Source organism: Pseudorca crassidens, chromosome 17 (assembly GCF_039906515.1).
Source record: "Pseudorca crassidens isolate mPseCra1 chromosome 17, mPseCra1.hap1, whole genome shotgun sequence".
NCBI classification, from domain to species: Eukaryota; Metazoa; Chordata; class Mammalia; order Artiodactyla; family Delphinidae; genus Pseudorca; species Pseudorca crassidens.
Window position 1 is genome coordinate 18,032,486 of NC_090312.1, and position 72,089 is coordinate 18,104,574.

The 72,089-nt window shown below is 39.2% G+C and overlaps 1 protein-coding gene across 1 annotated transcript; it reads left to right on the forward strand.

Moving 5' to 3' along the window:
* Positions 1-20,949: 20,949 nt before the first annotated feature.
* On the forward strand, positions 20,950-49,250 carry HAS2 (hyaluronan synthase 2). The gene is made up of 4 exons (XM_067711382.1): positions 20,950-21,604; positions 34,366-34,992; positions 45,559-45,660; positions 47,595-49,250. Exons 2-4 carry the CDS (start codon positions 34,366-34,368, stop codon positions 48,522-48,524), a joined length of 1,659 nt encoding a protein of 552 aa, XP_067567483.1. The 5' UTR covers positions 20,950-21,604; the 3' UTR covers positions 48,525-49,250.
* Positions 49,251-72,089: the final 22,839 nt, after the last annotated feature.

A 72,089-nucleotide genomic window follows, 5' to 3' on the forward strand; every position in this document is an offset into this window, starting at 1 on the left:
AAAATGCTTAATGATTTCTTTTTAAAAAAGTAGAAAAATGCTCTTCTGTTACATTTCTAAAAAGTATTTGTACATTAAAAATAACTCAGTGCACATTGGTGTCATATTTTAATTTTTTCTTGAAAAGCATAGCGACTGCTTCTAGATTTTTGTCTTTAAAACACTTTATTCATTCCATGCAAAGGCATATTTTTAAAATTACATATCAATACTCATAAGATACATTTTGCATTGGGAAAATTATGAGCCACATTAATATCATGCAAGTAACTGTAAATGAATTCATCACACTTTGAAAATGCCGCAGGTTTTGAAGGCAGGGGGACTGTATCAAGTCTGTTTCCCTCCATCATCAGGGGGTCCCTGGACATACTCTCAGTCTAAGTTTCCAATTTTCTGGGCCAATCTTGATTACTCTCTCATAGGGCAGATGTGCAGATTAATAGAAAATGCACATATAATCCTGAGCATAGTGCCTGACATCTGTAAATGCACAATAAACATTTTTTTATTGTTAAATAAATTTTACTCTGTTTCAGGCACTGTATCAGGCCATGATGACATAAAGATAAGAAAAAGGATCTTGTCCTTACTCCCACTTGGTTTAGAAGAAACCAAGGGAAGAATTAAAATTATCTTCTAAAGACTGACAGCCAGGAAACCTGGGCACTGGAATCTTTGTTTCTGTTTCTGAACATAAATCTTTATGTTTCTGAAACTCCAGCTGACCCAAACATTCTCTTGATTTTGATAGTTAAAAGACTAGAGTTTCTAATTGCCAAAGATGTGTGTGGTCTTACACTAACCACATAACTTCCAATGGGAGCTCAGGTGGCTTGAAGTTTACCAACAAGGAGAGTGGACCCCTTTCTTTGAGCGTGCTGTCCTGAACTGGTGGCCTGAACAAGCATTTTTCTCAGATTCAATGGGCTTTTTCTTCGTTGTCTTCAAAGCAACTCCTCCCTATCCTTCAAAAATCAGTTCAAAAGTTACCTCCGGGCTTCCCTGGTGGCGCAGTGGTTGAGAGTCCGCCTAGCGATGCAGGGGACACGGGTTCATGCCCCGGTCCGGGAAGATCCCACATACCGCGGAGTGGCTGGACCCGTGAGCCATGGCCGCCAAGCCTGCGCGTCCGGAGCCTGTGCTCCGCAACGGGAGAGGCCACGGCAGTGAGACGCCCGCATAACCCCCCTCCCCCCAAAAAAGTTACCTCCTTTCTGTTTTTTACTATTTGCCCGCACACTCCCAGCAGTGTTAAATATACTGTCCTCAGTTTTGTATGGCCCTCTATCATACACCTCCATTATAGTACCCAATATCAAACAGTGATCAATTAATGTTTATTATTTATTTTCAAAATATGAAATTTGGGCTATGCCCAACCATATTAATATGTGTAACCTCATTAGATGTGTTTGTTTGCCATTCAGTAAGGATTGTCTCAAAGGACCAGGTTTTAGGTCTGTCACTAATTGTGTGACTCTAAGTTGCTTAATTCCTAGAACTTAGTTTCTTTAGCTACAACATGTTAATCTGGACTATGTAACTGCTAAAGTCCTATTTGCCCAATTCTATGAGTGTAACATCAAGTAAATTACAATGTGCAGTTTTATTCTCCTTTTATTTCAAAAATGAGAAAACCAGAGCTCAGAGAGCTGACGTGATATTAATAGTGTTGAGGAGATAGAGCTTGGTGTTTCAGAGAATGGGCTCCAGGGGCAGAAGACCTGGGTTTGAATCTTGCTGCCACTGCTTGCTTGCTTGCTCTGTGACTTTAGGGAAGTTGTTTAAACTTTCTGTGCTTTTTTAATTATCTGTAAAATGAGGATGATAATAATATCGATGTGTAAGGTTGATATAAAGATTCAATTACTTAACATATGTAAAATGCTAAGAACAGTGCCTGATCAATAGGCAGTATTAACTGTCAGCTCCCATCCTTATCTGTTATCTTATACTAGTTAACAACACAGAAGGTCCTGGAATTAAGTCTTCTGGCCACACAAATGGTGCATTACTTGAGCTAAACTCAATAGCCAGAATTAGATAAGGTAGTAAAGAACAAAAATATTTATCAACAATTGGGTTTCCTTTTTTTCTATCAAGCTCTTTAACAACTTATTTCCCAAAGCCCATCTTCTCCTGGTAGAATTGGGTCCCCTACCATGATGTGAGGCCACAGGATGAGCTGTCAGATTTGAAAAGCAATAAATACAGTGCAGTTCAGTTTCCTGGGAAAGATCAAATGTTTTGAATTTGACTTCCTTTCTATCCCTAAAAAACATTTTAGGAGGAAAAGACTGATGAATTCCTCATTGATCTTTTTCCTTTGTATGTTTTGTTAGAGTTTTTTAAAAACTAGGCTGTGAAAAGTTGTTGTTCATTAATGAAACTCAGAAAGTAGTCAAATCCCTTTGAAGTTCAAGACAGCATCTGTTCCACTGTCCAAAGAGAGTGGAGAAATTAACATCTCCATCACATGGGTTTCAATGTAATTCAGGTTATTGCCACCCAGAAGTTGCAGGTGCAAGGATATAGCTAGCTTTGTTTTATGAAGCACATTCATGTTTGTATGTGTGTGTGTCCACATGCACAATAAGGACCAGATCTTATAAAATGCATACTTAAAAAGGTAAGTTATAAAAACATTGAAATTAAATTAGAATTGCTCTTCAGGTAGATTTTTCTATTACCAGTCAAAGCTATTTATCCTTCAGTCAATAATAATCTAGGTCTTGTACAAAAAACCTAAACATTCTAAGGGAAAACTTAAATTTTCTAACTCAGCTAATTGAAAGGAATACATTTAAAAGTGGAAAATCAAATTCAATCAAATTCAAGAGGATGCTTACCTCTCATACTTCCCAATCAAGATTTCAAAAGTTAGAGTATTAAAAAATAACAAATAAATATTATAATTTTAACTTTGCATATAAATGCACATTAATTTGTCAGCCTTTTGATTTACAGTTAGGGCATTTTGGGGGAGACGGGAGGCATATATCAACTCATCTGTGCCATCTATCTTTTATAAGCCATATTAGTAATGCAATTTCTATAACTTCCAGTCTTGGTTTCCTTAGAATGGAGTGAGAACTCTGGAAACATTTGGAACATAATCTCAATGCAGAAACCTCAAATATTTTTTCTCATCCATACCTAATTTGATAACAATAATTTCAAACAATATTTTATAGATCAATTAATCCCCCCACACACATTGTTTTGTTAATTTATGTATAATTTACTAAAGTAAGTAATCATAATAACTGTCAAAAATGGATAAGCTTCCACTTCTAAAAAGATAGAGTAGATATGTTTTTCCCTACTCCTCCTACTAAGTATACCTAAAATCCTTGGAAATTATATGTAAGGCAAACAAAAAGGGACCTTGAAGGTCTGTTTCTGAAAAACAGAAAGAATATAATACACAGGAAAAAAAAGATGAACAGAGCCCAAGAACCTGTGGGATTGCCACAAATCTAACATTTGTGGAGAGGAAATGTTTAAAACTATCATAAAAAGTAAAAGTTAAAGGAACATAAAGGGAAGTAAGGTTTTAAAATTTCATTCAAGCTAATAAAATCTCAACACCAGCTTTCTGTGATAAATTATACATATATATATATATAATGTAGTTCCTGGAGCAACCATTTAAAAAATTATATGAAGAGATAAAGTGAAAAACTATAGATGAAACAAAATGGAATTTAAAAAAAAGTTTAAGCAACCCATAGAGAAGAGAAGAAAAAAGAAATGAAAAACAAAGAGAACAAGCAGAAAACAAAGACTTAAATGGCAGACCTAAGCCTTAACTTACCAATAGTAACATTAAATGTAAAGTCTAAATACACCAATCATAAGACAGAGATAAGCAAAGAAGACAAAAAACATGATGCGGGCTTCCCTGGTGGCGTGGTGGTTGAGAATCTGCCTGCCGATGCAGAGGACACGGGTTCGAACCCTGGTCCGGGAAGGTCCCACATGCCATGGAGCAACTAAGCCCGTGTGCCACAACTACTGAGCCTGTGCTCTAGAGCCCATGAGCCACAACTGCTGAAGCCCGCGTGCTCTAGAGCCCGTGCTCTGCAACAAAAGAAGCCACCTCAATGAGAAGCCTGTGCGCTGCAACTAGAGAAAGCCCACGCACAGCAACGAAGACCCAACACAGCCAAAACTAAATAAAATAAAATAAATTAATTTTTAAAAAACCTTTAAAAAAAAATATATATATATATATCATGGAAACATGGAAACAAAGCAAGAATGGCTATATTAATATCAGCTAAGGTAGATTTCAAAGCAACAAAAAATATCACATACAAAAAGATATATAATACAATAAAACATAGTACTCCTAAATGTATATGCATTAAACAATAGAACTTCAAATCTATGAAAGAAAAATTGACAAAATTGAAAGGAGAAATAGAACTATTCACAGTTATAGTTGGAAACATCGACATCTTTCAACAATTGAGAGAACCAGATAGAAAATCAGCAAATTAATAGCACTGGATGGCATCAGCCAACAGAACCTAATCAACATTTGTGGAACATTCCACACACCAAAAGCAGAATATATTCTTTTCAAGTACCCACAGAACACATTCCTAGATGGACCACATTATGGGCCATAAAACAAATCTCAAAAAGTGTAAAAGAAATGAGATCATACAGAGTGTGTTTTCTGACCACAATGAACTCGAATCTAGAAATTGTTAACAGAAAGGGAGGAAAATCACCAAATGCATGAAAACTAAACAACACACTTTTAAATAATCCATGGGTCAAAGAAGAACTTTCAAGGTAAATCAAAAAGTACAATTAACTGAATGAAAATAGAAATACAGTATATCAAAACATGTGGGATGTCATTAAAACATTGCTAAGAGGGAAATGTATAGTTTTACATTCTTACATTAGAAAAGAAGAAATATCTAAATAATTATGAGAGAAATTAAAAAATATATCTAACTATTAATTTACATTAATCCATATATTCTTATAATCCTACCAGTTGTTACTTTATTCTACTACTACTAATTTACAAATTTAGATGACTAAGACAAAAAAGGATACTGCTAATTGCTGAAACGAAAACAAATAAAAAATGTGAGAAATGTAGAAGTACCTGCAATTTAGGAGTAGTAGAATAAAGGAGCAACTTAGATTAAATTGGCTTTCATTTGCTGCGTATCATTCATCTTTTCCAAATTTCTATTAGTTTCTTCTTAATTTCTTATTTTGGCTTGGCTTTCTTTTTTGATGAAAATTTCTCTGTTTAGGGAAAAAAATAGTAGAATCTTGTGTGTGTGTGCGTGTGCGTATGCGTGTGTGTGTGTTTGTGTGTGTGATAGAATGGAAATGTCTTTTTTATCCAAGTAAGCTTAATACATGTATTTATATTTATTATATTGTCATTATAAATGGACTGATTTTTACCTCTGATTTCATATATTCTATCTATCATGCAATTACATTTGTGGAAAGAAAAATGACATTTTATATTTGTGCACTTTGCATACCTCACATTGGTGGCTCCACATGGAATTAATTTATGACTGGAAGACCTATTTATGAATACCAAGGACCTGAGGAAAAGGAATGGTAGGTGAGATAGAGGGGGAGATTACACTTGAGAAATATTTAGAGGGTAAAATTAAAATAATTTGAATGTTAATTGAATGAGGGAAGTGGCAGACAAAAGGATAACTTTTTGATCTCTAACTGGGAAGAATTAGCATAGGGTATCACCAAACAATAGATGTATGTAGTATGGTTGTACCAAATGTTCCATTTCTTTTCCTGTATGTCCTGAACCTTCAGGGCCCCTCCCTGTGGGAGAATTACACTTTCCACCCCACTGATGTCAGCTTTGTCCCTCTTACTTGTTTAGGCCAGTGTACTATGAGCAGAAAGGTGATGTGCCCTTTCTGAGCAGAAGCTTCCTGAATTCAGCCCAGTTTGCCATCTTCTCTTTCTTCTTTAATCTGAGATAAGCCATGTCCCAAACTGTTCTCTCAGCCTGGATCCTGAAGTAGTCATGATACAGAGCCTCAGTCAATCACATGAAACACAGTGAGAAATAAACCTTTGCTTTCATAAGTCACTAGGATTTGGGGTTGTTTTTCGTGTTGTAGTATAATTTAGCCTCAGCTGACTGATACACACCAATAACTTTCACTATTGTCCTACAGGAACACATTATTTACATTAGCTGTAGGCATTGACACCACTTTTTTCTCCTAAACTCACGACTTACATGAATGGTATGAGATATATTAAGTGAATAAGTGTTTATAATATTTGAAATTGGAACTGCCTAGTAAATCCTCACTATGTGATCAATTGACTTAAAAATATATGTGTGGATGGGAGGATGAACGTATAATTATTTCAACTTATTAATAAAATTTTTTAGCAATAGAAAACATTTTTAAGTTTATCTCTACAAAGGAAAGGAATATTTGTAAAAGTTAGACTATGCACAATTTATGTCAATTTGTTTAAGCAATTATTTTTAAACCACAATTATTTTCTCTCACTGACCTTAATGTTGCCTTTCAAAACAAACAAATAAACAAACAAACACAAAACCTCTTAGCCTTTTAGATTGGGTCTCATATTTGAAAATATGAATAGGACCCTTTGGAGAGAGACAAAAGAACAAAGAACCCTTGAAGGCTGATTTAACCTTAAGTGTGTCAGTCATGCAGAGGTTTTGGGATGATTAAAATTTCATCTATCGAAACAAAAATAAGCCAAATGACAGTCATCGTTGAAGAATAATATTTGTACAAGATATTAGACTCCCTCTCTCCCTTCGTCCTCCTTTCCTTGTATATAAATATACGTATTTTTTGAATCTACCATACTCCAGGCAGTGTGTTTGGTGCTAAGGATTAATCCAAAAATGGGGTAGACTCTGTCCCTACCTACAGTGAACTACATGTGTTTAAATAGGCAGGACACACGTTCCTTCCTCATCTAAACAAGGTACAAGTGTTTCAGCAATCTTGCCATCTTCAACAACTGGAAAAAGGCAAAGCAGCTTTCTTAGTAAAAATGCCTAGTCATGCTCAGGTGTAGCTGGTCAGTTAGAGGTCACTGAGGAAAGACAGGTTGTTAGTCTTCTCCAGTTTATGTTTTCTGGTAAAGGGAGGATCCTCCTGTACAAACAGCTATTCTAAGAAACCAGTTCCTGACGCAGAGTTCTTTATTAAGATGAAATGGTGGAAAACCGTTATTTAGCTTCAAGGCAGAGTGGCATGTTTAAGAAAACACTGGACTTGTGGTAAGACAAAGTGGGGTTCCTCCTATAAGTCACCTGGCCAAAGGCAAGTAATTTGTCCTGATGGTAAGATTCTTATCTGCAGAATGGATGCAGTGGTAGCAGTTTTATCCTCTCAGCATTGCTAGGAAGGAATAACAAATAAACACACATCACATTCACTGCAAATGTCTCTTACTCCGTTTATTTCATGCCTTACTATTTCCTTTTTTGTTTTGAAATTTTTGTCTGTGTAAAAAAGTAGCATAGATCTGGATTGGCTCCTCCCAGAACATCCAACCACAGTACTGCATTAGGTCAGTTATATAAAGAGATACAAAGTAACCAGCCGCGACTTTACTCTTGAATTTATCCATTCAGCCACTATTTATGAAATACCTGTTATTTTCAAGGTTTTGTATCAGGTGCTCCAAGAGATACAGAAGAGAATGACGCGATTCCTTTCATATTACAGAAACCCTAGTTTTAAGACTTTATCCCAAGGGGACAATTGTACATACCTGAAAATATTTTAAATGAAGGTCATGTCTTCAGCACTTTTATAATAGATAAGAAAGAACAGAATAAACTATCAAGCAAGAGAGATTGGTTAGATATACTCTTGAAGTATTACTAGTATAGAATCATATACAGTCATTAAAAGGATTATGTAGATCTCTAGATCATTAACTGAAAATATACAAAATATTCAGTTAAACGAAGAAAAATTTACAAAAAGTAAATGTTCCTCTTTTTGTAACTTCTGTACATCGACCCATGTGTCTATGTGAAAAAACTGGCACCATTTCGGAGTTTTTATTCTTTCTGTGCTCTTTTGTGGTGTTGCTCATTTACAACGAATAATGATTTCTACAAAAACAATAAAGCTATTTTCAAAGAGCTGAAAATAAACAAATGGCACAGGATAGTCTTCAAAGATTCTACAACCAAAGCTAGGAGAGATTACGTATATAAACATGACGATAAAATTAGAAAGGGGTAAGTATGATGTGAAAGATAGGCACGGAGCATCAAAAGAGATGAGAAGAGGGAGAGATAAGAAGAATACTGTTACAGGCAGAGATGGGAAAAGAGTATTTTAGGCAGAAAGGACAAATGGACTAAGGGTTTGAGATGGAAACGTGCTCTAAGTTGTTTAACCTAGTGTGCTCCACGTGGAAAGGTTTGCTATCAGATTGGAATGTTTAAGGCAAGATCAAACTAAAGAGTTGGGCCTTTGCTGAGTTACCAGTGGAAAGTGGTGATATTCTAGAATAGAATAACGGTATGTTCAGATTACACAGTGTAACGATTTCACCTTATACGGATGCCCTGACACACCGACTGGCAGTACAACCCTTAGACCCAGGCATGAAGGCCCCCAGTTCTGAGCCTATTTTCAGGGCCAGCATAAGCTGCTACCCTGGATTTGGAAGTCGGGGGTCCAAAGAATTGTGCAGTGGGTGCCTGATATGGGGAACGATGGATGTGTTTGGATGTGTCAGCTGGTATATTCAATGCATGTCTTCAAGGCCCATCACATTATGGCATATAGTCAGGAGTGGGAAAAAAACATGGATGGTCTCAGGACCAGAGGCAGGAGACTGGTGCCAGGGGGCTGGTGGCTGGTAGTGTGTTTTTTCACTGCTGTTCTGGCACAGAATGCTAAGGTTTTTGAGAACTCTAACTTTGAAGACTTGCAAGTTTATACAAAGGTATATTTTTCAAGGTAGGAAGAGGAACTAATTTCATTGAATACTTTGCCAGCTTGATCTATAAAGATCAAGCGTTTAGACACATGGCATGTGAGCCTCTATTAAGACTCCTGTGCTGAGTTCTGCACATGTTAGCAGTAAGGCTGTAGATGGCGCATTGTAGATGCTCAATCAACTCTTGGTGGATGAGTGCTTGGCAACAATGAGCACAAGGACTCCAAATGAGGAGAGATGACAGAGAGTAGACCAAATTGGCCAGAATTTCTAAGAGGGAAACTTTTCTGCTATACTTCCAATTCCATATCGTCAAACAGCCTAAATTCAGTTATTTGGAAGAGAGTTGGGAAGTCATGCTCAGGTTGTTATATTTAGAAATATCTTTTATTTTATTTGGGAATTTAAATAAAGACATGAAAAATAGCAAATATATCCTTTCTTTTTGCTCTAAAAGCAGAGGTGTAAAGAGGAAACTTTTCTGCTGTACTTCCAATTCCATATCGTCAAACAGCCTAAATTCAGTTATTTGGAAGAGAGTTGGGAAGTCATGCTCAGGTTGTTATATTTAGAAATATCTTTTATTTTATTTGGGAATTTAAATTAAAAAGACATGAAAAATAGCAAATATATCCTTTCTTTTTGCTCTAAAAGCAGAGGTGTAAAGATTTATTTTCAGTGAAACATTTATTTTTGGACACTCCTACCAAAGAAACTTGCCAGAAGCCCTGGCAAAAAAATCCTTGATTCAATCTGGCCTGAATCACTGACTCATTGCGTGTGATGTGGGGCAATTCATTTGACCTCTTTTCACCTCAGAGCTTTTCAGCTGGAAGCATAGGTGTAAAGCAAGAATATGCTGAAAGCCAGATGCTCCATCTAAGTTAGCTTCCTTGGGTAAATACATTATGAAAAAAAAAAAAAAAGAACATTCAACTCTTTCAAAGAAGTATTTTAACTTTGGCTTTTAATTCTTAAACATGCGGCTTTTTATAATTTAGGTAAACTCAGTGAACACTCATATATCAAATAGCTTCTGAACTATATATTTACTGCTGGTGCTCAATAAGTATTTTAACAGGATTTTCTTTAGGAATTGAAAGCCCAATCTGTAGCTTTTACATCTTCAAAAAGATTTGACCAGCTTCTTAAGTTTTTGAATTCTGATCATAGTCTAGAAGTTACAGTAGCAGGAAGCCTAACCGGAACAGGAGAAATTGAACATCTCCATGACACAAGGGAGGAACAAGTTCTTAGGCGCTATCTTTTCAACAACACCAGTAATTATGGTTCACATTTATTGCACACTTATCAGAGCTTTACACAGATAATTTTATTTACTTCCAACATGAACTTCTAAGGGAAAGTTTTACTACTTTCCACATTTTACATAGACAGAAACTGAGACCTAGAGAGATCAGGCAATTTGCCCAAGACCACACAGGTAGTAACTGTATGGGGACCCAAAACAAGTAGTTTGAGTCCAGAACCCTCAGGTGTACACGTGAAACTGCCTCACTCCTGGTCGAAATCAGTAGATTAATATGCCAGTTGATAACCTATTGATTATACAAACCTCATCATGTTCCAGATAATCATACTGTCATTGAACAGAGAAATTCTTTGGAATTCACAATTCAACTGTATTTTGCAAAAGAAGAGTTTTTGCTCTTTTGTTTTCCAAGTAAAGACCCAAAATCTAGTTTTAAAGAGTTATGTGTAGAAAGCCCAAGAAACCAATGTCTTCATCTACAATATTCTTAAAGCAGAAGTTCCCAAGCTTCAGGGTGCATAAGAATTACCTGAGGAAGCTTTCCAAGTAAGTATATTCTCAGGACTCACCACTATAAATTCTGGTGAACTAGGTCTGTGGTTTGGACACAGAATCTGTATTTTTAAAAGCAACCAGGTGATTGTGAGGCAGGAGATAGATGGGCCCCAGGCTGAACGTTTCTCCCCTGTGGACAGAATCTCCACAAAAGCAGGATAATGGAGGAGGCTGGGCCCTGCCCAGATAGAAGATAAGAGACCACATATTCCTCATTCTCAAAGTCAGGGAGACCTCCCTGACCACACATGCTCAGAAAGGCTCCCTGGAGGTCAAAAAGGGAGTGGGCGCCACACCATAGTAAGTGATGCCAACTACCCATAGACCTCTTCACTAGAATCCATCTTGGCTAAGAGATGCGCACGCACACAGGGGTGGACCCTGAGATATACCAGACGCGGACTCAGAACAAGGCAAAGCAAGATGATTGGTCAAAGGAAACCCAGAAGAAACGCCCCATAAAAGTGATTCAAACTGCCATGGGGTGCGACTCTCTCTCTGAGCGCCCCCCCATGTGTCTATCCACACATACTGTACCCTTTTTCCTCCTAATGGACACTCTACTTGCTTCACTACTTTCCATCTCTCTGTGGAAATTCATTCCTTCATAGCTGATGGGCCAGGGCCTTGTCACTGGTGGTCTGGTGGCTAGGATTCAATGCTCTCACTGCCACTTCCCGACCTTAATCTCTGGTTGGGAACCGAAATCCTGCTTCAAGCCACTGCAGGCCGAGGCCACCCGAGATCAGTTGCACTGCAGGCTGCCCTCAGTCCACACTCTGAGACGTCTTTAAGTTTCTTTTCACCTCTGATTCTTGGAGTCACCTGGCTTTTCAAAATAAACAACATGGCAACTTCCCCATTTGCTTAATTAGAAGTCTTGAGAAATTCAGTGTGAGCAAACAACAGGTGCCGTCTGCAAGAAGAGAATCGGGAACAAAATCAAAATATGTTCCAGTCCTTCGCTTAAGCATAGTATATAGTTGGCACCACTGCATACTAAGTTCTCAGACCCACATAGATCTGGGTTGAACTTTGAAACTTTAAAATACTGGAAAGCAATGCTATGGCAGAGAACATGAGAATGTCATTCCTTTGACTAGCATGACAATACTTTGCTTTCATCTTCACATTATCCTGAAGTCTAAGGTAGGCAGGATGTGACTAAGGCAATGCATACAGTCACACTTCTTAATGGCATTTTTAGGGCTGACAGCAGCAGTACCAGCCCTCGGGTGCCTTTGGAATGGTAATTCTGCTAATTGGGTTTTGGAGCTAACACCTCGCTTGGACAAAGGTAGGAAGTCCCACTTTACTGAGTTGGTTCAGGATTTTCCTCTCAAGGATTTCAGCCACCTGTATTTGAAGGCAGGCTTCTTACCCCAAAAGCTTGAAGTAGAATTTAGATTTTCTTGTTCTCCTAAAAGTATAAAATCAGGTTTCAATGCCCGAGGAAAGGGAAATGAATGGATTCTTTAAAAATCTTATATTCCCGATTTCCTATTACCCTTGGATGGCTTTCTCCCCAATGCCTGATTCCCTTAATTTGAGATTTTACTTCCCCCAAATTGAGGCATGAAAAAAAATTAGTGTGAATCATTAGAGAAAATAAAAGGTTTACTTAGTTCCCCCTCCACCTTGTGTTTTAAAAAAGTATATGATGTGGTCTCTAAAGAACTAAAAGATTTAGAGTTTCATAGTATTTCCGAAGACTGAACAATACTTCTCTTGGACAAGAAAAACTTTAATTTGTCCATGAACAGATTTGAGGGAAAGCAATCTGTAAAGCCCCTGAAATTATGGACATTTTTGAGCGTATATTCACAGTCATTTTTTTTTCTTAATTATCAATAAAAAAGGTTCCTCTACCTAGAAAACTTTTAACTATCCCCTCTAATAAGAAATACATTAGTTTCCGGAAATTAAGCATATCTTCAAAATTTTTAAAAGCTGGAAATCTTGTCAAGCTTTTCAGGAAAAAGGCGAAATGCCACTTGATCTCCAAAGAAGATGATTTAAATTATGTGTTTCTATCTCCACAATTACAGCTATTAGCAATTGCTTGTGGGCGCTTCCATTTCAAAATCTTCTCCTTAGTCATTATAAGGAAGACTATTAAAATATCAAAGGACAATTAGTTTCAGACTTCCCCTCAAGTAGTGCTCTCTACTTTTATTGATTTGTCATGTAAAATATAAACTCTTGCTGACAGAATTTGTTGGTATTTAAATCGAGAAAAAACAGTTTTGTCCTTTTCTGTAATCTGGATCAGAAAAGGCAAGTGATAAAAATGTCATTTAGGCTGTTTGAAATAACTTTATCCCTCTCTAATCTGAAACACATAGACCCAAGGGATAATTCTTAAAATTTAAATAGTCCAATAACATGAAAGGAAAACTCCCACATATTCAATGCTTTAAGGTAAAGTTTTAAAATATAAGGTTTTCTCTTCTTTCCTTTTTTTAAATAATTCATTCAGATGGTTGTATTTGGGAATTTTGATGTCAATCAAATCACAATCGTAAGTCTCAGGTACTTTTGAGTATTCATCTTTTAGGGTTTAGACTAAGTCATATAATATTTTAAAGCTAGTTTCCTCACCCATGGAAAGAGATGTTGAAAGACAATTATAACACACCATTGTAAAGCAATTATACTCCAATAAAGATGTAAAATAAATAAATAAATAAAAAATAGCCAAACAAGAAAGAGTAAAAAAAAAAAGAAAGGTTGAAAGAACATTATCAAAATGTTTAAAAGAGTTTATCTCCAGGTGATTGTATTAAGAAGGATTTTCTCTGCACATTTCTGATCTTTGTAAAATTTCTACATTGAATGTGTATGGCTCTTGAATAAGAAAATAAAAATTTTTTAAAGATATATATAAAAAGAAGAGTGTATATGATGAGGAAAGGGAGTTTTTGTCCCTTTTCTTTCATTTGGGTAATCTTTAAAGCACAGCTCTAATAATACTCAGAATCTAATTTAAAATAATCAACAATTGACAAATTATTCTATCTGATATAGTGAGATCTTCAAAAACTACGATGAGAAGTAAAATCATCCTCTTCTACCTATATAAGTGTATCAATAAGTATTTTGATCTCTTCCAACCTGTTCATTCTAATTTCCCGGGTATCTGATAGATGCTTCAATATCTCCCTCTACCCACAGTGAAAAACACAGCCATAGCTTCTTCAAAATTTGGTCTGAATTAATCCTAGAGCCTCAAGAGTTCAGCTTTGGAATTAACATTAAAAGTAAGCAGTCCAATTTCTATGAACTACTAGAAACTTCTTCACATCATCCAATTTGGAAAACTAAATTCCAGAGCAATCTCTTTCCATCTTTGCACAACTCGGATTCTTACAAAATTCTACGTTTTAGGAAGCTGAGATATATTGTGTTTTAATCCCTATTTGCGTACTGTCTTAAGCTCATAGAGAATATCTTAAATCTCACATGTATATGCCAGCACTGTAAAAGTTTTCCAGTGTCTGTTAAGTTCTCTGAATCTTTTCTGTCAATCTAGGCATTTCTATTTCCTATAGTCATGTTTCATATGACAGGATTACTATTAAGATTCATCTTCCCACTGCTAGATCTCTACTCAATGTGAAACAGTTTGCCTATGTTCTTAAAGTAAAACACTCAGATTTATACATTACTGCATCTGGTATGCTTAACATAAACGAGCATTTTCCAAAGCAGAGTCTGTAGATGCTTGGGAACCCCAAGACCCTTTCAGGGGACCACCAAGCTTAACACTATTTTTATAATAATAAGACTAAGAAATTATTTTCATCTTTCAACATGTTGACATTTACACTGATGGTGCAAAAATAATGGTGAATAAAGCTGCTTATACCATAGCATGAAACAAGGCAGTGCATCAAATTGTACTATCAGTCTTTGTATATTTTACCCCCATACATTTACAGGAAATAAAAAGCGAATTTCATTTAAGAAAGTTCTTGATAAAGCAGTAAAAAATTATTAATTTCATTAAATGTGAATTCTTGAGTGTATGTTTTTTAACATTCTGTGTGAAGAAACACCGAGCTATCATGTTTTCTGGAGGAAAATCTTTCATGTGATTAAGTTGTGAGCTGAGCTAGCCACTTTTATCCTGGAATACAAGAGCAACTCATAGACAAACGACTATTATTCAGACTTAGGTATTTTGGAAGACATTTATTTTTTTGAAAACTAAGTGACGTGAACTTGCCATTACAATGAAAACTACAGTTACTGACATTATTTGATGCTAGTGAAGATATCTGAGCTTTCAAGAGAAAATTAGAATTTCAGTAAACTTTATTTGCCACCATGACTATGACAGTTTCCCAATATTGGAAGACTTTTTTGGATAAGACTGGTGGTGATTCAGTGATTGTGATTTTTTAAAATATGGAATAATGAAATATACCAACAATTGGAAAATCTACATAACTTAGTGAACTGATATCTTATAAATGATTGATACATGATGTCACAAATTCATTAATGGTTGTCAAAGATGCATTAAAGTGTAAGATAAACCAGCAGATTTTAATGTGACAGAGTACACAAAGTTCATTCCTATTGTTTTAGATTCAACATTGCAATTTACCTTTAAAAAATTACTGTTTGTCAAGTTTTGACATAGCATCAAAGAACAATAACTAAAAAGGCTATTAAAATACTTCTCCATTTCCTAATTACATATCTGTTTGAAGCCAGATTTTTTTTTTAATATACGTCAATCAAAACGATTGAATATGAGGCAGATATGAGACTCCTCCTATCATTAAGCCAGATAGTAGAGATTTGAAAACATGGAAAACAATGCCACATTTCAAAAAAATATTTTATTAAGTTGACAAGTCATTGTGTGTATTAGTTTTAATGAATTAATAAATATTTTTAAGTTGAGACACAGATGTAGAGAACAAATGTATGGACACCAAGCGGGGAAAGCGGCGGGGGGGGGGCGGGGGTGGTGGGATGAATTGGGCGATTGGGATTGACATGCATATACTGATGTGTATAAAATGGATGACTAATAAGAACCTGCTGTATTAAAAAATAAATGAAAAAAAAAGAAGGAAAAAATATTTTTAAACTTTTCTAGTCAGCTTTTTAAAAAATGTATTTGATTCAAGTATAGTTGATTTACAATGTTGTGTCAGCTTTTATTTCTAACATGCTAAATATTGATGCCTATAACCTATATACACAAGTTTTTTGAAGCCCTCAATAAGTTTTAAGAGTGTACAGAGGTACTTTACACCAAAATGTTTGAGAACCACGTATGCAGAGAATTATGAAGGTACTAAATCCTTGTTCTGGGGAAATTCCCTGGTGGTCCAGTGATTAGGACGCTGAGCTTTCAGTGCCAGGGGTGCGAGGTCAATCCCTGGTTGGAGAACTAAAATCCTGCAAGCCACGCCACGCGGCCAAAATAAAAAGAAGAAGAAAATAAATCCTTAAATCCTTGTTCTGGAAACCTTGTCTCTCAGACACATACACACTTGCTCTGTGTTGTGGGAGGGACGAGCTCAGTAGCAGGTCACATCAACTCCAGCAAATCTCCTGCTTCTGCGGTTCCTTGCTACATTGTCTTGTACAGTTGAAAATGTAATAGATACAGGTTGGATATGGTAGGTCTTAGAATGTCAGAACCTGGAGCACCTATCATCTTCTGATCCAAGCAGCTCATGTTCAGAATAGTTAAATTGTAAATTAATTATCGAATGTTATTCAATTGGTTGATGCCATCGCTTGTTTGTGAACTGGATCTCACGTCTCCTAATATGTTGCTTACGAGTCAGTACTAGATGGCTGATAGCCATAAGTCAGGCCGGGACTCAGAAAGGAATCTCAGTTAAATGTGAAGGTTTGGGGTATATCTGTGGGCACACAGAAGAATTTAACCTATGAGAGTCAGTGAGGGGGCAGAAGAAAGCTGAAGTAGGTCCAATAAGTGAGCATAGGGTAAAACTTTAGTTAATGTTTATCAAGAATAATATAAAGAATAGAAAGCCAGGAGAAAGGTACTACTATTGTTTTGAATACCCACAGTGGTTATATTAGGAACCATTGGGTTACATTAGGAAGCTCTACCTAAAGGAGAGGCACCACATTAATCTCTTCATATAATTTAACACATTCTATCATCGTAACAACTCTGTAAACCAGGTATTCTCCATTTATCAGCTAGGAAATAGAGGTCTAGAGAGGTGAAATATGATTTCAGGATTACACAAACGGATCATGCAATCTTGCATCAAAAGTGGGATTTGAAGTTAAGGTCCTTCTTATTCTGGATCCCCTCCCTAAGAAAATCTGGTAGATACAATATTCTGCCTTCAGGGAACTTTCACCTCTGGCTTTAAATTGTGCTATCCTCTTCCCTCTTCTTTTGGGGGTGGGGGAGGCATTGGTGGTGGGAGGGGGAAGAGACTGATAGAAATACATGAATGTGTAATTAGCTTTTATATTCATCTATAGTTAGGGGACATTTTACTTTTGCTTTATGAATCATGAATTACAAGTAGAAGCGGATAAACAACAAGTGTGTTTTTAAGAAAAGAAACCCAATTTTACTGAACGTTCTCATTGCTTGAACTCTTAGCACAGAAACAGTTAAATGCTACCAAGAAATAATGAACAATCTTGCATTACATATAATATTCATGGAAATTTAGAGGTGAGGTTGTGTTCCTTTGTGGGGATCCACAGCTAGACACTTGACATCCCACAATTTCCACCCTACTTCTAAGTCAGTTTAATTCACATTACATGTAAGAGTACATATGTTAGATAATATATTTTAAATTATAACTTAGCATGTAAAAATCACCACACAACTAAAAATCACAAAGCCGGAGTCTGATTCAGTGAGACGAACTTGGGCTCTGAAATTTAAACCAGTTTCTCAAGAGTTGACCACCTAAGGCAAGGTTCAAACAAAGCCTGAAGTCTTCAAGGTTTGCAGGAGAATATTAGTAAGTGAGTTTCCCCGCAGAGGTGTGAGCTCATCAGGCCAAGGTAATACTTCTCAGAGGTGTAACTGCTGTGTGTGGGGGTAAGGTGGAGGTGATGGGGTAGAGGTAGGGTGGAGGTAGGGTGGAGGTGAGAGGGTAGAGGTAGGGTGGAGGGATGGGGTCGAGGTAGGGTGGAGGTGATGGGGCGGAGGTAGGGTGGAGGTGATGGGGTGGAGGTAGGGTGGAGGTGAGAGGGTAGAGGTAGGGTGGAGGTGATGGGGTAGAGGTAGGGTGGAGGTGATGGGGTGGAGGTAGGGTGGAGGTGAGAGGGTAGAGGTAGGGTGAGGTGATGGGGTGGAGGTAGGGTGGAGGTGATGGGGTGGAGGTAGGGTGGAGGTGATGGGGTAGAGGTAGGGTGGAGGTGATGGGGTGCAGGTAGGGTGGAGGTGATGGGGAGGAGGTAGGGTGAAGGTGAGAGCGTAGAGGTAGGGTGGAGGTGATGGGGTGGAGGTAGGGTGGAGGTGATGGGGTGGAGGTAGGGTGGAGGTGAGAGGGTAGAGGTAGGGTGGAGGTGATGGGGTGGAGGTAGGGTGGAGGTGATGGGGTTGTAGGTAGGGTGGAGGTGAGGGGGTGGAGGTAGGGTGGAGGTGAGAGGGTAGAGGTAGGGTGGAGGTGATGGGGTGGAGGTAGGGTGGAGGTGATGGGGTTGTAGGTAGGGTGGAGGTGAGGGGGTGGAGGTAGGGTGGAGGTGAGAGGGTAGAGGTAGGGTGGAGGTGATGGGGTGGAGGTAGGGTGGAGGTGATGGGGTTGGAGGTAGAGTGGAGGTGATGGGGTGGAGGTAGGGTGGAGGTGATGGGGTAGAGGTGGGGTGGAGGTGATGGGGTAGAGGTAGGGTGGAGGTGAGAGGGTAGAGGTAGGGTGGAGGTGAGGGGGTGGAGGTGAGGGGTTGGAGGTAGGGTGGAGGTGATGGGGTTGGAGGTAGAGTGGAGGTGATGGGGTGGAGGTAGGGTGGAGGTGATGGGGTAGAGGTGGGGTGGAGGTGATGGGGTAGAGGTGGGGTGGAGGTGAGAGGGTAGAGGTAGGGTGGAGGTGAGGGGGTTGGAGGTAGGGTGGAGGTGATGGGGTGGAGGTAGGGTGGAGGTGAGGGGGTTGGAGGTAGGGTGGAGGTGATGGGGTTGGAGGTAGGGTGGAGGTGATGGGGTGGAGGTAGGGTGGAGGTGATGGGGTAGAGGTAGGGTGGAGGTGAGAGGGTAGAGGTAGGGTGGAGGTGAGGGGGTGGAGGTGATGGGGTGGAGGTAGGGTGGAGGTGAGGGGGTGGGGTAGGGTGGAGGTGATGGGGTGGAGGTAGGGTGGAGGTGAGAGGGTAGAGGTAGGGTGGAGGTGATGGGGTGGAGGTAGGGTGGAGGTGATGGGGTTGGAGGTAGAGTGGAGGTGATGGGGTAGAGGTAGGGTGGAGGTGAGAGGGTAGAGGTAGGGTGGAGGTGAGGGGGTGGAGGTGAGGGGTTGGAGGTAGGGTGGAGGTGATGGGGTTGGAGGTAGAGTGGAGGTGATGGGGTGGAGGTAGGGTGGAGGTGATGGGGTAGAGGTGGGGTGGAGGTGATGGGGTAGAGGTGGGGTGGAGGTGAGAGGGTAGAGGTAGGGTGGAGGTGAGGGGGTTGGAGGTAGGGTGGAGGTGATGGGGTGGAGGTAGGGTGGAGGTGAGGGGGTTGGAGGTAGGGTGGAGGTGATGGGGTTGGAGGTAGGGTGGAGGTGATGGGGTGGAGGTAGGGTGGAGGTGATGGGGTAGAGGTAGGGTGGAGGTGAGAGGGTAGAGGTAGGGTGGAGGTGAGGGGGTGGAGGTGATGGGGTGGAGGTAGGGTGGAGGTGAGGGGGTGGGGTAGGGTGGAGGTGATGGGGTGGAGGTAGGGTGGAGGTGAGGGGGTGGAGGTGGGGTGAAGGTGGGGGCGTCGGAAACCGTAGTACTTTGCAGGTTGGTCCCTGGGGACGGGCTGACACCTGGTGTTGTAGTAAAATTCTTGACCTCTAATCACAGCCCCCTACACCACATCCTGTGAGACGTGTTGAAAAGCATCGCTCCCAGTTTACTGACTTCTCTGTTTTGACTTGTTCATTATTGTAGAAGATACATGATAAGGAGCAAGAACTCAGTTTTCAAGGCCTAGTCGAGTTCGAAGGAAGTCCACTCCTCAAAGGAACCTTGGAGGAAAAGAAAAAAAAATAAAGAAAGAAAGAAAAGAAATCTCTTTTATCCTATAGTAACTTCCAGGAAATCTCCAAAAACCGAAATAGTTAATTTGTAAGCTCCCTTTCATTTTTTCCTAAACAGTGCCACCTACTGTCCATTTGAAGTCATCAGGAGGCTTAACTCCCAGCCTTGGGTCATTGGAAGAAAGATGAGAAAAGACCATTACGAAGCAAAAATAAGTATTTTGACTCGTTATCTGTTTAAAAGGCTCGCGAGAAGCAAAAGTCACTTAAGACATTCCCTTAAAATAGCTTTTTTAAGGGCGCTATTTTGGAGTCCTCTAGAGGACGGTTTTTATTTTGTTTTATTTTCTTTATAATGCTCGCTGTTGGCGTATTTTAATGTTAGGGGACCAGGTTAAGAAAAAATACAATTATTTTTGTACTTTTTCGCTCACCCAAAGCGAAACTTCCATGTAAAAGGGACTTTTGACACTAGACATCAGCTCAGAAACTTTTGAGTTGGTGGGAAGAAAGGGTTAACAAGTGGTAGAGCAGTCACGGATCTTTTAGAGTTTGAGCCGGCTTTCGGAGGCTCCAGGTGTATACACACACACACACATACGCACACACGCACACACACCTCCCAGCTCTCTCTCCCCAGGGCAGTTACGTAGCCTAAGGGCACCATTTGGTCTTAAAGCAAATTACTTAAACAGAACTGGCAGGGCATCGCGAAGTGGGAATCCTTGCAGCTCAGAGGAGTCAGTCTACACAGCGTGGCCTCCCGGCTCCACTGCTGGAGGAAAGGAGGGAATCAGGTGGTGGCCAGCATGTGTGCACAACATTTCTCTGCACACGTTTGCAATCAAGTTAATTGAATTCATTGGCGTTTAGAACCGGTCGCTAGCTCAGAGAGAGCTTTGAATGGCCAATTTCTCTCTCCCTCTCCTCCTCCCCGTCTCCCGCCCGCCCACGCTCCCAGTTCCCTCCCCTCCGGGTTCCCCAGTCCGCACCTCCCTTCTCCACTCCCCTCACCCCCACTCCCTCCTCCGCCCTATTAAAACACCCACCAGCTCACTTGTTAAGACCCCCTTAAGTTGGAGGAGGCAGAAAGGCAACAACCGCGAGGAAGGAGAAGTCAAGACGTCTGGAAAGAATTACCCAGTCCTGGCTTCCAGCAGCCCATTGAACCAGGGACTTGAACCAGCCCCAGCCAAAGACTTTCTCCCGATTCTACGCTTCCTGGGTTCTGCTGAGTTTTCACCAGGCTTTTTTTTTTTTTTTTTTTAATACGAAGAAGAGACTTTCCGATATTAGGGGAGGGGGAACTAGAGCATAAAATAAAATAAAGTTAATTTATTTTCAAAGCACAGATAACATTTTCTTTAAGAGTTAGAAGATTGAAGTGCAACGGAAATATTAAAAAATACTAGTGATTTTTTTTAAGTGAGGGAGACCTAAGCATTTAAGACTCCCCCATCCTTTTTAAATGTTGTTTTTAATTTTTTTATTTTTTTTGGCCGGTCGTCTCAAATTCATCTGATCTCCTATTACCTCAGTTTTGGAAACTGCCCGCCACCGACCCTCCGGGACCACACAGACAGGCTGAGGACAACTTTATGACCAAGAGCTGAACAAGGTACGTTACGCTGGCGCGATTTGGTGAACGGTGAGGGTCCTCGAATAGGCCAGGGAGAGGGAAGACATTATTCACGTTAAGAGTTAAAAACAAATTTAAGTCAGTTTTCGACAGAAAAGTTTGAGGTCTGAAAATTTCCAACAGACTGCAAATCAGGGGATATTTCAGATCACTGTCAGGCTTAGCAACATTTCCTCTGTTTTCTCCCATCCCTGCGGCGCTCGCCAGAAATCCGCTGCCTTTCTGGAACACAGGTAACCTCTTTGCCTGGGAAAGGCTGCAAGTCCTTGGATGTACTTTTCCATTCCGCATCTTCCCGAGCTGCAGAGGGGCTCACGAGTTAGGAAACAAGAATTTCCACTGTGTATGGAAAATGCATTCCGCGCAGCCTCCCCCTTCCCCCCTTATTCCCATCACTTCTCTTCTTTTTTTCCCACACATTCTCTGTGGGAAGGAAAGCCCTGGACAGCCTAGCGCGTTTTGCAAGTGGGAAGCCTGTTTCTTACTTGGAATGCAAAGGGTTAAAGCGATCCTGGGTCCCAGCTCTGGCCCCAGAGAAGGAGGGTCCTTCGCCACCTCCTCGCAAGCTACCGGCCTCGTTCGGCCACTCCCCGTCTTCCCCTGGCCTCCCTCCTTTGCACTCCCTGCACCCCATTAAAGTGTCACTGTGGGTCTGTCCGGGCTCAGCCCAGCTCCAGAAGCCATACTACGGTCTGGGGTCCCTGACCCAAGCAGTGGCACTCGGAGACCCGAGCGAGAGGAGGGCGCGCATCCCTCCTCTCGGCTGCAGGGCTGCCCGCCGGCCCGCGAGGGCAGGACGTGCGCGGGGACCGCGTGCTGCGCGCAAGCAGCTGCAGCGTCCCGGGAGCCAATTCCGACGTGGCAAAGAGCACGCTGGCGCCTCTTTCCGCAGCTGCAGCGCGGGACACAGTCGGGTGGGGATTTGGGGATGCCTTCCCGAGCGCCCAGCCCCGGGTGGGGGATGGGCTGTGGGAGCCGGGGTGAAGGTGGGAGGTGAGCCAGAGGCTAGGTTGGGATGGATAATCAACACCTTGGGCGGAATTCGTCACGGTGGTTCCCGCCCAGCGCGAGCGAGGGCTACAAAATGGGTCCCTGTGAACCGGAGGGCGGGTCTGAAAGGAGGGTCTGTGTGAGAGCGAGGGCTGAGAGGCTAGAGGCTTTTCCTCAGGCTGAGGAAACGCAGCCGAGGGGAAGTGGCTCTGAAGGGATAATGAAGGCTGGAAAGAGAGGCTGGGAGCTGAGAGGCGGTGCCTGGGGAGGAGGGTTTTCAAGACCTGGGTCCTATTACACAGCCTTAGGTGCCAGCTTCCCGCGGCCGCTCCCTCCATCCCCCAGACGCCCGCGCTAAGTACTTGGGAGTCACCAACCCCACGCGCCTCTGGCTGGAGTGAGCTGCTACAGCCCTGCTCCCAGGAGGTGGGTGTAGGAGCTCTGCTGGCTCCTCCCTGCCCGGTTCCACACCCTTGGGGGCCATTGCTGCCGGGTGTCTCCCTAACAGCTGCCCAGAAAGGCTACACTACTCCAACCCACGTGACTGGCCTGGGATTGCCTTTGACGTCACACCTAGGGGGGAGGTGTGACGCAATAGGTCGGGAAGTCCTGATTGGCGACCGAGGGCTTCCCCAACTTGAGGCCTGAGTATATATACACTTTCAGCTCAGCCTTAGAGTCGGTAGTTGAACATTGCTGGAAAAGGGAAGCGACAGATAAGAACAACTTCACGGCCCACTGTAGATTTCAAGGCTTTTTTCCGGCAGATTTCTTATTGTAGTGAAGGCATAGGATAATGTGCCTTTGAAGGTTTAAAACAGGATTGAGATTTTTTGAAAAGGTCATTTTAACAAAATATTGTAAAGGTCAGCACACATTCAAACATGCCAATGATGAAAGGCTAAAAATTAAAATGTGTATTTACATAGAATTGGGTAGAACAAATAGTTACGCCCATCAAACTATTTGTAGATACAATTGAAAATGTGACAATCGGTTTGAAAAGAGCTCTTCACTTCTAAACTTTTTTTTCCTTTCATTCCAATTTGTGCAGATTGAATCATTCATTATATTAGTTTTCACTGCATTATTCTAGAAGCTAAATAAGATTACTCAGGCAGCTGAAATACTGTCTTTTCTTTTTTAATACTTATCATATCCCACCAAAGGTTTTCCTAATATTTTGGCTATTCTTTTAAATTTTCAATAAAGTTTAACTCTTTGAAGTACAAATTTTAGTATGTATAGTTGTGTATGCATTAAGCAATATTGGGGCTAATAGTTCAAAATTCTGAGACATTTCTGGATTAGAGCATTATAATGAGGATATCATTTCTCCTGTTTTCTTTCTCTTATTTATATAACATCTGAGTTGGGTGAACAGAAAAGCTTATTGTAGAAGTGTTGACATGTAAATTACCAGAATTACTTCTATTGTACCTAGAACTGAATCCTTTCTTATCAGAGAAAGCTATGGTGTTTATAAGAATTCAAGGTCTTAAATCAGTGACTAGCATCAAATTTGAATGTCACTCTCCACAAAATGTTTAGTCAGCTACCTTCCTGGAAAACAAGAATTGTGCAACAAATGAGTAACAGACTTACTAGAAAGTAAGCCATATTGAAACTAATCATTAATGTTAAGTCTGTAGAATAGTCCCACGATGTTGAATTTCATAAATATTTTTTTGCCCATGGTTTCCTTATCAGCTAAGTTTATTTTGAAGAAATATTTCTTGACTTGTTAAATTCATGCCTGTCACTGATTCATTTATTTTCTATCATTGGCACTGTGAAGAAAGGCCTTATCTATGGATTAATGGGGAGATCCCCTTTAGCAAAGCTATATTACACAGTTTTTTATATATATATATATATATATATATTTTTTTTTTTTTTTTCCGGTACGCGGGCCTCTCACTGTTGTGGCCTCTCCTGTTGCGGAGCGCAGGCTCAGCAGCCATGGCTCACGGGACCAGCCGCTCCGCGGCATGTAGCATCCTCCCGGACGGGGGCACGAACCCGTGTCCCCTGCATCGGCAGGCGGACTCTCAACCACTGCGCCACCAGGGAAGCCCCACAGTTATATTTTTAATCTAAGAACAAGTAGAATATTACATTATTAACTTCTTGAGTTTTATACAATGTGGGAGCTATGAGTTAATGTAATTGCAGAATAGAGCGTGAACCCCATTGTCCCTTTCTGGGTTCTCTTTTTATCCATGCACACCCAAGCTGTGTTCCACGAAGAGGCTGTAAGGACAGAACCAGTGGCAGTGCTAGGACAGCTGAATGGGGGGACAGCTCCCTGAAGGAAAATCATTTCCATCACCCCAATTTGGTTTTAATCCTTTCCTCTGTAACAGCAATCTGCATAGACTTAGTATCATCCCACTGCATATACCATAAATTCAAAAATATTTTGAATGTTACCTATAACTTAATGTTAGCTATAACATGTGGAGTTTATATACTGCCTTACAATCTAAGAAAATGTCACTGATATATGAGTCAAAATAAATACAAGGTCAAACTCAAATATTTTTCAATTTAAATAATAAAATATTTAGAAATGAATGTCTCTTAAAAGCGTAATCTGTACTGCAGTTTATTTAAAAATGAACAAGATGTAGTGCATATCTAAATCGAATTCATCATAGAAAAAGCATACTCAGAGAAGTTTAGTGTTTTTTTTTTAATTTATTTTTGGCTGTGTTGGGTCTTTGTTGCTGCACGTGGGCTTTCTCTAGTTGCGGTGAGCGGGGGCTACTCTTTGTTGCGGTGCGCGGGCTTCTCATTATGGTGGCTTCTCTTGTTGCGGAGCACGGGCTCTAGGCGCGCCGGGCTTCAGTAGTTGTGGCTCGCGGGCTCTAGAGCTCAGGCTTAGTAGTTGTGGCACGCAGGCTCTAGAGCGAGGGGTCAGGAGTTGTGGTGCACGGGCTTAGTTGCTCTGTGGCACGTGGGATCTTCCCGGACCAGGGCTTGAACCCATGTCCCCTGCATTGGCAGGAGGATTCTTAATCACTACGCCACCAGGGAAGTCCCTGAAAGAAGTTTTTAAATAACCACAGTATAAGGCAAAATGCAATCTGGCCCATAAAGAAGTAAAGTAATAGCTACTATTTATCACATGTCTAATACGTATCAGGCATTGAAGTAGATACTTGACACACATTATATCTAGTATCCCTCCTGCCCACCAAAGAAAACTTTATGAAAAAAAGGAACCTTGCCTCAGAAAGCTTAAGTAACCCACTCAAAGTCACAGTGTTAATAAGGAGAGTGGATGAAATTTAATACAGGAATTCTTGAATATAACACCCTTGAGCTGGACTATACTGCAGCTGGGTTAGTCAAGTTTTATGGGGGTTCACACTGAGGAGAAAACACATCTGATTGAGAGAGATCAGGAAAGATTTCATGAAGAAATTTGGCATTGTGGTATATATGGCTACATAGGGAATGACCTATAGAGACAGGGCCCATGATGGAGGAACATGTAGAGCTAGGATTCCATGCTAAGTCTTCCTGTAATTTCCCCCTTTGCCACAGCGAACTTTAGGATGAAGTTTAGGATGGCAAAATTCAGGAACCAATAGGGCAGTTGGGAGAATGGACATCTTAGAAAGTCTTTGATCAATACAGCTGGTGCAAATGAAGAGAAATCTGAAATGTAAAGCTCTGGATCCAGAGACAGCTCAGGTGACAAGGTCTTCGAAAGGTGTATTGCCTAACCCTGCAAGCTCTGGTCCAGGTCTCTGCTAGAGTAAGTGCACTGGGACTAGAAAGACAAAGGCCAGCTTCAAAGCCAGAGAGGGAGAGGAGGTCAGAAAGGGAGAAGGGGAGGGTCATGTGCTCTAACGTGTAGAGTGCTGGGAGATTTCATCTGGGTACTTCTCTTAGGATTTCTAGTTGAGGACGGTAGCAGAGGCAATACACCTGAGGGATGTATAACAATGCAAATGAGATCATGAAAGTTTTCATAGACTTTAAGCCAGTGATTGCCAAACTTTGTCACAATTAGAATTACTTAAAGAGATTTTAAAACTCCTGATGCCCTTGTAGCACCCCATGCCAATTAACTGGGAATGTTTCAGGAGTCACACGTCGGTAATATTTACAGATTCCCTGGTGATTTGGATGTACATCAACATTTGGAAACCACTGCTTTTTGATCTTTTGCTCACCATGCTTTCTAATCCACTGTTAGCAGACAAATGGCCACAAGCAGAATATGTCTTGTTACAAAGAAGTACATTTCCATATGCCTTGCTAGTGTCACCTGCCTAAGTAAATATTCCTAATTCTAATCATTCTACATGACTTGAGGCCTATTTCCCCCTCCTCCCATACGACACCAGTTTACGAGTAAAGAAAACCTGTGTTCTAAAACCATTTCTGCTATTTATTTATATTAGATGTGATCTTGAGCCATGCATTCACTAAACAAACATTTTAAAAAATATCTCCTGTTGTCCGTTGTGCTTTTGTCTGTTTAAATATTGGCTACAAGTAAAAGGACATTGATCTTGTCTTTATTAGATTTTGCGTGTCAGTCCCTGAGATCAATCTATTCCCTCAGTAAAGCTTCCTCTAAATGTGCCTTTTACCCCTTTGTACTGTGATACTAGGCAACAACAAGATACCTCGCAGAAGTAGAAAGTGCAAGTGTTACTTGTGCAAGAGTAACTGTTCCTTTATGTTAAGATATTGAAGCCATTAATATCCCATTAAAGCTGCAATAAATATATGTATTCCTTACCTGGTTACAGTAAGCCTGCAAAAGGTATCATTCCCATTTTGCAGATGAGGAAATGAGGCTCAGAGAGTAGATCCCAATATCAGTTTGCTCTTTGCATTCACCCTTGTTCAGGTGACTATGATGAGACTGCCCACAGTGCAGCCTGCATCCATCCTTCTAGACACTCAGCCCTGGTTAAAATCATTAAAATGAACAAATTGAATTATACGCCAAATATTTGATGTCAGGGATATTAATTGTCCAAGGACACATGGCTCTCATTCATAGACCCCTCAAGTGCTTTGTTTAAAGTTGGATGGTTAATATGAGGCAAAACTTGGGCTTGAATCCATTTCTTCCCTGCCCTGTTATTCTTTCCATTATGCCAGAGTTACCCTTTGTTAACTAACAAACAACAGCTTAAAGGGGAGAAGAGTAAGGCTGATTAGGTAGGTACTGGCAGGATAGTAAACCGCAGAGAGCTGACATCACTGAGCTCTGCTGATGATTTCTTTTTAGGTATTTAAATGAGCTCCATCTTTTAATCTCATAATTAGGTGAAGTCCATATGACTAGTTCCATTTTATAGATGAAGAAACTGAAGATGACAAGTATTATGTAGCTTGTTCGAGGTTACCCAATCTTTAAAAGAAACCATTAAAAGATAGCCAGGAGTCTATTCCAACTCAGTCTGGTTCCAGAGGCCAATATATGTGGGTGTGTACACCCAAACACACACATACACACACACACTCACAAGTCATTAGCACTAAACACAAAGCGGAGTGTAGATTAATGGACAATAAATATTGTAAGACAACTAGAGTTTAAATGGAAAAAAAGATGATCTCATTATCCCTCATGCTCCAAACTTGACCCCTGAACTCATAAGATTACTCAGACTACAACTTATAATTTCAGGAAATGCTGTTAGGGACCATTTGCCTTTTGTTTTTTTTTTTTTTTTTTTTGGCGGTACGCGGGTCTCTCTCACTGTTGTAGCCTCTCCGGTTGCGGAGCACAGGCTCCGGACGCGCAGGCTCAGCAGCCATGGCTCACGGGCCCAGCCGCTCCGCGGCACGTGGGATCCTCCTGGACCGGGGCACGAACCTGTGTCCCCTGCATCGGCAGGCGGACCCCCAACCACTGTGCCACCAGGGAAGCCCCCATTTGCCTTTTTAAAGTCTGTTACCCAAAGGTCTTGTAGAGCCTGTCTGGTACCCTCTACAATCATGACCTTTAAATAGCTGGGCAAGAAATCATAGAACTGGTTTTAAAAGAAGGAAAAAACCTGCTGGATGAAGGATACCCTTAAGGGCTCAGCATATTCATTGCCCCTGCAGCAAAGATAGAGGAGGGCCCTGTGCTCTGTCAGTCTGCATTGACAACGTGGGTCCACATGATTTTTTCACTTATTTAAAATGTGTTTATTGAGTACCTACTGTGTGCCACACCTTGTTTTATGATACAGGAACACACAGTTAATTGAGATACGCAAGTCCCTATGGCCAAAGAGTGTTCTTAGTGTAACTTAGAAAATCAAACAGGGTCAGAAGAGAGAGTGACAGGGAGTGAAGAGAGGGCAGGGTGGAGGAGTCTTTTTTTAAAAAATGTTTCCTTTTATTAAAAAACTTTTTTTTGGAGTATAGTTGATTTACTGGAGGAAACACTTTGGAAGGAGTGGTAAGCTAGGGCCTCTCAGAAGAGGTATCACTTGGCATAATGCCTGCAGCCTTTCCTAGATGCTGACTTGACTCATTTGAATTCACTTTAGCTTCTCCCTGATCCAAAACAGAAGGCCCCCTTAATGAAAGCTGAGGGAACTCGGTTCTCACTACTGCACTAGGGCAGTGAAAGCAGCTGGTATTCTCTCTCATCCGCCATTTGCTGTCTGGTTAATACAAGGAAGGTCAAGGGGAGGAAAGGTCTCTGATGCCCAATGACCTATAGAGTCCCACTTGGGGTATACGAGCAAACAGCAAGGCTTATATCTGCTCTACAGGTGGAACCAATGGAAACCGAAGCGCCTCTCTTATGGTTAAACAGGATTTTGACTGTTGGCATTAAGAGCATCACTGCTGCCACGTAGGTGGAACCAGCAGCCAGCTCCCTTTCGGACAACATCACTCCAGGTCCCTTTTGACTGTACGCACATAGGAAGGTATAGGACCCCAGCAATCTCCTCTGAGTACAGGCTGGTGTTGTATCTGTACCTGAGTACATGGTATCCATTTTTCCATTACAGCAGGAAAACAGTTTTCAACGTTCTTTTCTAATCTTTCCTTACACACATGTTTATTAATCAGAAGCAAAAGGATGTTGCCTATTTTGTCATGAAGGTTCACATCTGTTCAGCCAACATTTATTTACTGAGGACAGTCTAGTCACCTGGCATTATGCCACCATGTGAACCTACTCCTGGTTGTGTGATTTGGGGTAAGTTACCTAAATACTCAGTCTTGGTTGCCTTGTCATATGTATATGTGATTTGTAACATGAGATTAACAGTATATTTATCCCCTAAAGTTATTAAAATTAAATAGGGTTTTGCTATTCAAGTAAACAAAACTTGAATTAAATGCCTGTTGCCTAATAAATGATGAAAAAAGTTAGCTGACATAATAATGATGCCAATGATGATATTTAGGCCTAAAGTCACATCTATCATTCAGCAATTATTTCCTCAATACCAACCGTAACCCAGGCAATGTTCTATGTCCTTGGGGCACATTAGTGAAAAAAAAATATATAAAATCTGTTGATTTTGTGGAGTTTACATTAAGGTGCACCAAGCTATTCTTTAACACTTGGTTTGGCCTAGAATTCTGTGAAGACTAGTCCTTGGTGAATAATTGGTATCAAGTCCAAGAGCAACTTAAAAATCAATTAATAGACTAAAGTCTAATCCTGGGCAAAAAAAATCCAAGTTTTATATTTTCACTCTTTATGGGAGGTAGATTTCTACGTCTTCTATCAGCAAATGATCTGGGGTGAAACTAACCATATTTTCCAATTTAGCAATAAACCATATGTCTGAGAAGGAGGGTTTGCTTATGAAACAGATTATTTGAATTGGGGATTGTCTCAGAAAGTCTCACACATATGGTGCCCATATCTCTGAAATTATAAAGAAACATCCTGTGCGTCAGTCCCTGAGATCAATCTATTCCCTCAATGCAGCTGGCTCTTTAACCCTTTGGCCTGTACTGAGATGCTACATGTGTCGTGCTAGGCAACAACGCGATACCTTGCAGAAATAGAAAGGTTCTATTGCTGCAGTTTACTAGCAATTTTTCCCAGGCTGAAAAAGGACATTCTGTAGACTCCTATGATGTAAGAGGGTGTTCCCACTTCAGCAGTGGCCAGCAGATGCTATGCGAACACTCTCTGCGTCCACACGTGCTGATAAAAGCAAGGAAAATGTGAATAATGGAAAAGAATAGCAGGCGGTTCTTTTGCTGGCTATGCTGATTTGAAACACAAGCAGAACACACTTTTAAGCTTCTCCCAGGCAGAGAGTTTTAGTCGCCTTGAAATTTTTCACTCTTGGGAGAATGACTCATGTCTTGGAAAAGACAAGTTCCTAGTCTGGTGCTCCCAGAACCTTTAGGCATTAGTTAATGTACACTTTGGGAGTTTTCAGCATCCGATCAGAAGTTTTAATTAACAAGGGATGCTGTGCTCTCTTGCCTTTCATTGAAAACTCAGCATTTCACCATTGCCCAGCAGCTTGAACTTTCCATTTGTGTCATGATTACCTTTATCAGGGTACTTGTTGCATTCTATGAAATCCTATATACGTGCTAAAAGTGGAACGCACATTTGGTTTTTGTTTTGCTTTGTTTTTTTAGCTTCCATGTTAGCTGATACTTTGTATTGTGTTTCTGATTTTTTAAAAACAGTTTCACAAACACTTTGATTTTGCTCCTCACTGTAGCCCTGTGAAGGGTTGTTGACAAGTACCATCATCTCCATTTCACAAAGAAAAATAACGTCCACAAGCTCAAACCCTGGTCTCCAGCCTGCTCTGCATTACTTAGATTGTAATGAGTTTGGGAAGCTAAACCCAAAATGAGTAATGGGCACACAAACAAACACAAACTCAAAAATTATTTCTTGTTAACATAAGAGTCCAAGGCAGGTATTCCTGATTGGTGGCATTGGTGGCTGGCTTCCTTCCATGTGGCAGTTCAAGGAAGCTCCCTCTATCTTTGGGCTCTGCAATCCCTTAGGACCTGTTGATATGTACATCAAGACTGTGGAGGGAAAAGAGATATTGCAGGAGGCCGATTCTCCCCCTTAAAAGCCCTATTGGAAGTGGCACGTCTCAGATTAACAAAGGCTGGAATGCCATGGCCACATCAAGCAGTCTGCTCAGAAGGAGTGGAAACACAGTTGGTGAGCAGTCACAGTAAGCTACCCTAAAGTGTAATGCATACCCACTCAGGACCACCTCAGTGATGACCACAGGGGCTAGAATGTGAATGGTGGCACTTGGAGCTGAGGGATGTGATGGCCACACAGCTAGTAAATCAAGATGTTAATAGGTTTTATATCAACATTCAATTTTTTTTTTTTTGCGGTACGCGGGCCTCTCACTGTTGTAGCCTCTCCGGTTGCGGAGCACAGGCTCCGGACGCGCAGGCTCAGCAGCCATGGCTCACGGGCCCAGCCGCTCTGCGGCATGTGGGATCTTCCCGGACTGGGGCACGAACACGCGTCCTCCGCATCGGCAGGTGGACTCTCAACCACTGCGCCACCAGGGAAGCCCTCAACATTCAATTTTAAGTCTTAATGTGGAATAGGGAAATATAAATAGCATATCCAATAAGAGATTTTACAGAGGTAATTGCTTAGCCCAAAGTAACTTTGAAAATAAATTTACTTAGCTTTCAAAAATTAGTTGAATTAAGGGAAAAGATTAAATTGGAGTTACTTGCAAATTTAGAGATGTCTTTCGTTATGCTCATGAGGTGACTTTTGGAATGCACCTGGTTGAGTCTGGTTGCCAGTAGAGCCAAACATGTGATTAGAGGGTTGGAACTTCCATTTCCCTGCCCAGACCATTGAGGAGGGAAGACAGGCTGGAGATTGAGTTCAGTTGCCAATGGTCAGTGATATAATCAATCATGCCTATGTAATGGAGTCTCTAAAAACCCCAAAGGAGAGGGTTCAGAGAGCTTATGGATCGATGAACATGTGGAGATTTGGGGAGAGTGGGGCCTGGAACTCCATGCCCTTTCCCCATACCTTGCCCTGTGCATCTGGCTGTTCCTGAGTTACATCCTTTTATAATAAACCAGTAATCTAATGAGTAAACAGGTTTCCTGGTTCTGTGAGTTCCTTCTAGCAAATTAATTGAACACAGGAGGGGGTCTTGTGAACCTCTGATTTTTACCCAGTTTATCGTAATTACAGGTAACAACCTGGGCTTGCAACTGGCATCTGAAGTGTGGGTGTTTGTGGGGGGCAGTCCTGTAGGACTGAACTCTTAACCTGTGGAATCTGATTCTGTCAGGCATATGATATCAACATTGATTTAATTGTCAGGCACCCAGCAGGTGTCTAGAGAATTGTTTGTGACATGTGTAGGAAACCCCCTCTCCTCCACATGTTGGAACTGGGTCTAGGAAACCAAAAAGAAACAAATTTTAAAGGTCTACCAAGCACCTCTTCTATGCTCATAATTGGAGATGCTTTGAGAAATATGAAATATATGATCCTCCTGTACTCTAGTTCAAAATATTTCAGGAGATTCACAAAGGCTAGGGAAGTGTACAAAATTGTATATTATTAAGAACTGAGATGTGTTTTTAGGTCTAATGTGTTAAAGCTCTTAAGACGAAAGAAAATTTACCTGTTGAAATTAAGCATGATGCTATTTCTTCTCTAATTGTATGATTTATTTCTGCAAACATTTATTGTGTTCTTACCGTATTCCAGTAAAGTTCCTGATCACCAGGTTCGAACCAGCTGGTATGAATGATGGATGAGGGAGACAACCATTTGAACAAAGGAATGTAATACAGAATTTCAGGGGCTTTGATAAATGTCTGTGTAGGATATCTATGCATAAAGAAATTTTAATGGCAACAGAGACTTGGGAAATAATTGAGTCTAAATGCCCTCATTTAACAGATTTTTAAAGACTAAGGCCCAGAGAGGAAAAGCAACTGGCTCGAAGTCACACAGCTAGTTGATGGAAGACCTAGAAGGATAGAATCCACGTATCCTTACGTTCAATCTTGGCTAGCTGCATGGGAAAGGTGTGAGCTGAGGGATTTCCACTGGAGATGAGATAAAACTACACATGAGAGGGACTTCCCTGGTGGCGCAGTGGTTAAGAATCCGCCTGCCAATGCAGGGGACACGGGTTCGAGCCCTGGTCCGGGAAGATCCCACATGTCGCGGAGCAGCTAAGCCCGTACGCCACAACTACTGAGCCGGCGCTCTAGAGCCCATGAGCCACAATTAGAGAAAACCCGTGCACAGCAACGAAGACCCAACACAGCCAAAAATAAATAAATAAAATAAATAAATGTATTAAAAAACAACTACACATAAGAAATTTAGCAAAACCTGTAGATTTTTCACTGGTCAGTATTGTGGCGAGGGAACACGATGGCACAAGAAGAAAGAGTGCCTGGCTCACTAAAATACTTAGATCTTATGCTTAGCTATGACCACATACATAGGGTGCATCCTTAGACAAATGATCTAACGTACTAAAAATAATGCATATGTGCATTACGATTTTCAATGGTACACTGCATCATCCTCTCATTTGATGTTTGAAACAGTTCTCTGAGGTATGCAGAAAGGGCATCCTTATCCCTGTTTTGCAGATGAGCAAACTGAGATGCAGAAAGTCATACAACTAGTTAAGTGAGAAACTCAAGGTTAGAACACCTGGAATGCTTCAAGTCCAATGCTCTCCCTGTGACACCAGGTATACAACAAGTATGGGACAAGAGTGGCTAACCAAGTATATCATGTGATTATTTTGCAGATGCATTGTGAGAGGTTTCTATGTATCCTGAGAATAATTGGAACCACACTTTTTGGAGTTTCTCTACTCCTTGGAATCACAGCTGCTTATATTGTTGGCTACCAATTTATCCAAACAGATAATTACTATTTCTCTTTTGGACTATATGGTGCCTTTTTAGCATCACACCTCATCATCCAAAGCCTGTTTGCCTTTTTGGAGCACCGAAAAATGAAAAAATCTCTAGAAACCCCCATTAAGTTGAACAAAACTGTTGCTCTTTGCATTGCTGCGTATCAAGAAGATCCAGACTACTTACGGAAATGTTTGCAATCTGTGAAAAGGCTAACCTACCCTGGAATTAAAGTTGTCATGGTCATAGATGGAAACTCGGAAGATGACCTTTACATGATGGACATCTTCAGCGAAGTCATGGGCAGGGATAAATCAGCCACTTATATCTGGAAAAACAACTTTCACGTGAAAGGTCCTGGTGAGACAGATGAGTCACATAAAGAAAGCTCACAACATGTCACCCAGTTGGTCTTGTCCAACAAGAGTATTTGCATCATGCAAAAATGGGGTGGAAAAAGAGAAGTCATGTACACGGCTTTCAGAGCACTGGGACGAAGTGTGGATTATGTTCAGGTAGGTTTCCACATCTGCCAGGACAAACACATTTAAATAAAGCATCTTTTGTATCTCTCCAGTCATATGCTATAGTCCATCCTTGTCCCTTCTGGACACAGTGCTTCTTTCAGTTCATCTGAAAACAGCATGACTGTTGAAAGCACATTCTGAAAGAGAGAGAAAAAAAATCTTGTAAAACGGTTAAATCTATCTATGAAAATGCTTAGCTTGTGCAGTGTTATTGGTTGGAAATCAAGATTATTTTGAACGTGAGACCCTTCCTTCCTTCTTTTCCCCTCCCTTACCTTCTCTGCCCCCTTGGTTCTGCCAAATCAATTCCAACCTCATTTTCCACACTCTTAAAATCTCCAGCGTTGTAAGAAAATAGTGTCTCCTCCGGCAGAATGAGCTTGAGAAAATCTGCAGGGCCAAGGGAAAGCTATAAAATATTTTTCACAGAGACTAGGCAAAATGGGGGCGATGAAAACAATTTTGATTTAAAAGTGTAGGAATTCAAAACTGAAACACATAGAAAAAGAAAAAGGGAAAAGGAAAACAAACACAAAAAACAACCTTCCCAGAACAAAATCTAAGTCATGTTTATTTCACTCCCCAAACAGCATTACCTCACTCCATGCAACTTGACCTTTGAAAGCATTTGTGATGGTGTTTGCTTGCATGAAAATTAGACAGGCTGTGTCTCTCATTAGTTCCCTGACTGCTAATTCTGCGGTTTCTCCTCTTCTAGTTCTCACTGAAAGTTTCTTCTTTAGAACATTAATAGGGTACATGTGAGTTTTCTAGTTGTACTTTTGTGCAGATATTTTAGTTAGATTTTATTCATGATGATATTGAGAAAGGAGAACTACCTCTGGCTTCAAATATCCATCCGGACACTTTTCCTCTTTTCTTAAATGTGAGATCCTTGTTTTTGGAAGACCCATCATATGTTTTAGGGGATTTATCAATGCAAAGTGATGCCCAGTGTGTCTCTCTGTGTAATGGGATGGCAGTGGCCACTGGCTTCAATGTCAATTGACTGAGGTTCTAATTAACAATTTGTAGCTGGTTGACCTTGAGCAAGACCACCTCCCAAACCTCAGTTACCTGATTAGAAGGAACAAATCTCACAAGGGATTTGAGAAAATTATTTCAAATTATGTATCCAAAGGGGCTTAGCAAAAGTTGTTGATAATGGCATTGTTAATATTATTAAAGCGTTTGCTGTTAAAGTATTATTTCTTATATGATTATCTAGTCCTTACTTGAAAACTATACTACATGTCAATTGCTAATTAATATGTTGTTAATTTAGCTAATATCTGAAGAATTTTGAGGTATTTCTTCAGTTCATACCATCTGCCTAAAAGGGAGTTGATTAGAGTTTCAGCCCCAAGTGTCTCCTAATTTCTAGAACTTTCACAAATAAGGCTGTTTTAGTTAAACCAAGACATTTTTACATATTTACCTATCGCAACTTCAGGCCCAGATGAGAGCATAAAATGAAACTTTTAAATAAGGAATGGCTAGGGAACTTACAGAGGATTTGAAGTATGAAGCTCTGGGCCTAAAATGAGAAAACATCTGTTTTGATGTTTTGCCTTTAATTCTAGTTAAAACAATTTACATTTGTCCTTTCTAATCATGACATTATTGTGAGATTTTTCTTCTTTGTTTTTCAACCTGCTTCTCCCAAAGCCCCTTCTCCCAACATTTTGCTTGGAATTTTGTTTTTATCCTTGACAACTTGACTTGTGCCTGTCCAGGAAAAACTAATACAAAATATAAAATTTTAGAGTAGGCTTTTTGCTAGTGCCCTCATCAGGCTTGAGAACTTTCCTTCCTTCAGGCTGAAGCCTCCAGATAGACTGACCCTAGCAGCAGCTGTTAACTGGCCACCAAAGCCGCTTGAGACTTCCAGTCCATTCAGAGCGCTCAAACAGGGGTAAAAAACCTTTTGGCATTCTGAAACTAGTAAATACTATCCTGCCATGCCTCATCGATGCCCTGTAAAAACAGAAATTGCATAAAGTTCAATCTAATATAGTACTCTCATCCTTCCTTCTGACTGACCCAGGGTCCAAGTGTTACAGAGCAGAAGCCACAGAAAGACAAAGAGGGAGGGGTTTGAGGATGTTGGCTCCTGAATATTACAAGTGATTGAATGTGGAGTTCAAGTTGGTTAGGGATGGAAGGAAGCAAAATTCAGGTGCTAATACACAAGAGAGAATGGGGGCTAGGGGAAGAAATGGACCATCTGCTCATACTTGCTAACCTGGCTAGAGAACACTGTTTAACTGTGCAGAGAGATGGCCAAAATGATTGGTTTCCAGTTGCAGCTGGATCCTCAGCACTAGTCAGCACTCTTTTCACTTGATCTTGAATAGATGTCTTGCTTATTCCTCTCGCGTCTGTTATTGCACATCTTCATCGCTCTCCTAGGGCCTTACCCAAACTCCTCCCTGCTTAACTACAAACAGATGATCTTGCCTTCTACAAAAGAGAACAGCAAAAGTACAGGCTGTGAAGGCCGTCAAGATCTGACTCTCTTCTGCTTACAGTCTCAAGGGTACCACACCTCACCTCCTATCTCAAGGTTAACCTTTCTACCTGCACTCCTGAGCCTTCTGGGTTGGCTCCCTCTGGTTTCTTTCAGAGCAAGCCTTTCTCCATCACCACCTCTTATATCTCTCCTCTCTCATCTCTAGTCTTCTATAGTAATTACTCTTTCAGCCTTGTAGCCTCTCAAATAATAAATGCTGACATAGAACATGGAGGGAAGCTTTAGTTTAAGACGAAGCCAACATGGTAGGAAATTCATCTATGATGCTAGTGGCTGCTTCCAGGGATAGATAAGATAGAAAAGCAGCAGAAGAAAAATAAAGTGAGAAAATCAAATACAGGGAATGAGAAATAAGGAGGTGAATGAGGAAGATTTTCTTAATTTTGAATCAAAGTATTTTCTAGAGAAACTTTTTCAATGATGTAGAAAAGTGCAATGAGCAAAATTAAAATAATCTGCAGCAGAGAGGGGAAAGATAAATTAGGAATTTGGGATTAACGGGTACACACTACTATCTATAAAGTAGATAATAAAGAGCTACTGTATAGCATAGGGAACTATATTCAATATCTTGTAATAATCTATAATGGCAAAGAACCTGAAAAAGAATAGATATGTATGTATGTATAACTGAATCACTTTGCTGTATACATGAAACATAGTAAATCAACTATACTTCAATTTAAAAAAATCATCTGAAGCGAATACATGACCCATACATAGATTATCAAATTTAATACTTTCCAGCATATACTCTTCTATTTTTCCTTATTTTAAAAACAATTTTGAGATTATATCATGTTTACTTTTCTGTATTTTTTACTTAACAATATCGAAGACTTTTAAAGTGTCTTTTGATATCTAGATTAGATAATTGCTTTATTTATATCTCTTTTCACTGAACATTGATATTTCCACATAAGTGGCCACCAGTCTATATAACAAAGGAAAAAAGCAGTATCGTCTGATGTGTGTATTAAGAATTTCCCAGGTAAAAGTTATACAATAAGTATGAACATTTTCTAAAAGGGAAGATTATAGGAAGCAATTTTATTATTAATTTAATCTGGCAGTACCATAGCTATCCAAGATTCTTTGAGCAGAAGGAAAGTAAGACTAAATCATTCATAATAGTAGAGTTGACCCTTATTATTCATGGATTCTGTATTTCCAAGTTAACCTACTGACTAAAATGTATTTATTACCCGAAAATCAGTAGTTGCAGTGCTTTTGTGATCATTTGCAGACATGTGCAGAATGGCAAAAAAAAAGTGAGTCATCTGATGTGCATGTTCCCAGCTGAGGTCACACAAGATTATGCTTTGCCTTTTTGTTTTACCTTTTATACTGTAAACAAGTAGCTTCTTTAGTCTATTTAATATTATGTTTTTCACATTTTTGTGCTTTTGGTTGCTGATGTAGCTGTTTAAAATGGTCCCCAAGTGTAGTGTTGAAATGTTGTCTAGTGATAGTAACACAAGAAGGCTATAATTGCCTTATGGAGAAAATAGGTTTGTTAGGTGAACTTTGTTCAGGCATGAGTTACAGTGCTGCTGGACATGAGTTCAATGTTAATGAATCAATAATACATATTAAATAAGGTGACACAAATAAACAAGTAAGCACAGATACAACAAGGTTAGGTATTGATCACTAGACAAAGATGCCGTGACCAGAGACTTCGAGGAACCTAACTCTATATGTCCGCTAGAAGCAATTTTTTAGTATTTGCTGACTCACTGTTCATGGAAGCTTTGTAGAACATAACTACCGTGCATAATGAGGATTGACTGCGTATAACATTTGATTGGTTCCTATTTTCTGAAAATTTCTGAAGGGTCATGTTGAGAATGTTAATGTGACTTTGTATACTTCATCTTAGAGAATGAAATTGAGCACATTGAAATAAGAATGGGGAAATCTGAATTCTTGATTTAACTGTTTACTTGCTATGGGCCTCAACTGGTAGAAGAGATGATTTCTGAGATCACTTTTAGCTAAAGACTCTAACTTAGGACTGTCTTAATTTCTTTCTAGCAACATATGTATGCTTTTCAAGATTGGGATCAAACAAACAAAAACAACAAACAACAGCAACCACACAAAAGGGAGTATAGCATTAGAATTTTCTTTTCATTTTTAATCTACACTTTCCCTCAAAGTTGGGTTCTTGAATGTAAACCCTGATTTAAGGCAACCATTATGTGCTTTCCAACCATTTGGAATAAGGGTGTTTCCTGGCTTAAGCCTAGAGGTGACAACATTTGGTTTCTCATTTTTCCAGCTGGCTTGTCACCTTTGCTTTACACCTACAACTATTACTTGTGTATAAGCCTTCCTGAAAAAGAAAAGAGAAAAACCAAATGACTCCTTAATGTCTTAAAAAGATTCTAGGTTGCGTGAAGGCAAATGTCACTTTATAACAATTTGGGTAACACATTCTAACAAGAAAGGTATATATCTTCCCAATTCCTTTTAAAAAGAGCAACAAATAAGGGCCAAATTGTTGAGGTTTTTATGATTTAGAGGCTTTTTATTGGCTAGATTTGAGGTCTTATACCATAAACAAAATTACTACGAGAGAATCATCTTCCCTATCCCCCATCCCTCGCCCCCAAAAAAGTTTCTGTATTTTTCTTTGAGAGCATTTATTTTTTCCTGGAATGGTCTCACTGATTAATTTCAAAAGGTCTTTTTAGTCCTAAAATTCTTACATCCTATGATTTTGTTTTTGCCACTCACAGTCTGCCATAAACTGCTCTCTAATCTTTTTCCCTAGTAGTCAGCCCAATCTAAGGATTTTTATATTGCCTGCTCAATAATCCAGCTTGTTTAATTTAAATTTGTTGGGCATTGGACAAGGCATTAGTTTTTGCTCTCTGAGCGAGTCATGGTTTATTTACCGTACAGATAAGAAGGACCCCTTCCCTCATTGGACTAGTGTTCTTAGTTTGTGCCTCTGGTTTTGATGATCACTTCTTAGTAGATATGTCTTCCTTTTAATGAGCATTTACTATGAGCTAGCCCTTATAACTGCTATACATACATTATCTAGTTAATTCTCCATTACAGCAAACTTATGAGGTGGATGTGCATATCCATATTTTTCACCTGAGAGATGGAGACTTAGAAAGGTGAGGTAAGGAGTTTAAGGTTACAAAGCTAGTCCAAGGGAATATAACTGGTCAATTGTGGATTGGGACTCAGATCTGTCTGATTCCAAGGTTTTGCATAGTGCTTTCTTTTCCTTTCAGTAGTGTGTTTACTCTGGCATTGTACTGTTAGGAGTTCTGGGGGCTAGCACCATCTTGTGTTTGCCAGTAACTAACTATCGGTGAATTTTAAAATTCTGGCTGACTTCTTTTCACTAGGGGGAATGTCCTGGGGGAAAGAGGGGGTAGGGGGTACTTTCCATTTACTATGTGGTTAAGTTTTGGAAGGGAAACTGGGCAGTGGGATCATGACCAATAGTAAACTTCAAACGTGGTTGAAATAAATCATCTCCCTGTGTTCAGGTTAAGATGAAGGGTCAAGATTAAGAAAGGATTGAGGTTTACAAGCAGGCAAAGGGTGAAAGCAGTAGCAACAGAATGAGTCTTGATTTATCTTCAGCCTGTTTCCTCATCGAAGGCAGCCAGAATAGTTAAGGCTTCCTCTTGCTGTGTAGCTCTCAGAGCCCTTTGAAGTGGTGCGGGGCAGGCAGAGGTGGAGAATCCACCAGTCAGTCTGAAAGGAAATATGTTTAAAAAAAGGTGAAACATGGATACTCAGCATTTTAGACTTGGGTCTTAGAAGTTGAAAAACATATGGTAGAATAACTAACAATATTTCTACAGGATATTTTGATTTAAATTGTTGTGAGGTAGATTAAGATCAGTGAGATAAATTGGAATGGACTTCAGTCTAACAGCTTATTTAACACATTTATAGCAATTTATATATCTATAGGTGTTTTGGATACATTGGAACTTGTTCATTGTGATAAGATATTCTTGATATGTAATCCATTCTCATGTTCCTTTTGGTGATTCTCTTTACTGAGTCACCTGTTCATGGTGATAAGTGGGTTTACTTAGCAAGTATAAACAATTAAAGATTATTACCCTATACTAATGGCATATATGACTTTTCTGTGAGCCTTTGTAATTTACCGAGTACTTTTACATACAGTGTGTCACTCTGGTATCATGATGATGGTAACAGTTTGTTCAAGGTCATAAAAGTAGTAAGCCTCTTGATTTGTTGTAATAGTCAAATCTTGGCCTATTATAAGAATAGGAGATAGAGGCAATCGTAAAAACCTCTAGTAGAGTTAAATGGGGACTTAGAACATACTTTATCTCAACTTGTTCTTTTAGTTTGTTCTTTGTTTTTTTATGAAAGAGACCCACCCCCGGCTCCCCAACCAATTCTTTTAGGCTCAGGGTTGGCATACTTGCTTGTAAAAGGCCTGATAGAAACCATTAAGCTTTGCGGGCTATATGGTCTGTGTTGCAGCTATTCAACTTTGCTGTTTTAGTGTGAAAGCAGCCATAGATAATATGAAACTGAATGTGCATGACTGGGTTCCAATAAAACTCTATTTATGGCCACTGAAATTTGAATTTCATATAATTTCCATGTATCACAAAAAATTATTTTTCAATTTTTTTTCAGCTATTTAAAAAGGTAAAAGCTATTTTTAACCCCCAGGCCATATAGAAATTGGTGGGAAGGCAGACTCGTCCGTAGACCTTAGTTCGCCAACTCCTGTTTTAGATACGGAGAAAGCGGCGGCACTGTCTCTTGGCTAGAACAGTGAAGGACAGGGAGCCATGGTCTTAAGCAATTTAGCCGATGATTCTGTGGTTAAGACTGAGGTGGCTGGTTCCTCCCAATAACGTCTTCTTGTCTTGACATTTTCCACTCATTTTAGTCAAAATTTGGTGACTTTGCCTCATTTCCATATCTCCTAGTGAGAAATCTTATGACTGGCGATCATGTAGTTTAAACAAATTACAGTGATACATTCAGCGTGGACAGAAAGACATTTTGATTTGTTCTCCAGTTGTTTCCTGTGTGCAAATCAGTCCTGTGGTTTTTCCCAGTGTGAGGTTAAGCTCCTTGTGAACTGGTGTATTTCTCCCACAGTTTCTAGCCCAGAGCTAAACAGCCAACATTCGTGAAATCGCACACTTCTCATTAATTGGTGAGGAGACAGCTAGAAATCCTGTTTTTACTAGACTGATTTTAAGAAGGGCTAGAGTTATACCCTTTACACACAAACAAATTAATACTGTTATATCCATGAACATACATGCTTTCACAGACTGTCATCGACGGTGGTTTTCTAGTTGGCATTCTATCACCAAAGAACATCCAGAAATTGAACTTCTTTAGAAAACTCTTTGATCCCACTATAACAAACCCCTCCCAGGAGATTTCTGAGAGCTTTCCCTTCTGACAGTTAAACTCACCATGTGAACAATCTCTCTCTGAGAACTTCTGGCACTTTGCTGTTGGAAACTGGGAGGGGCAGGGCCAATTTAGATATGCAGAACCTCAGAAGTTTGGTTCAAGTTTAGTCATTTCACAGAGGCAGTTCCCTTGGCTTGCTTATCTTACAAGCAGGCGGAGTTACTTGAACATTAATTCTAGGTTGCCCCCTTCCTGTTGTTTTTAGTCTTATTTTAGCTTTCTGGTTTTACCTTTCCCAGCTTGAGTCAATAGAGGTGGGTGTGGCCATAAACTCTGGATGCTGAGAGGTGGAAAGGTGGCTTTGAAATTATGCCTTCACTTTCTACTACCCTAGTTACTGGCCTGCCAGGCTTATAGCCGTATACCAAACAGTGACAGACAAGGCATGAGAGAGCAAAATATCGCTATTGGAGGAATTTGCTTCGGTTTCTGAGGCTTGGGACCCTTGAGTATAAACTGAAGTATTAGAAAAATCCTATTTTTTTAATGGAATACTAATGCCTAGCTGCTGTCTATTTTTTTCCTCTAAAATAAGTAAGACCATGCAGACCAAAATAGAATGCCCCCTCCAAAAAAATGGGACAGTAGGTTATTTAGAAAATGCCTGTTTCTAAATAGGTAAAGTAATATACAAAACTCAGAAATTAACTTTAAAATTGTTATAATTAGTTGAGTCCAGAGAGGTGATGATTTCACTTTTAATAATTGGATACCCTATATACTCCTTAAGTCATGTTACAATAATGCATTTGAATTGCTCTTTTCACCAACATTCTTTATTAATATATATTAATGTTTTTCAGAAAAAAAACTATTAATAAAATTAAGATAGGCACTCTTTTTTAAATGTTGAGACTTCCTAGCTATGTATGTGAGGGACTCCTCCGACATATAAAATCCCCTTTAACTCAGAGTTCATGCTTCTAAATATTATTTTCATTCAAAACTGGTATATCAAATCCGTACTATTTTTATGAAGCAGCTCTGAGAACTGCACAAATACTTGCTTTTTATATAAATAAAGAGACTAAATCTTGATTAAATTCATAAATGTAGCCAGACTACATAGAAAAACAGTGGAATTGTAGATAACACTCCCGTCTCTGCCAATCATATCATTTATTGCTTAGATGGGGATGTGAAACTGGTTCATTACATGTCAATTTTCATCACTTTATGTCTACTTGGGCCTGGCTGCATTTTCCAGAAAAGGATACTATTTTATTAATATCAACCAGGAATAGAGAGGTGACAGCTCTTTTCCTACTTTTGATTTTCTTTGATCATGTGGAAGAAGCTCCATCCACAGGTGTAACGTACCTAATATCTCCCTAAGAGAAGTGACTTAATCTGATTGGTGAGTACGGGAGGAGTAAGGGGTAGCCTAGCTCCTTCTTCCCCCTTTCTTCTAGAAGTGAGCCGCCATGAAGGAGCAGGCATCTGCCATCCCTTTCGAAGGGGCATTAACTGTCTTGAGGAGGAGACTAGTCCCACTTAGATGCTATTTGGAATTGGTACATCAGTCTAATTCTGGGGAACATAGTTACAAAGTCTGCTACTCCATTGATATAAGCCCTATTCTCCATATCAGCTTTATGAGTATACATGTCATATTTTGGTTTCTCCTCTCCTTTATTTTTCTGTTTCATTCAATAAGTTCATAAATCAGCTTGGGAAGAAAAGTACTATTTATAACCCTGTACCTTTGGCCTCCAGTAGAAATTTCTGGGAGCGGCTAATGGGTATAGACAAATCCTAATAATTTTCTTGAAGTTGTAGTTGGTTTGGTTTCAAAATTGTTTTTTCGTCCTGTATAAAGTTTGTTTTTAAGAATAATAATTGGCACTTCTAGAAAAGCTTAAGATAATTTGACATCTACTTCTGTATACAAAGAGCTAGACGAATACTTGATACTCTAAAATAAAAAGGTGGACTGACCATCAGGCTAGTTTCCTTTCTAATGGAATGTCATCTGCTAAGCCCAGGTCAAATGGACATCTTGCTTCAGAATTAACTATACAACCAGCCTTAGTAGAACTGCTTTCCTGTCTTAATCACCATATTAAAATAGAGAAAAATAATCACTGTTAAACATGCCTTTTTTTCAATACTGTCATAGGAGTTTCCTATCATCATTCAGACCTGAGGGATAAGATATCTAAAAGCCTTATGGAAGGCAATTTTTTTAAAAAAAGAGATATCTATGGTGACCAACCCAAGATGTTTTCCAAGTCCTGGAAATCTAGGATGTTACCTGGGACATGAGACTTTCATTGCCAAAATTGCGTACATCCATGGCAAACCAGGCAAAACTGGTCACCCTACATGACATGCCTAGGTCATCACTTTAGCTGTTCTATCCAGCCATGTCATTAGCTTAAATATTGAGTTTGCAGGTTCTTTGTGTTGGCCATCATGTAGCAAACTCTCATCCCTGTGTTACTCGCTTATTGAGGCCTTGTGATGATAGGCTGAAGGCATAATATATATGCCCACTTTTGACTACACGGAGTACGCTCATCATCTTCTTTTCTTGAACTTATTTCTTACTTTCTTCTTTGCAGGTTTGTGATTCAGACACCATGCTTGACCCTGCCTCATCTGTGGAGATGGTAAAAGTTTTAGAAGAAGATCCCATGGTTGGAGGTGTCGGGGGAGATGTCCAGGTACATGAGCTCACTTTTTGCATGAGTCACTTTTAGTAGTACCCTCACTCACTGATTCTTTGAACATACGTTTATTATACACCCAAATCTGTGCCAGATATTGTTTTTGGTGCCAGAGACATACTAGAATGTTCCTTGGACCCACTTTATACCTCTTCTGCTGTCTAAATTGAAGTAACTTATGATTGCTTTGCTTAATCCTGGGTTATAACACAAGTATGTAGTGGCTGATAAGTTATATAAACTATAATGTAAATGTGTAATAATTTCTGCCATATCTTCTTGAGCCACAACTTAATGTTCTGGTAAAATGATGTTGGAATTCATTTAGTACAAGGGTTAAGAAATGGAGGTATGGCAGGAGATGGAGTCTATGTCATATAACTATGTATTTAAAAGCTGAACAATATATGGTTGGTCAAAAATCCAAATTGGAATACAAAGGAAAAAAAAGAGAAACAGCGTCTCAAATTTACACTAGAGAGAAAGTCAAAGGAACAATTAAGTGAGTTTTCCAATTATTATTTATTTCCCATTATTTGCTATCAATGGAGAAACAATAAGTGAAACAAATATTAATGAAGGTGATTTGAAATTTATGGAATGGGAAAACAAATATGTGAAAATATATGAAGATTAAAGTGAGCTCTTTGCAAAAGTGCACTAGATTTTAGCCAAAGATGTGAGAAGCACGTGGAATTTTGACTTTAAATGTAGGTATTGTGTTGCTGTATAACCCATATTTACATGCATGGTAATAGTGAAGGCAAAGAAAGTGCACTAGATGGACAAAGAAATACCCTGGTGATAAAAAGGAAGCATGTAAAACCCAGATGAAAACTGAATAAAATTGAGACAGAGGAGAGAATTAAGAAATATTGCCCCCCAAAACTAATAATTTTAATAGCCTTTGTGTAGAGCATTATTTCAGGATTCCAGATCTGGGGTGAAGCCAGAGCAAACCCTTTTATCACTGGCATTGCTAAAACTGGGGAGGAAGGAGAATAATAGAGTTGGATGAGTTGAAAAGAGAAGAGCATAGGACTTAAAAACTTTCAAATATTAGATAGTAAGGAAGTGGGAGAATAATTTTTTTTTAAAGATTTTTTGATGTGGACCATTTTTTTAAAGTCTCTTTTGAATTTGCTGCAATATTGCTTCTGTTTTATGTCTTTGGTTTTTTGGCCGTGAGGCGTGTGGGTGGGATCCCAGCTCCCCGACCAGGGATGGACCCCCCCCGCAACCTGCATTGGAAGGCGAAATCTTTAACCACTGGACTGCCAGTGGGAGAATAATTTAAGGGCTGAGAACCAAAGCCGAAAAAAATCTCAATTTTATAACATAACAAGAAAAAGAAACAAAACACATAACAAAAGAGAACAGAGAGTGATGGAGTAGAAAAAAATTATTGTCAAGAAGTCCCAACACATACACCCAACTTATCAAATTAATATAGTATATAGAATCAAAGAAAATAATGTAAAATTGTGTTAAAAAAAGGAAAGAGGCTAAATAGAAGGATAAAAAAAACAAACATGGGCTTCCCTGGTGGCGCAGTGGTTAAGAATCCACCTGCCAATGCAGGAGACACGGGTTCGATCCCTGGTCCGGGAAGATCCCACATTCCATGGAGCAACTAAGCCTGTGCACCACAACTACTGAGCCTGTGCCCTAGACCCTTCGAACCACAGCTACTGAAGCCTGTGTGCCTAGAGCCCGTGCTCCGCAACAACAGAAGCCACCGCAATGAGAACCCACGCACAGCAACGAAGACCCAATGCAGCCATAAATAAATAAATAAATTTATTAAAAAACAACATCAAAAACAACAAACATTACTCTAGGTAGTAACCTCACAATGGTGCAGATTTTGCTGGAATTTTTAGCTGGGGCTTACCTTTATTTAATTATTTTTACTTTTATTTTTCTTGCAGATTTTAAACAAGTATGATTCCTGGATATCTTTCCTAAGCAGTGTGAGATACTGGATGGCTTTTAACATAGAAAGGGCCTGTCAGTCTTATTTTGGATGTGTCCAGTGCATTAGTGGACCTCTGGGAATGTACAGAAATTCCTTATTGCATGAATTTGTGGAAGACTGGTACAATCAAGAATTTATGGGCAGCCAATGTAGTTTTGGAGATGACAGGCATCTAACGAACCGAGTGCTGAGTCTGGGCTATGCAACAAAATACACAGCTCGATCCAAGTGCCTTACTGAAACACCTATAGAATATCTCAGATGGTTAAACCAGCAGACCCGTTGGAGCAAGTCCTACTTCCGAGAGTGGCTGTACAATGCCATGTGGTTTCATAAACATCACTTGTGGATGACCTATGAAGCAGTCATCACTGGGTTCTTCCCTTTCTTTCTCATTGCCACAGTAATCCAGCTTTTCTACAGGGGTAAAATTTGGAACATCCTCCTCTTCTTGTTAACTGTCCAGTTAGTGGGTCTCATAAAATCATCTTTTGCCAGCTGCCTTAGAGGAAATATCGTCATGGTCTTCATGTCCCTCTACTCAGTGTTATACATGTCAAGTTTACTTCCTGCCAAGATGTTTGCAATTGCAACGATAAACAAAGCTGGGTGGGGCACATCTGGAAGGAAAACCATTGTTGTTAATTTCATAGGACTCATTCCAGTATCAGTTTGGTTTACAATCCTCCTGGGTGGTGTGATTTTCACCATTTATAAGGAATCTAAAAAGCCATTCTCAGAATCCAAACAGACAGTTTTAATTGTTGGAACGTTGCTGTATGCATGCTATTGGGTCATGCTTTTGACACTGTATGTGGTTCTCATCAATAAATGTGGCAGGCGGAAGAAGGGACAACAGTATGACATGGTGCTTGACGTATGATCTTACGTTTGATGTTTGCAGTTACAGATGCAGACACACACAAAACCTTAGTTCCTCTAGAGACTGTGCGGTATTGTGGCATCAGATAATGCCACCAAAGGAGACATATCACTGCTGCTGGGACTTGAACAAAGACATTTGTATGGGTTTATTTTAATTCTGCCAAAGTAAAATGATACATCAAGAAGAACTCAGATTTAACCTGATATTTCTATGAAAATGGGAAGAATTCTTTGATTATGCACTTTTTCCTTATTGTACATCTGCCTAAGTGTTTTGCCCTATATACCTCACTAGTCATGCTTTATGTGGGTTATCATGTAAGAAAAGGATTTTGGAAACTCAAGGAAAAGTTCTTTCAACATATACAATCTAACTTATGTACTGTGTTGATAGCTAATTTTTTTTTAGAAAGGTTTTTCTGTTTAACTCTACCAAATGAAATGCCAAAGGAAATTTACAGGCCGTTGGCTGTGCTGTATTTTTATATAATTGTACTGTGTTTTAAAATTTTGTATGCCAATTTTAAAACAAATTTTGCATATTTTATATTTTACTTCTCTGCCAAAATACACCTGTTCTTCCTTTTTTTTTTTTTTTTAATAAAATAGGTTCTGAAACAATTCATACTTAAAAAATTTTTACCCAAAATGTGAAGCTTGGTTGACTGATGATGTTCATGATAGAAAGAATAAAATGTTTCTCTCTCTCTCTCTACCTTTAAAATTGAATAGTTTATTTCTGTGAAAAAGTATTTAAACTCTCAATATTTTAACTTTTTTTCATTTCTTTTAGAAAAGGCCAATATACCTGTCACACTTCGGGAGTAGAAATTCATACTTGTGTGTACAAAAAAGAAGTCATTGAAAATCAAGGCCAAAGGGGTAGAAAAGTGCAATTTTTTCATCAGATTGAAAAAAAAGGGAATGCCAGTTCTCAAAAGAAAATACTAGGCATCCAGCAGTGGACAAAATCTGGCTATCAAAGATTGTTTTTGGAGATTCTCACAGTGTTTTCCCAGGCTAAGTAAAAAGGAAAGTGGGAAAAATTGACGGTATAATTTGGACAAATACACTGCAGTTCATCATTTTGTTCTGTGACCTGTATTCACTGGATCCTGTCTATATGTTGAACATACTTTACCTACCTTTTTTTTCCCAGATTGTCAGTTCACTTTACATGTTAGTATGAGGTTTATACGGGTGAGTGGGATAAATTATAATAAAGATAAAGCATATAGGTTCAAAATTGGCCAAATCAAGCTCCATGTGTACTCTTTAACTTTCTAGGGAAGATTTTTTCTGAATTATACAGATAATTGCTTCATCTCTTCTGTTCTTGACCTAAATAAATGTGTTTACATAGTAGACATGATATCAAGGTTTAATAGTTGTATAAAGAATTGGCACATAAAAAAAATTGATGGACCCTCGGCCTGGTTAATTTACCTACTCCGGGGCCTCAGTTATCCAGTTTGACTTTTGACATGACCCATCTTGCCTTGTAGCTGGTGCTGTGTAGACCTGTGTTAAAAACAATTGAACACATGAAGAGTTGCAGAAAAAAAGTATTGTGATGAAGCAGAAATGTGAAGTGTTCAACCATGTGCTTCCTGCCTTTCTGCTTCCTTTTTATGTAGACTTCTATATTTCATCCATCCTGTCTAAGAAAAAACCTGCACATTCTACCTTCAGAGCACAAAAAAGTATATAACGTTCTACAACTTAGACTCTCACTGATTGGGGAGCTTGTGGAAAACAAACAGACCATGCCATTAAATGAAACTAAAACTTGAGTTTGCCTTTTTAACTATTTATGTTCTAAGTTAAGCTTTGATAACATTCAAATGTCAAATTCTCTCATTCTTATAAAAGATTGAATTAATTGCCTGTATTTATTTTAGCAATTATTCAATGTATTTCCAGTATAGGATGTATAGTATAATTGAATTTTTTTGTAAATAAAATATTTTTGATAAGATTATTGCCTTTTTTTCTAAGGGAAGCGGGAATTCAAACAAAACGAAACAAAATGTTTTATTTTGATTGTCAGGGTATGGATTTAAGAATGGGGTATACAGAAAAATAAACATTGTTGGTCAAAGATAATGGAAGTCGTTTAATGTTACTAATCAGGAGGTAGAAATCTCCAAAGTTGGTATAGTTGGAAATCTGGAAAAATGAGAGAGAGAGAGAGAGAGAGAGAGAGAGAGTCCCAATTAACACAACCCTTGTCTTTCTTTAATCTTCTCTTTCTTCTCCTTCCCTGAAAACAGCCCAAATTTAGGCTAAAATTGCTTTACTATAGTAATCTGTCATAGTGGGAAAAAAATCACCAATTTTTCAGAGACGTCGTAGGCAAGTTTGTTATAGCATTATTTACAAATAATAACAAAAACTTAAAATAAGATTTAATGATGAGGGAAATAAATAAATGAATTATGGCATTTCCAAACAATGCAATATTATTACCCATTAAACATAATGTTCTCAGAATATGAAGTTGTTGGAGAAATGTTACATTAAAAATATATAACCATTTTGTACAGTTAACATCCCAATTTTGTAAAAACAAAAATGTTTAAACGTGGTTATCTCTACTCTTGGGAATATGACCGATTTATATTCTGTATACATTTTTGTATTTTCCAAGTACCGTAATCATGTATTGCTTTTATAATCAGAAAAGGACAATAAATATTGCTTTCTTTAAAAAGTGGGTTGGGGCATCTAATAGCATTTCCTGGTTTGAGGAGCTTTAGTGGTAATTAATTCATTTTACTACTTATCCCTCAAATTCATCTTGTTTCCCAATCCTTTTTATTGTTCGGTTCCTAAGAATCCTTTATTACCTCGGTACAGTTACGTTAAGAACAGAACACTATAGCCATTGACCATTATTGCCACTCTAGACACCAAAATAGTGATGGTTCTAGTCCCAGTAATTTACTGATAAAAGTCACTTGGTGCTATATTAGAGGTTGTCAACCTTTTAAGGTAAAGAGCCAGATAGTATACAATGCAGGCTTTCCTGGCCATATGGTCTGTCATGTGACTACTTAACTCTGCATCCATAGGCAATATGTATACAAATTTGTGTGGCTGTATTCCAATAACATTATTTAATGGACACTAAAATTGAATCTTGTATAATTTCCACGTGTTAGAAAATATTTTTCTTTTGGTACTTTTCAATCATTTAAAAAATTTAAAACTATTCTTAGTTTACTAGCATTACCAAAATAGGTGGTGAGCCGGATCTGGACTGCAGGCCACAGTTTAACCACTCTGGTCTTTAGGAATCTGTTGACTTCTTTGTACCACTGAATTCTCACACCGACACCTAATTTTTGAGCACGTGCCATGTGTCAGGCACTGCCAGAAACACATTCTATGGGTCAACTATTTTATGAATAGTTCTCACTGATAAAATTAAATGAGAGGCGTAAAATCATAAAGCTAGTGAATTGTGGTGGTGGAATTTAAGTCCAGGCATTCTGATGTCAGACTGACCCTTTAAACTAGCGCTATTCAAACGTCTTCCTCTTTCGAAATCATCAGCATAACCTGGGAATTTTTATAAGTGTAACTTTGTGACCCCACCCCAGACCCATTGAATCAAAATTTCAAGCTAGGCCCTGGAATCTGTCTTTAGGAAGATCCCCAAAACTTACTCATATTCAAGTTTGAGAAGTGCTGCTTTAATCTAGTATTTTATATTGTTTCCCTTAGACTAAGTATAATTTCTATGATGACTCAATTCAAAAATTTGTATTTTCCTATTGAACTTTTCTACTTTTATTATCATATATGTATGTTGGTAGATATCTGGTTTTAATTAAGTTTACTGAACACCTGTCATTATCAACAGGTGTACATTTTCTCTATACCCCAAAAGCTTATAATTGTGCAAGAGTGATATAATTATATGAGCTTTTGACACAAAATGAAATAATAGGAGTGTAAATAGTGGGTATAAAAAAAGAAGGAATGAAATGTACAATTAGTTCTGTAAAGGTAGGCTTCGAGATAGCATGGTATTGAGGTGATTCTTAAAGATGTGCAAAGTTGGGTGGGAACTAGGGACTTTTAGATGAAAAGAATCATGGGAATTAATATGGACAATAGAGGTGTGATTCTGATATGTGATTTTAAAGCAGAATTGACAAGTTTAATTAAGGTATAGGCTGTGTATTAAGTAAGAGTTGAGATTTAACTACAGAAAGTAAATTTCACGATGGGTCATGGAAGACAATAATCCAACTGGGAGGAACACTAGAATGTGATGTTTAAATTTGAAAGATCGTAGTGCATGCAGGTATTTTTGAATAGGGTGCTACCATTGTTGTAAACTGAACTACTTTATGGTGTTTTGGATTTGAATATCCCACACAAACATTATGGTTATAACATGATTTGGTTCAAGTGTGCTTATAATAAACTGGTATTGTTCTTCCAGTCACTTCCTTGGCTACTCTCATCATATTTCCTCCAAATCTGCCTCTCGTTTCACATCGTCAGTTAATGAATAGCATCACAACCTTCCAGTTGCCCCAATACTATCTTTGCCTTCTTTTACACCCCCTGTAACCAGCAGGTCACTACGACCATTTGATTCCACCTCTGCCTTGTCCCTCAAATTCATCTCTCACATTGGTTAAGATGTTCTGTATTTCCTACCTGAACTGTTAAAAACACTTCCTAAATCCTTCATTTTCCCCCACTTCAGTTTCATCCAATGGATTCTCTACATTTCTGTCAAAATTATCCTTCTAAGGTCTAACTCTGAATACAAAGGTTTAACTTAATCTCAGTGTCAACAAGATAAAAGCATTAAATGTTTAAGAAAGACTCAGGGACTTTCCTGGTGGCGCAGTGGCTAGGAGTCCGCCTAGCAATGCAGGGGACACAGGGTCGAGCCCTGGTCTGGGAAGATCCCACATGCCACAGAGCAACTAAGCCCCTGCACCACAACTACTGGGCCTGTGCTCTAGAGCCCACTAACCACAAGTACTGAGCCCGTGTGCCACAACTACTGAGCCTGTGCTCTAGAGCCCATGAGCCACAACTACTGAGCCCACGTGCCACAACTACTGGAGCATGCGTGTCTAGAGCCCGTGCTCCACAACAAGAGAAGCCACCGCAGTGAGAAGCCTGAGCATCTCAATGATGAGTAGCCCCCGCTCTCCACAACTAGAGAAAGCCCACGTGCAGCAATGAAGACCCAACGCAGCCAAAAAAAAAAAAAAAAAAGATTCAGGGTTGATGATTATCTACTTATATCCTCTCTTGCAAGCCTTCATCTTCCTATTTTTGCTGTCTAACTAAACTAGATTTTTTGCTCCCTCTTGCACACACTTTGTCCTTTATCTTTGTTTGCATTTTACTCTCAACCTGAAATGGCTTTTTCCCTCCCCATATCTATTTGTCAAAATTCTTCTATATTATTCATTCAAGGCATAAGTTTACTACCATCTTCTTCCCCAAATGCCTCAACTTAAAGGGATTTCTTGCTCCCCCTCACTCTCATATTTCATTTTATCTCTGTCATGCAGTCCAGGCTTTTTCTTCTGCCTTGTGTTATGAATATCAGTGCACATCCTAATATCCTGGTAGACCAAAAGGTTTCTGAAGGTGACACATATTTTCATCATTTTTGAATCCTCCTTAGTGACTAGCAATTTGGTGAATAAGCAAATGAATACATAAAAGACAAGGAATAAAGGATGGACTCAAGTAATTAATTTTCTTTAAAGAAAATCTGTGGCATTCTTTGCAGTTTGCTTACAGGAATAGCTTTGTGATGTGAGGATTCCACTTTCTTTTTGATTTGGGCAGTGGGCTGATACCTCTATCGCCAGAAAGAGAGTTACCTTGGCATTGTCTACTAAGTTAAGGCATTCATTCAACAAACAGATTTTGAGTGTGATTATGTGCCAGACTTTGCTGGGATTTCAAAAATAATAAATTTTGCTTGCCTTAAAGGAATTCTTTGAGTTTCTCCAGCAAACCACGCTCTTACTCTCCTGTGGGCATTTCCAAAAGCTTTTCGCAACCTAATTTCCTTCCCACCACCATCTTTGTTTAATTATCTTCTATACTACGCTTCAGCCCCAGTTCAATCATTACTTCCTCAGGGATGCCTTCCACAACTACCATAATGAGGTTCATTCCCCTATTCTATCTAATAGAACATTTTTAGTACTTTTTTTTTCATCTCTATGATTGCTTAATATCTGTCTCTCTTACTAGTGGATAAACTCAATGCAAGAAGGAACTGTGTGAGAGTGTATCTGCATCCCATCTTCCGATCTTAGTATATAGTTTGTCACATGGTAGGAACTCCGTAAAAGCTTGTGAACTAAAAAAGTGGGTGAGGGAGTGAAACTCCCAGTACAGCTTGAGAAACAGCCAGAGTGTTGAAATTCTATAGAAAAAAATCAAGCTCCCAGCTTTCCATTTATAAAGAACTGTCCAGGAGTTATAAAGAACTCCTTTATCCCTGGACAGACTTATAACTTAAGGCAGAAAGAGAAGATAGAGATTGTGAGGCTTTCATAATTAAGAGAAAGGAACATCTATGGGTAGGAGGCTCTTTTTCAGTTATGAGAAAGGTGAAGCAGTGATTCACTAGAATTCCTGTAATAAGGATGCACAATTCTGAAAAAAATCACATTTTTAACTTAATGTTAAACGCTACATTTCCTGTTTTGGTTTGTGGTTCATGTTTTCCTTGATATATTTTGGGTATTTTTGACATGTGTTCCTCTGTTATCTGGTTTCCTGGAATATAAAGTCAGTCCTCTTACCCAACAAAAGCATTTCTGATAGTGAGTTTTGCCTTCAAAACATAAAATATATGGGTAATCATAAATGATTAACAATTGCTTAAATACAGCACATGTGAGGACTTTCCTATACATGCACATTGGCTATATTCGTGGAGTCACCTCTTTGCATGGCTAACTCTCATTTATCATTTAAGACTCAACTCAGATATCACCTTCTCCAGAAATCTACCCTGTACCACTGCCACATATATTCCATAGCACCATATACTTACTATCTCTCTTCCATATATGATACTGTGTTACCATCATCTTGTTCTAGATTCTGCAGTCCTCAATTCCTAGCATAGAGCCTCTTAACTAGCAGGAACTCAATAAACATGGGTTGGGTGATGTTAAATGTACTTGTGTCAGAAAAAAATTATTCACAGTACAAGTCTGTGTAGATAAATATATATCCTTACTTTATAGAATTTCACTCATTCATGTACTTATTTGACTTTCTACAAATATTTATTAGGAGTTTACTATATGCCAGGCTCTGTGCTTGGAAAGAAAACTTTTAATGGAGTAAGTGCTTGCTATTCCAGTGCCCTGAGATGATGAAAGATCTTGCGTGAGATAAAAGGGTGTTATCCTTAGGCGTGATTAGGAAACACTGAGGATATCAAGTTTCTTCACTGAAGAAATTCTCACAAACCTTCAGCGTGCTAATGAGCTTTATGAATCAGCAAGACAGGACCATTACCTACAGAAATCTCTACACTTTGATAACTACGGTATCCTTTCCACAGGGATGTTGGTTAATATCTGGATTAACACTATCATCCTGCAGTACATAGTTTAGACAATGCTGGTATACAATGCCTGACACCACAAGTTGGATTTGTTTTCACTCAAGATTGAGAAACAATACTCAGAGCTTAACCTGCTTATGCCTTGAGTAATCAGCTCCAGATGTGAAGACCACGGGGAAAGAGGGAGGAGCTTGCAGGATCTTTTGTCTCTGCCCCTGAGCTATAGAAACAGGGTCTTCTCAAGAGAGTTTGGCTTACCCATTTGCTGTCAGAAAGCTCTCCACACTGTAGCTAAGACAAGCCTAAGTGACTTATTTTAGCTCTGCTATTCAGGGCAACAAAGAGTTTAATCCTGATATGTTGGGAAAATGTACAGTGAGTGGGTGAGCCTGATCTTTGCAATAACTTTGGCAATGTATGACAGCAATGACTCAAAAGAGGCACAACTGCTGTATAAACGAAGGGAAAGGTTGCATTTTCTTCTTTGCCTCGGATTGAGTTGAGTCACAAGATCAAATGCAATCATTTTTTGACCAGATCAGGATAAAATTACACTACATGTGTTCAGTCTTAGAAAGAACAGAGGCATGGGTATGTCATGTAAGTACACATCCCATCCCATCTCTCCAGACATGTGAAGTGTCTCTTTAACTAAAAAAAAAAAAAAAACAGCAAAAAAAAACCAGATGAAAGCTTTCAGGAAATAAAAGTCCTGGATGAAGGACGGTTTGGAATCAAAGTTGATTGGCCAGTTTTATGAAGCTATTAGCAGAATCAGTGTAGAAAGAAAACTTCAAGTTATTCAGTGCAACTCAGCTGCCTCAGATCTTTGTTGGAATGGGGAAAGGTACAAAGAAAGAAAGGGAGAGGGTAGAAAGTCCAAGATCTTTATCTCAAAAGATAAACTGCAATTCAGTTAACTTTACCACCTTGTTCTCAAGGCTTCACAGCTGGCTATAAACCCTGAGGCTAGCATCTGGGTCTCTTTTACCCAGATATTTTGGACCTGATTTGTAATGCAGAAAACCTCAAATCTGCAATTTCTGGGCAGTTACTCTACTCTTAAATTTGACATTGAGACTATGCTTGAATCCATTTCCGCCAAAAGGAATTGTAAATTATAAGCTCTAAGGCTTATGAGTCTTTGATATTTAGATTTTAAATAAAAAGCCACCCTGGGTAGTCTACCATAGTACCTGAAATTTTCAGCACCATTAAGAAATATCATAACATGTCAAAAATGGAGATTCTGAAGTTCTCACCCCAAAATGAAGTTTTACCTTATTACTCACTTTGGAAGTCCACAAGGCCAGAACAAGCTAAGAGCTTTGATTCAAGGTGTCTTCTGGCTTTGGTTACAGATTTACTTGTATTCAAATGATGACACTGCAACCCATCAGCTGTAGAAACTTGAGAAACTTACTTCACTTTTTTGGAGCATCATTTCCTCATCTAAATGATAATGGGAGTGACACTCACCTCTTAGAGTTATTGTGTAATTAAGATAGCATATGAAAAGTACCTAGAAGGAATACTTTCCACATAATAGAGGTTTAATACAGTTTTCTTTTCTCTCCCCTCTTTCCTAAACAACTAACTGCATTAATGTTTCTTTCCTCATTTTTTGTTTCATTCATTCCTTACTGTTTTCTAAACTTTCTTTATTCAGCAAACCACTAGACCAAGGACTGGGACATTTAACTCAAATATAAAGAACTTCTACTTCTCGAACATGCATGCATGCTTTTTTTTTTTTTTTTTGCGGTACGCGGGCCTCTCACTGTTGTGGCCTCTCCCATTGCGGAGCACAGGCTCCGGACACGCAGGCTCAGCGGCCATGGCTCACGGGCCCAGCCGCTCCGCGGCATGTGGGATCTTCCTGGACCGGGGCACGAACCCATGTCCCCTGCATCGGCAGGAGGACTCTCAACCACTGCGCCACCAGGGAAGCCCTCAAAAATGCATTTTAATTCACCCAATTTGGGGCTTCGCTACAGCCTTAAGATTTTCTCTAGAAATAGGTGGCCTTCTTCTCCTTTAGACACAGACGGGACAACTGCTATAACTGTCTGTTCTGACCTCCAGGAGAACTCAGTACAGACAATTCTGCATCTGAAAAAACAAAGGCTTCGGAACATCTAAAGTGTGGTCGGTGGGCCAGTAGGAAGAGCCTGGCATTATCATCCGATGGATTTGAGTCCTGGAGCCACTGTCCGTGTTCTGGTTGACTGTGGGTGGACACCCCAATTTCTCTACCTGTAAAACTACAAGGACTCCCCTTTACAAACCTCATAGGATGTCAGAAATTCAGAAAACTCTTCCAATTTGAGTTCTTGTTATTAGTTCTGAGCATTGGAAGGAGACATTCAAATTTTCCCATGGCACAGGTCAGATTAGGGCCTGAGTCACTGTGGACACTTGTCTTCATCCTCATTGCTTCCACCCTAGCCACGCTGCCATCATCCTGTGTCTATTGTCAGAGACACCTATCTATCTTTCTTCTGCACTTGCTCGTCTGTATTTCTCCAGGGAACAGCCAGTGTGAGATCATGTCACTCGTGTGCTTGGAAGCTTTCAGATGTCTTCTGTCTCAGGACGCCCTGTTCCATAAGGTCCTACACGATCTGCCTTCTGTCTGTTTCCATGATTTCCTGTTGAACTTCTATCTTTCTTCCTTACTACACTACATATTGGCAGTTTTTGTTTCTCAGCCAAGACAAGCTTGTTCCCACTTTGGAATCATTACCTGTAGCTCCTAAAGCACTCTTGTCTATGAACTTGGCACGGTTGGCTTCTTCCTGTCATTCAGGTCATCTCCTCCAAGGGGGCTTGAGGAAGAAATTGTGATTCGCTAAGCTCAGCTCAGTATCCCCCCTCACCTGTGTAGGTGTGTTGTGAAGCAGAGTCACCCTCCTGCATGGTGACCATGGAGAGCAGAATTCAGATGAGGAAGGATGAGCAGACTATTTTGTATGTATCAACTACACTTGTTGTCCCAGACTCTAACAGTAAACCCACAAATCAATAATGAGTCTCTTGGTGAACCCTCGTGAACATGACTGCTGGAATGCCAACTGCCCCTGTCTTCCACTGACTTTACTTCTTACAGGACACCTAGTCTCCGAAGTGACTGTCCAAGTCCTTTCCTTCCACGAGGGGTTGTGATGCTGCTCTATATGCTTGGCACCCCACTGGGCTACCTCTGAAGCTGTCTTCTTGCTTTGTTGCAGCTTCCATTTAACATTGCTTCCATTGCTTTTCTCTTGCTGATGTTTCTTGTGGTCACCATTTCTACTGTTACTTGCACAATGAACATGCTCGTTACAGCCGCCCTTTCCAGTTGGTCCTCTGCAGCAACTTTTGAATGACTTAAGAGTGTAGGTGGCAACCCATGAAGTTTAAAACAGATTCCTGGACTTTTACACCATAGTCCAGGACTGAGGTCTTTTGTTGTTGATTTTTCTGAAGTCTAGAGATAAGCACCTAGAAAAATACTTATTTACAGTGTGTCTTCCATCCAATTCCTCAGTAATAATACTTTGAAATTAAAGTTTTTATTTTCCAGGTAGTTTATTAGGTCTGCTTTTTGAAAAAAAAAACAAACTGAAAAATAGTGTGGGAAATAGGAATGGACAGAGGAAAAGTTGTTTAAGGTGCATTTGAAACTAAGACCCTAGTCTATCCCTCAGAGCTTCTAGAAATGGAATGGCCCTCCAGAGTTTTCCTAAATTTAGGCAAGGGGCCCATGTTTTTGTTAATACCCCTCTCCCTCCATATCAATCAGTAATTGGGTGAAGGATATTCTGGGGCAGAGACAGGGGAAAAGAATTCAGAGTTGGGAAACTCCCAGGGAGTAACTCAACTATCATTTAACAACAGATAGTACTATTAGTAACTGGGGGCATAAGTACCTCTGTCCTAAAGCATGGAAATAGGAATTGCCTCTACTATAGTGTGCTCATTAAAAATGCAGATTCGAGATGATTAGAGCTTTTTTGGTTAATAGACCCTTGGTGGACCTTAGGAGTCTGTACATCTCAACAACTGCCCAGAAAATTCTCATATAATTTGTACTTCTGACTATGTATTAGTAAAAATTACTTCAATAAATGTTGAAGTCCATGTCTCAACTGAAAGAGCACTTCTCTTAATATTCTTAATATTCTCTTAATATTCTTCTCTTAATATTCTCTTAATATTCTTCCTCTCTCCCCATTCTCAGTCAGAATTTTCCTGTTTATCAGAAGACCTTCTCCTTGCCAGATTACCCAGCATAGATCTTTATAAGTACAAGGCCCATTTCATTTTTCCCTCAATTGCTTCTCACTTTTTTTTTCCTGAAGAGGTTGTAGATTGATGCCAATCTCTCCCAAAGGCAGCAAGCCCAGCTCTAACAAACTTGTGATGAAATATTACATTTTATTACCAAACCTTGGGACAAAATTTCAGGGCCTCCTGGAGGGATGTCATTAACACTCTTGGCTATTCTTTAATGAAAATCGAGTGAGAGGTTGTCCCCACATCCGCTCTGTAAAAATGTGCTTTATTACACAAAAGTAAGAATGGTGCCTCCAGCTGTTTTCTTCAAAGTCCAGATGTGGAGGGTTATTTGTGCCTATAAAGCACATTTGTGCTAGGACTGGAAGTCCAGAGTCACAACCTTTTAGATGTAGCTGAAACTAGAGAGATTGGCTAGTCATTGTCATTCTTCATCTTGACATCCTCTTGTATTTCAGAAGAGTAAACTAAGAATGCTGAGAACCCTGAATCTGAAAAGAGAAGCAAAGCAAATTTTGGTGCCATGGGCTAGACCTAAATTCAGGTTTTCTGAAAATACAAATTCAAGAATCCTTTCTACCAAGCTAGGCAGGCATAGGCAAGGATAATTCACAAGTGCAACAAAGAAAATCTGTGCATGTTCTTTTATTATACAGCAGGAGAATCCTTTGTGGAGAAAGACAGCTTAATCAATTCCAATCCTTCTTACTTAAGAAATAAGTCAAGATAATCCTTGCTCATATAAGATAAATCTTTTTTCTTAGAGTTGTTGATACTACAGTCAGTAAGAGCTTGACTAGAATGACCTGTACCTGTTAACCACAAAACATTTCTTTTTGGAGCTCGTATTTTTTTAAAAAATTAAAATGTTCATTTTAAGATAATTGTAATTTTAATACCATTGTTAGAAATAATACAGAGAGGAGTGGCCAAGATGGCAGAGTGGGAAGACCCTGAGCTCACCTCCTCCCAAAACACACCAAAGTTACAACTATTTACAGAGCAACTATCATTGAGAACAATGATAGTTCTAGTCTTCTAGTTTGAAGACTAGAAGAAAAGATATTCCACAACTAAAGATATACAGAAGGAACCATGAAGATACAGGTAAGAAGATAGTTAATATACCCACACCCCTGGGTAGGTAACCCACAAATGGCTGGTGAGCTCCAAATACTGTACCAGCAGGCCATGCATATAAATCCCATGGTAAACACAAAACAAAAGTCTAGAATAATACACACACACAAAAGAAAAAAGAATCCAAATATAACACTAAAGTTAATCATCAAATCATAAGGGAGGAGTGCAAAGCAAGAAGAAAGGAACAAAAAAGAACAACAAAAACAACCCCCAAATGATTAACACAATGGCAATAAGTACATTCCTACCAATTACTTTACATGTAAATGGACTAAATGCTGCAATCAAAAGAGTGGCTGAATGAATACAAAAACAAGAGCCATATATATGCTGCCTACTAGAGATCTACTTCAGATGTAAAGACATGTACAGACTGAAAGTGAGGGGTGGGAAAAAGGCACTCCACGCAAATGAAAACTAAAAGAAAGCTGGAGTGGCTATATTTGTATCAGACAAAATAAACTATAAAACAAAGACTGTAACAAGAGATGAAGGACATTATATAAAGATAAAGAGATTGATCCAACAGGAAGATATAACAATTATAAATATATATGGACCCAACATAAGAGCGCCAAATACATAAAGCAAATATTAACAAACATAAAGGGAGATATTGACAGTATCACAACAATATAGTAGGAAAATGTAATGTCCCACTTACATCAATAGACAAATCATTCAGACAGAAAATCAACAAGGAAACACTGGCTTTAAATGACATATTAGATCAGATGAACTTAATAGATATATGTGAAACCTGCCATTCCAAAACAAAAAAAATGCTCATTCTTCTCAATTGTACACAGAATATTATCCAGGATAGATAACATGCTAGGCCACAAAACAAGTCTCACTAGATTTAAGATTGAAATCATATCAACCATCTTTTCTGAGCACAAGGCTATGACCTATAAATCAACTATAAGAAAAAACAGTAAAACACACAGAAGCTAAACATATGTGACTAAACAACCAATGGGTCACTGAAGAAAAACAAGAGGAAATCAAAAAAATTCCTGGAGACAAAAGAAAACAAAACACAATGATCCAAAGTCTTTAGGACATGGCAAAAGCAGTTCTAAGATGGAAGCCTATAAGTTTACCTCAGGAAACAAGAAAAATCTCAAATAAACAACCTAACTTTACACTTAACAAAACTAGAAAAAGAAGAACAAGCAAAACCCAAAGCTAGTAGAAGGAAAGAAATAATAAACATCAAGTGGAAATAAATGAAATAGAGGCTAAAAAAGTAGAAATGATCAATGAAACTAAGAGCTACTTCTTTGAAAAGCTAAACGAAATTGATAAAATTTTAACCAGACACATCAAGACAAAAATAGAGAGGGCCCAAATTAAAAAATCAGAGATAAAATAGGAGAAGTTATAATCAACACCACAGAAATACAAAGGATCATAAAAGATTACTACAAACAATTATATGCCAATAAAAGGGAAAACTTAGGAGAAATGGATAAATTCTTGAAATGTACAATCTTCCAAGACTGAATCAGGAAGAAAAACAAAATATTAACAGACCAGGGCTTCCCTGGTGGCGCAGTGGTTGAGAGTCCGCCTGCCGATGCAGGGGACGCGGGTTCGTGCCCTGGTCCGGGAGGATCCCACATGCTGCAGAGCGGCTGGGCCTGTGAGCCATGGCCGCTGGGACTGCGCGTCCGGAGCCTGTGCTCTGTAACGGGAGAGGCCACAACAGTGAGAGGCCCGTGTACTGTAAAAAAAAAAAAAAAAAAAAAAATATTAACAGACCAGTCACCAGTAATGAAATTGAATCAGCAATTAAAAAAAGAAACCCAACAAACAAAAGTCCATGGCCAGACAGCTTCACATATTAATCCTACAGAATACTTCAAGAGGAATTAAAGACAATCTTTCTAAAAATATTTTTAAAACTTGAGGAGGAAGGGAAGCTTCAGAATTCATTTCATGAGGCCAGCATCACCCTGATACCAAAACCAGACAAGGACACCACAAAAAAGAAAATTGTAGGATGATCATCACTGATGAACATAGATGCAAAAATCCTCAACAAAATATCAGCAAACTAAGTTCAACAATACAGTAAAAGGATCATATACCATGATCAAATGGGATTTATCCCAGGGATACAAGGGATATCCCCAAATCAGTCAGTGTGATATATTACCTTAAATAATTAGAGAACAGAAGTCATATGGTAATCTCATTGGATGCAGAAAAAGATTTTGACTAAATTCAACATCCACTATGATAAAATAAAAAACTCTCAACGAAGTGGGTATAGAGGGAACATATCTCACATAATAAAGGCCATGTATGACAAACCTACCATCAATATCCTCACGATGAAAAGCTGAAAGCATTTCCTCTAAGATCAGAAACAAGACAAAGATGTCCACTCTCACCACTTTTATTTAACATAGCATTGGAAGTCCTAGCCACAGCAATCACAAAATTAAAAGAAATAAAAGGAATCCACATTGGAAAGGAAGAAGTAAAGCTGTCACTGTTTGCAGATGACATGATTCTATACAGAGAAAATCCTAAAGATGCCACCAGAAAACTATTAGAACTATCAATAATAAATGAATTCAGGGATGTTGTAGGATACAAAATTAATATACAGAAATCAATTGCATTTCTATACACTAACAATGAACTATCAAAAATAGAAATTAAGAACACAATCCCATTTACAACTGCATCAAAAAGAATAAAATATCTATGAATAAATCCAACTAGAGAGGTAAAAGACTTTACTCAGAAAACTGTAAGACACTGATGAAAGACTGAAGATGACAAACAAATGGAAAGATATACCATGCCAATGGATTGGAGGAATTAATATTGTTAAAATGACCATACTACCCAAGGAAATCTACAGATTCAATGCGATCTCTATCAAAATACCAATGGTGCTTTTCACAGAACTAGAATAAATAATTCTAAAATTTGTAGGGAAACACAAAAGACCTCAAACAGCTGAAACAATCTTGAGAAAGAACAAAGCTGTAGGTATCACACTCCCTGATTTCAAACTATACTACAAAGCTAGGTAATCAAAACAGTATGGCACTGGCACAAAAAAGACACATATCAATAGAACAGAATAGAGAGCCCAGAAATGAACCCACACTTATATGGTCAATTAATCTATGACAAAGGAGACAAGAATATACAATGGGGGAAAGATGGTCTCTTCAATAAATGGTTGTGGAAAAACTACATATCTACATGCAAAAGACTCAAAGGAGGCTACTTTCTCACACTACATACAAAAACTCAAAAAGAATTAAAGAGTTATATGTAAGACCTGAAACAATAAAACTACAAGAAAAAAAACACATGCAGTGTTATCTTTGACATCAGTCTTAGTGTTTTTTTTTTTGGCTACTCAGGCTAGGGAATCAAAAACAAAAATAAATAAATGGAACTACATCAAACTAAAAAGCCTTGCACAGTGCGGTAAACTATTAACAGAATTAAAAAGCTGCCTACTCAATGGAAGAAGATATTTGCAAATGATATATCTGATAAGAGGTTAATATCCAAAATATATAAAGAACACATAGAACTCAATGTCAAAAAAAAAAAAAAAACCATTAAAAATGGGTAGAAGACCTGAATAGACATTTTTCCAAAGAAGACACACAGATGGTCAATAGACACATGAAAAGATGCTCAGCATCACTAATCCTCAGGGAAATGGAAATCAAAATCACAATGAGATATCACCTCACACCTGTCAGAATGGCTATTATCAAAAAGACAAAAAATAACTAGTGTTTATGAGGATGTGAAGAAAAGGGAAGCCTTGTCCACTCTTGACGGGAGTATAAATTGGTGGAGCCACTATGGAAAACCATATGGGGGTTCCTCAAGAAATTAACAAAAGAACTACCATATGATCCAGCAATTCCACTCCTGGGCATTTTCCCAAGGAAAACAAAAACAATAATTCATAAAGATAGATTCACTCCTATGTTCACCATAGCATTATTTACAGCAGTCAAAACATGGAAGCTACCTAAGTGCTCATTGGTAGACGAATGGATAAAGAATATGTGGTATTTATATACAATGGAATATTACTCAACCATAATAAAGAGTGAAATCATACTATTTGTGACAATGTGGAGTAAACTGGAGGGTATTATGCTAAATGAAATAAGTCAGACAGAGCAAGACACATACCATGATTTCACTTATACGTGGAATCTAAAAAACAAAATGAATAAACAAACATAACAAAACAGAAACAGAATCATAGTTACAAACAACAAACAGGTGGTTGCCAGAGGGGAGGGGTTCGGGGAGGAGTCAAATAGATGAGGGAGATTAAGAGGTACAGACATCTAGTTACAAAATGAATGAGTCATGGGGATGAATTGTACAGCACGTGGAGTAGAGTAGATAATAAAGTAATATCTTTGTATGGTGACAAAGTCTAACTAGACTAATCATGCTGATCATTTTTTAACATATAGAAATATCAGATCACTATGTTGTGAACCAAGAATTAACAGTGTTGTAGGTCAATTATACTTCAGCCAACCAACAAACAAGAACTCATAGAAAAAGAGATTGTATTTGTGGTTCTGGAGTCAGGGAGTGGGCAGAGGAAGAATTGGATGAAGGTGGTCAAAAGGTACAGTTATGAGATAAATAAGTATAAGAGAATGTTATGTAGAACGTGGTTAATCTAATGAACACTGCTGTATGTTATATATGAAAATTGTTAAGAGAGTGAATCTTAAGAGTTCCCTTCACAAGGAAAAAAATTTTTTTCAATTTCTTCTATTTTGCATCTGCAGGAAATGATGGATGTTCACTAAACTTAAGGTGTTAATTATTTCATTATGTAATTTTAATTGTTATGCTGTACACCTTAACCTTATATAGTGCTGTATGTCAAATAATCTCAATAAGACTGTAAAAGAACAAAACTCGATTGGCTAGGGTTTTTTTACCCAATTAAAAAAGGAAAAAGAAAAAAGAGTAGAGAGAGATCTTATTCTTTTTACCCAGTATTCCTCATGCCTCAGTGGTAACAACTTGCAAAACTATAGTACAGGGGACTTCCCTGATGGTCCATTAGTTAAGACTCCCCCTTACAATACAGGGGGTGTGCGTTCAATCTCTTGGTTGGGGAGCTAAGATCCCACATGCCAAAAAACCAAAACGTAAAACGGAAGCAATATTGTAACAAATTCAATAAAAGACTTGGGGGAAAAAAAAGGAAATTGACATTGTTACAACCCATTTATCTTATTCAGATTTCCACAGGTTTCTTTTTATACTCATGTGTATGTGTTTTATGTGTATTTAGTTCTTAGATGAGAAAAGGTATTGCAAAGAATATTTTACTATCATAGGTCTTTATCAATTTTATGAAGATCTTGGGAATAAAAAATCAAATGAATGGAGTAAAGTATGAAATCCTTTATTCGTACATGAAATTCGGAAAGTGAAAGTGTGCCAGGATGTTTTTTGAGCCCAGGTCACAGCTTGCGCACCCTGAAGATGGGTTGTATATCAAAGGTCAGAACTCAAGAAGCAATGAACAAAACTCAGCATAAGCCCGTGCTCTAAATAAAGAGCCACAGCCAGTCTGGTCTCAGCCTCCGAGCTGTGGAAAGGGAGCCGGTGAAACAATGAGACGTGCTCTGAGGGAGGGACCGACACTACCTGACTTAACTCCTACAGACAGGACTTTTATGTGTTCCCAGATTACTGCTTAGGTGAAAAGGTTTCTTAATGATGCCTAACTCTGTCTTCATTTTTGGAAAAAAATCAAAGTCCCAAATTAAAAAATAAATCAAGGAGCTATATGCCTTGTACTATGCTTTTTAGAGGCTCAGAAGAGAACATGGCATTCTAGAATACCTAATTGAGTATCCTGAGCTCTTTACAACAAAGAAGAGGGGCTCTGGCAACCTGCCCCCGTTACAAATCTTGTGTTCCAACTTTAGGCTCCCCCAGTGCTGGCCCTGACGGTTTTCATTTAGGGCTGGTTGGACCCCCAAGTAGAAGGCTTGGAGATTGCTTCTGAATCAACTCTGCCATGCAATACTTGGGGTTCCAGATTTGAGAAAAAAAAAAAAGGGAAAAAAACCAACCACAAGAAATATGCTTGAAGTCCAGAAAAGCTTGGCTCAAAGGACATAATAAAAAAACAACAAAGAGGAAAAAAGTGTGTGTTTGTTCTTATAAAATATGGGGTTAGAACTTTGGAGCCAAACTTCTCTATCACAGCTGTTGCTAAGTGCAGCCGAAAAGAGCTGCCAGGTGAGTGCTTAGTTTGGGATTATGAGAAACTCTGCTTGACAAAGCTGTTGATTTCATCACCGAGGCTAATCACCCAGGCAGGGCAGCCAGACCATTGGCTATCTCCAACATAGAGGCTAGATTCCACGTTCAGTTTAGTAACTTAAGCCTCCCTGGGTGTCCAACCTCTGCTCCCTACACACACTCAGAACAGGCTGTTCTGAGTCTTTGTCTACTGAACCCAAGGGGAGAGGGAAGGCAAGGAGGGATTTTTGTCTGTCCTTTCAATCTCCATCTGAGCTGAGGCTTCAAAAGGCCAATGACAGATTCCCATATCCCTGCTCTTGACCTTTTCTGCAATTCAATCTCCAGGATCTGAAGAGTTTTAAATCAATGTGTCTCTATCCTGTTTAGAGAGTATCATGGAAATCTCCAAACCAAGCTGTATTTCATTTCCACTCCAGCCTGTGGGGACATGCCAGTCCCAGGCCCTTAGGTTTAGATGACATTTTGCCAGTTCTCCAGTGGTTGACAGGTTTAGTGATTAAACTCTATTTAGATGTGGAGTATAGAAGTTTTGAATGGAAGCTGCAGAATCAGATTGCCTATGGCCAAATCTTGGCACCAGTGTTTAAAAATTGCATAAACCTAGTCTAGTCAGTTAAACCCCGAGTCTGTTTCTGCATCTAAACTACAGAGGTAAAAAATAGTAAACATTTGTGTAATTCTTATTCTCTGAAATATGTTCAAAGCATTATATATGACTTCAACTCTTGTAATCTTTATAATATTCTTATGAAGTGGGTACACATCATATTCATCATCCCATTTTATTAAGAATAATATAGCACAGAGTGATTAATAACATGTCCCAGGTCACAGCCTAGCACTCAGTGTACAAGGATTAAGTCCAGCAAGTTTAACTCTAGTGACTAACGGCCCAGTTACTATGCTGTACTGCTTCTCCAACTTTGATAGAAATGAGTAGTGCCTAACTGAAAGGGGTAAGGTGATGCTTAAATGAGTTCTACATAAACAGGTTAGGATAGGGCCTGGACCACAGTAAACACTTGATTAAGTTCTAGCTATAATTATTATTGATGAGGGTGATGACAATATGGGGGTTATGAGAATGTGATGATGGCGATAATGATGCAGTTTGAGAAAATATACATCTATCCTTCCCAAGCCTAGGTCAGCTTCTTGAGCACAGGTGTGCACGGCAGTGGAGCTTCTCATTACCTTGAATTGATGGAAATGGAATGCAGCTCTCAACTCTTTAAAAATATCACCCTACTTAGGGCTCCACAGTCATCGGGTGACGGTGAAAGAGAAGGGATAGAGAAAAAGTCAAGAGTCAAAGCAAGAACTGCTTCCCCAGATTTGACTTTGTATAGCTAGTCCCTGTACTAGCTGATTCCCCCAGCACATTTGCTGGCTGGGTATCATTTTACGATTTTACCAATGAAGACATTTGAGTATTAAAGACACTAAGAAACCTTTTGAGTACTGCAAGCAGAGAATCCCTGAGCTAGAGTTTAATCCAGGCCCGTAGTGCAATGTAACTGTGGTAATCAGTAACTGTGTGTGAAAAATAATTGAAATAAACTGCAGAGAGTCCCCAAGGTAAGAAGCATCCCTGTCTCTTCGCAGCATCACTCACTGACAAACATATAATGAGCCTCTTGTAGATACGAGGCCTGAGTTGCCTGATGACTTCCACAGACCCTGCACAGCAGGCTTCAGAAAGGGTCTGGTCAGTCAAAAGCAGGGTTCCAGAGCTGTTAGAACAGAGGCAGCTGTCCAGGAAGATATTACACAAGGACACAGACTCATATTTCCAAACAGTTGGGAATGTGTTGTTTTAAATACCCTTCAGCTCCTCTTTAGTTCTCTGCAGGTAAAAATAGCCCAGTTGCCAAGAAACCTGGGAGTGGTGCTAAGTTCTTGTGAAACAGATGCACAAATTTGTTGTTAAATGAAGCTCTAGAGGACGGTTCTTTAAAGTGTCAACTCATGTTGCCCAATATAAGATGGGTCCATCACATCACCCTAAAATGTGTTTTTATATTTAAATAATATAAATTAAGAGAAGACCACACTGACCACGTAAAGTTAGGGTGTAGGTAACCGTTCCTCTCCACCTCATCTCAGAGTCACGGCCTCCCTTCCCCCACCATTGTAGGTGAGCCAGAGTCTGGGGTGGAACGAACTGAATCAACACCTTGGGTGGAATTTGTCTGCTGCTTCCCGCTCAGCGCGAGCTAGGGCTCCAGAGTGGGTCTGTGTGCACGGGGCGGGGGTGGGTGGGTGGGGGCGTGTCCAAAAGGAGGGTCTGTGTGAGGGCGAGGATGGAGAGGCGAGAGAAGCTTTTCCTCTGGCTGTAGAAGGACAACGAAGGGAAAATGGCTTTGAAAGGATAATTAGGGCTGGAAAGAGGGGCTGGGAGCGGAGACGTGGTGTCCGGGGAGGAGGGTTTACAAGACCCGGGTCGTATTGCACAGACTTAAGTGTACTTGGACTCACCGATCGAGAGCTGCTACAGCCCTGCTCCCAGAAGGTGCATGTAGGAGCCCTTTGGGCCTCTCTTTGCCCAATTAATTGCGCACCCTTGAAGACCTTTGCTGCCGGGTGTCTCCCGCACAGCTGCTCAGAAAGGCTACACTCCTCCAGTCCACTTGGCTGGACCAGGATTGCCTTTGATGTCACACCCAGGGAGGAAGTGTGATGCAATAGATCTGGAAATTCTGATGGGCCACCGAGGGCTGCCCCCCAACTGGACACCTGACTATATGTTGCCTTTCAGCTCAGCTTTAGAGTAAAGCAAAGGGGCTGGTAGTCGAAGAAGGGAGGTGACTGAAAAGAGGCAGAACAACTTCACTGCCCTTTGTAGATTTCAAGGTTGTTTTTGTTTGTTGTTATTTGTTCGGCTTTTTTTGTTCGTTTTCCCTGTAGATTTCTCATTGCAGCGAAGGCATATGATAATGTACCTTTGGAGATTTTAAACAGGATGATGATATTTTTTAAAGGTCATTTTAACAAAATTTTTAAGGGTCAGCACACATTCAAACATGCCAATGATGAAAGAATTAAAATTAAAATGTGTATTTATATAGAACTAGCTAGAACACATAGTTATACTCATCAAACTATTTGTAGATACAATTTAAAATTTTACAGAATAGCGTTGAAAAGAACTCTTAATTTATAAAATTTTCCCTTTCATTCCAGTGTGCAAATTCACTCATTCTTTACATTAGTTTTTACTACATTTTTCCAGAGGCTAAATAAGATTACTCAGTTGAGATAGTGTTTTATTTTCTTTTTAAAATAACTATCACACTAAATCAAGAGTTTTCCTAGTATTTGCCTATTCTTTTATACTTTTAATAAAAGTTTAACTCTTTAAATTACCTATTTTAGTACGTATATTATGTAGTGTATGCATGAGAATTTGGGACAAATTCAGAATTCTAGGTAGATATTTCTGGACCATAGCATTGTAATTCTGGTATCACTTCTCCTATTCTCTTTTTCTTATTTATATAATATCTGAGTTGGGTGATTAGAAAAGTGTCTTGTAGATGTATTGACAAGTGTTTATTACCAGAGTTGCTTGTATTATACCTAGATCTGAATCCTTATACTAACAGAGAAAATTATGGTGCTTATAAAATTTCAAGGTCTTAACTCGGTGACTAGCATCAAATTTGAATGTCACTCTCCCTAAAGCAAAGACGGTATTTATCTTTGGAAAACAGGAATTGTGCAACAAATGAATAAGAGACTTACTAGAAAGTAAGTCATTTTGAAACATCATTTTTTAAAGTCTATAGAATAGCCCCACAAAATTAAGTTTCATAAATACTTTTTCATACTTGGTTTCCTTACCAGGTAAATTTTCTTTTAAAGCAATATATCTTGAATTTTTAAACACATACTTTCCACTGATTTATTTATTTTCTATTATTAGCACTTTGGGAAAGCCTTACCTCTGGATCAATGTGGAGATCCCCTTTGGCAAAGCTATATCACAGTTACATTTTTAATCTTAAGAACAAGCAACATGTTACATTATGAACTTCTTGACTTTTATATAATGTGGGAGCTATCAGTTAATATAATTGGAGAGTAGAATATAACCCCCACTGTCCCTTTCTGGGTTCTTTTTTTGATCCATGCACATCCAGGCTGTTTCACTGAGAGGCTATAAGGACAGAACCAGTGGCAGGTGGTATGACAGCTGAATGGGAGCGACAGCTCTCTGCAGAAAAATCATTTCCATCACCCCAGCTT

Coding starts and splice junctions, on each gene's coding strand:
- HAS2 (XM_067711382.1), top strand. CDS start 34,366: ATGCATTGTGAGAGGTTTCTATGTATCCTGAGAATAATTGGAACCACA. Junction 34,993..45,558: donor GAAGTGTGGATTATGTTCAG/GTAGGTTTCCAC, acceptor TCTTCTTTGCAG/GTTTGTGATTCAGACACCAT. Junction 45,661..47,594: donor GTGTCGGGGGAGATGTCCAG/GTACATGAGCTC, acceptor TTTTTCTTGCAG/ATTTTAAACAAGTATGATTC.